Below are 54,892 nucleotides of genomic sequence, written 5' to 3'. Positions count from 1 at the left end.
TTCTTTTACGTTTTTCTTGAATTTGAGCTTCTAGATTTCATCCATAATTCCTAAATTATATTAAAAATTTAATCTAATTTTTTAGTTGGTACTAATTATATTAAAAACTATATTTTTTTTCCATTTTAGTCTATAGATTTAAAATTTAAAATTGCAATTCCATGTCATGACTTATAGTATTTTAATATTTTTTTATTAATTGTCTCTACCAAATTGAATTTATTATTTTAATCACTAAACTTTATTAAGTTATTAATCAGATTTATATATGGAGTAAATTTCTGTTTAAATTTAAATTAGATCTAATTTATTTTAAAAATTAATTTAAAAAAATAAATGTCTGAATTTTTATAAGTTGGGGTGAGCATTCGGTCGGTTCGGTTTAAAATCAAACCGAACCGAATAAATTGAAAACCGAAATTTTAGTGCTTATGAAAATCGAATCGAACCGATTTTGGTCAGAAACCGAATCGAATCGAACCGGTCTGATTCAGTTCGGTTTGATCGGTTTCGATTTTTAATAATTTTTTTATTTTTTACACTTTATTTTTAATATTTTAAAATTTAATTAAAATATTTTAATTTTAAAATGATTTAATTTCTCTATATTATTGAAAAAATATATTATTATCACTTATCGGTTCGGTTCGGTTTTTTTGGTTTTTTCTGATCAAAACTGAACCGAACCAAAATAACCAAAATTTTTGAAATTAAAGATCAAATCAAACCGAAATGTATAAAAAAACGAATCAAATTTTCAAATCAATTCGATTCGATAAGTTTTTTCGATTTGAACCGAATAATGCGTAACCCTACTTATAAGTCCATTACTTTTATTTTAAATTGATATGAAATTTAATAATAATTTTAAAAATAATATCAATAAAAACCCTAAAATTTAGAGGTTGAAAAGGTTAATTTTTTATAACGTTAGATTAACACAATTATTCACTGTTAAAATGATTAACGACTTTTAAAATAATTAGTATTATTAAATAATATAATAATTTTTATAAAAAATAAAAATAAAAAATCAATTTTTTAAACATATTTTGTATACCACTTGGAATTATTTATTGTGCAAATAAGCCTATTTCAAAGCGATTTATTATTAATTAGAAATTGTAATTAAGCAAGTTGAGCAAGTTGGTGCCTCAATTGCGATTACGTGCTTGTAACTCTCTGACCTTCTCCTTAAACCAAGGAACTTTTTTTTCTAAAAAGAAATTATTATGAAAATCTGATTTGTTCAAGAAAGAATGCTCGGAACTTAGCCTCCATTTATTTTTACAAAAAATATTTTTATCATCAAAATTAAAATATAATTTTTTTTCTAAATTTTGAAAATTTAATTAAAATTGTTTATAAATGTTCTTTATTTTTAAATTACAATAAAATAATAATAAATAATTTATTTTCAATAGAAATTATGGTCTATTGAGAACATTTTCCATAAATAAACAAATGTTTAATAAGTGAAACTTTCTCTCTACTTTGCTACATTTAGGAGAAAACGTTCGGTCAGTTGGATTTAAAGATAAAATTGAGCCACTTTAAATAAAAAGACTCTCTTTTCAAAAAGAGAAAATCGTGTTTTACATTTTGAAATTTTTATTAAGATTTTTATATATAAATTTATTAATATATTTTATTTTTTAAATTAAAATTAAATTTTTTTCAAATATAAATTATTTTCTCCAAATAAATGGAGTATTAATTCATAAGCTTTAGGTTTGTGCTTTCTCATATCAATCTATGGAACAAAGCTAGGGTTCTTCATGTAATGAGCAATAAGCCTTATTTATCATGCTTTGTTTAAGGCTCCCATAGCCTTTTTTTTTCCAAAAGTCTTTGTTCTTATGTGTAGTGGGCCTAAAGCCTTTTCCTTTGAGTAATGAATTTCTATTCCTCTCTATTAACCACAATTCTTTTTTTTTTTTTTTTTGAAAAATTACTATTAGAAAAGTTGTATAAAAGATAAATCTTTATTTAATTAAGATTGCTTGTGACTAAAATAAGTAATCTTAAACCAGAGTAAGACAGCATCGTCTGCCAAAAAAACTTAGTTCCCAAGCTAGGGACAATAACCAAAAATAAAAAAAATTTTAATTATTTAATTATTTATTTTTATTTTTTAAAAAGAAAAAAAAAAAGGAGACCCCACCTTTTTTTCCTTTTAGAAAGGCTCTTTATCTCACAAGAGGCAAAGAATACTCACCATCACCAACACAGCAGTAAAGCTTCCCCACTAAGCTCATAAACCATTCCTTAATAATTAATTAATTAATATTATTTCATTATCACCTTTTTATAAAGTTTTTATTATTTTATTTTATTTAATTAAATAAGAATTCTTTTACAAAGCAGCAGCAATGTATATGCGTGTTGCAAGGTTTTGGTTTCTCTTAGTTTGGGTTTATACCATTTTTTTTTTTTAAATCTTGTAGAATATATAGGATTAATTTCTACTTTAATTTTTCACTATCATACAAGATTTATGTACTCTTTTTGTGCAAAGTGTATTTCAAATGATTCGTTTTGTTTTGTTTTTCTTTCTAATGCAGCACGTGCTGATGATCCAAATCTATCTGATTTGCATATACTTTAAAATTACTCATATTTATCCAATTGTTTTTTTAAAAAATTTTATATATTAATTGATCCTTCCTCATAAATAAAATTCTAAAATAACAAAGGTTAATATCCATGATTGGATATAAAACCCAAAATTTTTATTATCAAGTCTCAAAAAGAATTTGACTCTTAAAGTGCCGAAATATTTCAAAATGATTCAGCCTAAAAATCAATCCTTTGAAAGATTCAGATTCACTTATTGAATCTCTCAAAAGACTCGGTAAGAATTGTCGAATCCCAAAGAATTCGGTCAAGACCACCGAATTCTTTGATAGTGATTCAACTAAAATTATCGAACCCCTAAAGATTCAATAATAACTTAGTAATAGTAACTTAGTAAGAATAATAAATTTCTTAAAATTCGTCAAATAAAGTCAAAATTTATGAATTCACAAATCTGTGAATTCGAAAATTATCAAGAACAATCAACGTTGGATTCTTGGGTCTTAATATTAATCTTAAATTAAATCTCCGAGAAACACTTCAAAACAAAAAATGATTCAAGAGTCCATAACTCCGATAGGTTCTGAGTCCCGCTTTGATTACAAAACAAAGATCATGAAAGCATGTAAAAAAGAAGCATCTTAGATACATCACTTTCTCAAATAATTTTTCTCATAAACTTGTGATTATAAATCGATTAGTTTACTTAAACATCGGAGGGATTGCCAAATCAACTCATTCAATATTCTCTTTACTCTTACATATTCATATTACATATTCATATCCAGTGTATCAATCTGAAAAAGAGATCCAAACAATTTGTGAATATATAGTTTTGGCGTGATCTCAATTAGTCCCTCAATCATAAATCAGTGGCTCTTATTAATAACTATGGTTTGGATAATTTTTTTTAACTGAATATAAAAATAACAAATTAAAAAAATTTAGAGCATAATTTTTTATATCTAAAACATGGAACAGCAAAATATTTCTTTTAATTTTCTTTAAAATTCCAATAAAAGATAAATACAAATGAATTATGTTTGAGGGTAATAAAAAGAATATATTATGTATATACTATTTGTTTGTCCATTATTTAATGCTTTTAAAAGTTGTTTCAACCAGTTAAACTCAAATTTATAATAATTTGTGAGTTTCTTTTTAAATGTCCCATGTATTTGTATGCTCAAACAGATTTAGAATTTATTTAGTTTGACAGTTTGATTACAGTTAATAATTGATAATTAATAGTTGTTATTGTTATTGATGTAATTATCAAATTATTCGTTTTTACTATTAAATATATTTAAAAATTATTATTATCATTATTATTATTATTTAATTTTTTTAATTTTTATCAATAATTTTATAATAATAATAATTTATTTTCATTTTATTTTAACTAAAATTATTATCAATCGATTTTTTTTAATCTGTTTAATATATTACTTTTAAAACTACTGTTAAAAAAATAACATTATTAAATATATTAATTATAAAATATTAAAAAATGATTTAAAATAATACTTAATATAATTCTGTTTGAAAATATTAAAAATAATAAATAATTTTTTAGAATATTTTTTAATTATTCTTTTAATTTTCAAGTATAATGCTAATTTATTTTTTTTTCTAAATTATATTAATATTTAAAATAAATTTTAAAAAATTAATAAAATAAATAATTTATCAAAAAATTAATTTTACCCTAAAATTTATTGATTTGACGTACTAAATATTAATGTGACAATTTTATTAATTTTTAACGGCACAAATTACTACAATACAATTAAAATAATTTTTAAAAATTAAATTTTACAATAAAGTTAAAAATAAAGACGTTTTTTTGCCATTAATTCTTTTTAAAATAATAACAAATTAATAAATTCCCTAATTAAAAATCTAGAAGTTAGATAATAATTCTCCCTTCTATATTAAAAAAAAAAAGGTGATGTAATAGGAGGGCAAATTGGACATGTTGAAGCAAAGAAATGGACAAATTTTGAACAAGAAGGAAAGAGGACACATACATTATCAAAGCTATAGAAAGCACTCACTCACCACTTTTAATTTTCAAGGAGACTCAATTTTTGGAGCAACTACAAGAAAATGCCATGCTCTAAAGAAACTCTCTTCTGGGTTTTCTACAATGTCTCAAGCTCCTCCCTTCTCCTCCTCCTCTTCCTCTACTTTTCCTCCACTTTGCTCCTCAAGCTCCTCAACTTCATTGGAAGCTACCCAATAATCCAAAGGTCTGATTCTAACTCCTTTTACTTTCTCCCTTGGATTTGTTTCTTTTCTCGGAGTTTGCTAACTCTTTATTCTTTTTCTTGGTTGCAGAAATCAAAATGAATATGAGTATAATTTTTTCTCTGATGAAGAGGAAGATGTAGATACTGAAACGTACTATTATACAGAGTCTAGAGAAAAAGATCACCTTGTGGCTGATGTAATTCATGGAGGTGAATCGCTTGTGTTTTTGTCTAACCGAAGTGTTACTCAGAGAACCCAAAATCATGTTCAAGAATTTGTGAACTCACGACAGTCCCTAGAAGACGAAGATGATGATAATGATGATGATGAAGACGATTCTGATAGTGATGAACAGTTCTCTATTCTTGCGTCAGCAGGTTCAGAAGCTAAACATAATGATTCTGATCCTATGGTTGAAGAAGCAGAAGACATGACAGCGAGAGATGCTGATTCAGTTCAAGATTCTGGTCCGGAACATGGCGGCCCCACCTCACCGTTCACCACATACCGACAGAAAAATAGTTTGGTGGACAGTGACGAAAACTATGGTGGTATTTGCATCACAATATGCTTGTCTCTAGTTTGCAGTACTATGTTTTTTTACTGATCGTTCCTGATATTGCTTATGCTGAAACTTGCAGAAGATTACATTAATCAAGGAATACAAAATAAGAAGAAGATGGATCAGAATTTGCATGGGGATGAAAAGGCTTTCATTTTTGCTGCAACCCAGATGGAATCCAAGAAACTTCAAGTTCGAGAAAAGGATGATGAGGAGATATTTGGTGATTCATGCACTGTGGGTTCAACATCTAAGAGCTCTTCTGAATGGAGAAGCTCAATTAAGGATTCAGGGACTGAAGATCCATTTTCTTCTTCTTCAAGAAGAAGTTGCCCCAAGTGGGAATCTTATACAGTGTTTCAAAAGTACGATGAAGAGATGATGTTCCTGGATAGAGTTAGTGCTCAAAAGCTTCATGAAACAGGTAACCATAGCAACTTTATATTATCTTTTTTCTCTTTTAATGACATTATTGATCTATATTACCCATTTGCAGAATCACTTAAGTCTATTCAAGTGAATCCAAGATCAATTTCAGATAGGATTGTTCATAAGATAGCAACTATGAACAAGAAAAAATCTTCAGATTTTCGTCAAAACCCTTATCATGAACTTGAAGCTGCATATGTAGCTCAGATTTGCTTGACATGGGAAGCTCTTAATTGGAACTACAAGAACTTCAATTCTAAGAGAGCTTCAAAGAAAGATTTTGATCCTGGCTGTCCAGGGCATATTGCCCAGCAGTTTCAGCAATTCCAAGTTCTCTTACAGCGTTACGTAGAAAATGAGCCTTATGAACAAGGCCGGAGACCTGAAGTGTATGCCAGGATGAGACTTTTGGCTCCAAAGCTACTTCTAGTCCCAGAGTACCGAGGTATGCAAATTGAGAAAAACTTACTTAGATTCGGTTCACTACTTAAGACACAAATCCTGTGGATCCATATAATTTTTATACAGAGGAAATCACATGTTTATATCTTGTATTCATGGTGGACCGAATTTACTCAAATTAATCCCATTTTTTAAATTTGAAAACTAAATTATTAATTTCTTAGTCCTTCTTCTAGGATCCTATCTACAGAATTAGAGGGTCCAGAAATTAATTTGGATCCACATGTCTATGCTTTTCAGATTATGAACAGAGCACTAGCATTATTTTACCATTTTTATTAGCTTTTCTTTATTCTTTCCAAATGTAGGGTCTTCATTTCTTTAATTGGTTTCTTTTCCAAGAGAGGGGAGGGGAAGGCTGGTCTCTAACTATATACATTACAAAGTAAACACTCAATTACTATACTTTTGACTTGTTTTAAAATCATGGGGTTGATGGGTACGGCCAATACAAGCTCGAGCTCATATGAAAATAAGCTCAATAATTGTTAGACTGAATATTTATATCTAGATTTTTCTATTCATCGTACACATTTTAATTAATGATACAAAAATATTAATATAAATATTTGATTTAATTGTCGTTAAGCTCATTTTTATATAAAATAAAGTTTATGATGCATCATTGTTTAGTTGGCTTTTTGATTGTTTGCTTACTTATATACATGAAAAAGATTCAGAAGATGATCCAAACGAGGATGGTTTTGGCTCAAGAATTTCATCAGCTGCATTTCTAATGATAATGGAAGACGGAATCCGAAGTTTCATGGATTTTCTCAAGCTTGATAAGCAGAAACCGGGACAGATTCTAACATCTTTCTTTAAAAGAAACAGAAGAGGAACAGTTGATCCTGCTCTTCTCCAACTAATGAAGAAAGTAAACAAAAAAGTAAGCTCTCTCTCTCTCCCTATATATATATATAAGAAATTCTAAAAATAACTGCAAAAATTGCTACAAAAATTATATTATAATTCTGAATTACTTTTCCCTATATATTGTGATGTGTAGAAGAAAATGAAGCTTAAAGATCTCCGGCGAGCTCGAAAATGCATAAGGAAAAAGAAGTTGAAGGTAGAGGAAGAGATGGAAATATTAATGGGATTAATAGATTTGAAAGTGGTGTCAAGAGTATTGAGAATGAGTGATATAAGTGAAGAACAATTGCATTGGTGTGAAGAGAAGATGAGCAAAGTGAGAGTTTTAGATGGGAAACTTCAAAGAGATTCCTTACCACTTTTCTTCCCAGCACATTGACTCAAAGACCCACCAAGCTGTTCATGTTATTGCTTGATGACTAGATCATGGATAACAAAATTGAATATCCTAGCTAGCTAGACATCCTCTTTTGTAAAATCTGTAAAAAAAAAATTATAAATATAGAGGGTAGTGGGACCTACAAATCAAAGTGAGTTCATGTGGGTGACATGGAATTTGGAGATATGGAATCCATTGATGAAGAGTAAAGAAAGAGATGTGTAGTGTTGATGAACAATGAAAGTGAAAGAGCAAAGACAAAGAAAGGAACATTGCATGTAGAATTTGAGATAGAGACAATTGGGTAGCTTTAATTTTTCACTTTAGCTTTTTTTAGTTAGGGTTTATCTATAAGGGATTTTTTTATTTTTTATTTAGCTGAATCAAAAGAAGAGAAAAAAGATGAATAGCACATGATACACATAAAGAGGATATCTAGGGTTTTATACTGTGGGGTTTGAAGAAGAAAAAAAATGAATAAATCAACATTGAATTGATAATTTATTAATTTATTTTTATAAAAAGCAAATCTTGTTTCTGTATCTTTGTTTGGATTACTTTTTTAAGAAAAGCATCAAATTAATAAAAATATTATTAACCACTGTGTTAATGTGATATCAATTATTCTTTTTATATTTGTTTTTTCCCTTCATATATATCAGACTACTATTTAGTCTCTTTATCGGTTTATTAAGAATTATTCCACGTTTAAAATATTTTTAATGAATATTAACCATTGTGTTAATGTTATATCAATTATTTCATCCACGGTACGCAGTATTTGATTTAAATCAAAAAAATTAATCGAATTAAATTAATTTAAAAATTCAGTTTGATTTTTTATTTATTTCAGTTCGATATAATTTTTAATTTTAAAAATTTTAATTATTTTAATTCAATTTAATTTTGATTATAAAAAATTAAAAAAATCGAACTGATTTAATTAGTGATAATAGTATATTATTTTCAATAATATAGATCATATGAAATTAAAATATTTTAATTAAATTTTAAAATATTAAAAATAAAGTGTAAAAAAAATTATTAAAAATTCAAATTGAATTGAATCGAATCGAATCGAATCAGATCAGTTCGATTTAATTTGATTTCTGATTAAAATCGATTCAATTCAATTTTTATAAATATTAAAATTTTAATTTCTAATTTATTCTATTCAGTTCAATTTTAAACTAAATCGATCGAATGTTCACTCCTAATTTTATATTTAAAATATTTTATTGATAATTCTAATATTTAAGCGAAAAAATGCATTGAAATGAAATTATCTTCTTATTGTGCATATATAAATTAAAAAGGAATTGTTAATTTACTATAAGCTAAAAACACAAAAATATAGGATCTCTACATATTTAATATACGAGTTTCACAATATATTTAAAAATATTAAAGAAAAAATAATAATAATATAAAATCAAGAGCAAAACTGAAAATTTCACTTTAGGCATAATAGAAATGTATTTTTTTTTTCTCATTGTTAATTGGCTATATATGATTCTAGAAAGTCGCACAATAAAATTAATCTTTGCAAGTGTAATTAATTTAGTTAATTAATTAATAAATTTATGACTTGAAATTAAATTTAAATATGTTAGAGCAATTAATTAATGGAGAAAATAATTTATGAGATAAAATAAAATAAAATTAATGAATTTGAGTGGAGAATCACTCCACTTGAGTTGGGCTACGCGGGACACGGGCTTGAATCCGAGTAAGTGGGTGGTCTCTATAAAGAGTAGTATTTAATTTTATTGATTTTTATTTTAAAATTTATGATTTAATTTATATTAAAATAATATTTATTAATAATACTAATTAAAGATTAATTAGTATTGGAGTCCATTACTCCAAGTGGCACTTGCTAATCACTCGATACAACCAATGCAATTTATTTATAGACTCATGGACTAATTTTATTTAAAAAAAAAAAAAAAAACTCCAACAACCTATGATTTTGAAAAGAAGATAACGAACTTTTGAAAAGGCGAAAAAAACAAACTATAAAATGTCAATTTTATCTTAAATTATACAGTAAAAGATGTTAAATTTTAATTTTTTATTTCAAATTTTCTCATAAATTATCAACCAAACTAAATAAATTACATGTAGAATGTAACTCGCTACGTTTTATGTAGTCTGTTTAATCTTATTTAATTTTTTAATATAATAAATTTAAATTAAAAAATAAAATTCTGATATTTAATGATAAGTAAATTTGGTTTTTTTTATTAAATATTAAAGGATATTTTAAAATAAAATTTATAATAAAATAAAATTGGATAAAATTTTAAAAAATAATAAAATTAATTAAATTGACATTTTTTATTTTTTTAATTTTCTAATGACATATAACCGTGGGTGCTACAATATTATTTATCACTATTATATAGAGTTATACCTATAGACGTATTTCCCTTTTTTTCATCGTTAAGTGGCTATTTAATTCTCTTTCGGTACTCATACTAATATGATCATGATGTAGATGGGTCCGTTTTCAAACGGACCCATCAAATTAAATAAATTAAATTTTTATTCATTGAACTTGATTTCAATTTATTCGGATGTGATTTGAGTTGTGTATTAATGGATCAATTTGTATAATGAATTCTAGTAGATTTTGAACCTGATTTTTTTATGAAAACTCGATGGTAATCCAGATGTCAGAGGTATGCAGATGTTATAATCAATTTATATATTATTAGTGGAAATAGAGAATAAATAATAATTTAAAAAATGTATGTGATAGAGAAAATAATAAATTAATAGAAAATTTTATATATTTATAATTTTTGAATATTGATAAGAAATTTTATACTTTGAGTGGTTGCATTACTAGTCAAATATTAAATTTAACAACTCCATGATATAAAATAAAATAAAGATCCTCACAAGGGAAGAACAATAGATCCTTACAAGTAAGCAGACAACAGATCCTCAAAAATTACTTGCTATGTTTTTCTGTTTTCTTTTTTTTTTTAAATATATTAATTAGTTTTTATTTTTTAAAAATCATTAATTATTTATTTTTTTTTAACTAATAGTCTCTCTATTCCTTTATGCTTTTAGTAATGACAAACATTTTTAGTTTTTATTAGATTTTGTAATTTTTAAATATAAATATTTAATTCACGTAATTTTAAAATTATGATTATTTAGTATATGTAATTGTAAAATTATAATTGTTTAATTTATATTTTTTAAATTATTAGCTGTAAAAAGTTATTTAATTAAATTATTTCAATTACACGTAATTTTGTAAAAAGTTATTTAAATTAAATTATTTCAAAAAAGTAATTAGCCCATAATTATTCAACCACACCGAGTCGGACCGAGGCGGCTAAACCTAAATGAGAGCCTAAAATGTAACAATCTACTAAATTATACAAAAAAAAGAGAGGAAGGCGACAAGCTTGGATCGTGTGGATCGGATATCATTTTCAATTTTGTCCCACCACCAATTAGAAAAAGTTAAAATATTGAAAAAAGAAAAAAGAAAAAAAAAGCAAAAGGCAAAGTGTTCCCCAGAATCTCTCACGCGATTCGTCTCGAGGCCTCAAAAAATATTATAAAAATAAAAATTATTATAATAATAGTAAAAATCAATGGTCAAACAAACGCAATCTCACAAAACTATAACAGTACTCGACCACACCTGAACCTGACCCACCTCATGCTCATCTTCTTCTCTATCGCCTTTCCATGAATGCTCAAACTCATCACCATAAATTATCTCTTTTCTCTTAAAAATCTACTCTCTCGATTTCTCCTCCCTGAGCCTCCCTATTCTTCCTCCTTGATTCTCTCCTCTCCTCCTCGTGGAGGAGCCTTTCTAGCTGCTCAGGTCTCTCCTCTCTCTCTTTCTCACTCTGTCAATCTCTGTGGACGGATCTGTCGTGTAATTTTTGCAGTTTTCTCTTTGGTTGCCGGAAAATATTTTTCTTTTTGGAAAAAGACAAGCTTTTCCTTACCGGATTTTCAGTTTTGTTCATTTTTAACATTTATTTTTTGGGTTTATTTGGGATTTCCTAGATCTTATTTATACTGATACGGGTTAGTTTGTCACAGGCGTTCGTGGGTGCGATTGATAATCGAAAATGAATTCTTGTGGATATCTGCGAAAGAGCGCCATGGGTGGCTGCGAGGAGAGGAGGATGATGGTGGGAGACTCTATGGTTTGTCCCAAGCCTCGTCGTTTGGGCCTGTCAAATCCTTCCTTTCATGATCAATTCAGACCCTTAAGATTACCCATCAAGTATATATATATATATTTTTTCTTCATTTATACTTTATTTTCCTCTTCATTTATTAGATTTCTGTTTCTTCTAATCCAAAGTGTATAAATTTATTGTTTTTATTTCGATTTCTTTATTTTTCTTTCAAATAGCAGTCACCCAACAGACGTGGGAGATTCTCTTGCTGGGGCTGAGCTTCTTGACATAATTCTTTCTAAGGTTCAGCTCTATTTCTCTCTATGCAGTTCTAATTACGTTGATAATGAAGATGATGATGTTGTAAGAACATGAACACTGTAGTTTAGTACATACTTTATCCTTCATGGATTTGTAAAACAGAACAACTCTTGTACAGTCCTATTTAAGAACCGCCCTGTTCTCTTTCTTTTTTCTATGAACAAATGTTTTCCCCCTTCTGTAGCATCTTCTTGTTGGGCTAATGAGTAGCTAACTTGAAGCATGTAACAATTATTTATTTATTTTTGTCCCATCTGATTTTGCATAAATTTCTTTGAAACTTGAGATTTCTTGCTGTTCATCTGAGCTTTTTTTTCCTCTGATTATTTTGCTTCTTTTGGAGGCCCTTTTATTTTCGTGGTTGTAATAAAAGCTTTCTCGAAAATATAATGAAAATTTATGTATGCCCTGTTACTCATCAATTTGTTTATTGAATTCAAAATCTCTTGTTTAAATAAGAAGAAAGTAAGGAAAAAGCAAGGGAACTATGTACTGAATTTATATTATCAGTGACAGAGGGAAATGATTTGATTTGGTTCTTGATTCTTTCAGGGAGGATGTGGTGGTGAAAGATCAGCTTACCAGGTTGCATCTTCGCCTCCATTTTACTGTGGATCACCCCCAAGTAGAGCATCAAATCCTGTAGTCCAAGATGCTCAATTTGGCAGTGAAATGATAACTCCTCTACCTCCTTCTCCACTGTCACCCTCCTCATCCTCAGCGCGGAAGGGAGGAGGTTTTGTCCGAATGAAGTTTGGGCACAAGCCTGCAACGGTAAGGATCGAAGGGTTTGATTGTCTTAGCCGAGATAGGCGAAATTGTAGCATCTCTGCAGTGGCTTAAGCATTGAACTGTTGATTCAAACAAGCCACAAGTAGCAAATTTTGATCTTAAGAGGAGGTGGGGGAGAGAAAAAATTGTGGGAGGAGAGGCTAATGGTAATGAACTAGTACTGTGTTTTTGTTTAATGTATATAGAGTCTTACTTGGTGTTTCATGGCGAGTTTTGCTTGCACTCTCAGAATATGTACATGTAATTTAAGGTTATTGAGAGTTGTTTAATTTTGAAGAAATAAAAAGGGAGAGTTTCTCTCTTTGTAGGTTTCATTGTTCTTGTTTATAGAAAGAGAAAGGGAGGGTTTAGATCTTTTGGATTGATTCCATTGTAATATTTCTATGTTTGTCAGTTTTTTTTTTCTAATCCTTGTTTGTAACTGTAATTCGAATGAAATAAGGATTAGCTGATTTGAAAATTTGTTCTGTTCTAATCTGTCTGTACATGAGAAATGGAGAACGGAGCTGAAAGAGTTTAAAAATTTCCTGGAAAGTTAAGGCTTTTTTTGTTAGTAAAAGAGAGTAATTTATTTATTTCAATTTAATTAAATTATTTTTTGAGAAGTAATTTTTTTAAAAGGTAATATATTTAAATTAAATAAGATCTTAATTGATTATTTTGTTAAGTGATTCATATGAAAAGAAAAAAATTTAGAGCCTAGTGTGCAATATGAATAAAGTAATGGCTAAAAAATAAGGAAATAAATATTTATTTGAAAAAGAGAGAGATGGGTAGGAGTGTTTAAGTGTTAAGGGGGTGTGTTGGATTGGTTAGGGCATACGCAAAGATGGGACCCTAAAGGAAAAAACTGGTGGAAAAGGGACAAGTCATGTACCCATCTCCAAGCACATGCCCATTTTGTGGTTGAAAGGTCTATATTTTTTATAACTGCTGACTCGGTGCTTACGAGGACATCATCTCTTTACTTCCATTCTCTCTCTCTCTCTTTACTCAACAAGAAACGGCCTCATAAAGAGGGAGAGATAATAATGGTAATTAGTTAGCTCAATTAAGTCCAAGTCCAATTGGAACTTGGCTTTGCTTCACGGCCATATAAAAGCTAATGAATGGCCATAGTTTGCGGTTGGTAGTTAGTGGAGAGCACATGCTGCACTGCAGGCTACCAAACTTATTATCGTTTGATGCATTAATTTTTTTTTTTTTAGAGAAAGAGGTCTAAGATCCATTACAGAAATTGATCTGGCATGTAAGCTGGGCCATTACAAGCAAGCCCACCAACTGAAAGGAACAAAAACCTAATTACAGCATGCTATCGTCCAACTCATGTCGTAGCGCTTCTACAAAGACGATTGCCACCGACGAATCATTTATTAAAGTTGTTGATGATAGCAGACTTGCATGCAAATAATAAAAAGGAGCAAAGAAGCAGAAAGGGTATATAACAAGGCAAGAAAAAACCATAGAGAAACGAACCATGAAGAGAATCTCCAAATCAATTAAGGGCTTTTGTGCTGTTTACGGGTCCCTGCGAGATACTGCTAGCATCTTATTTCCTGCACCCTTCATCAAGTAATAATCATAAAGAACAATAGATCTTGAAATCTCTAGTAAGCATAGAAAAAAAACAAACACAAGCAAATATGGTATAGAGACTCTAAACGGCAAGAAAAGATATCTCTCTAGTATTTCTGATCATGTCTAAATATAATAAGTTAGCTAGGATAAGTATAGTTATGAATAGATAAATACAAGCTATATTTGAAATGCATAACAAACTTTATCTTACACAAACACGCCCTCTCGAGTTTATAATTATTTGGAACGAATCATTAGCTTGTCTCGTAGATCAAGAAAATGTTGTCTTGAAAGTGGTTTAGTTAAATAATGAGCAACTTGATCTTTGCCAGAAATGAACTGAACATGTAGTTCTTTTCGAGCCATCTTTGTCTCTTACAAAGTGATCATCAATTTCAATATGCTTTATTTTGCTATGAAATAATGGATTAATTATATGATAAGTTGTTCCCAAATTGTCACTCCATACAATTGGAGGAACGAGTAGTCACACTTTAAGTTCACCAAGCAAGGATTGAATCCACGTTATTTCAGTAGCGACAGAGGTAATTGCTTGATATTCTGCCTCAGTAGAAAAACGAGATATTGTTTGTTGTTTTTTCGAATTCCAGAAAATCAAATTGTTGCCAAAATAAACCAAGTAGCTAGTAGTAGACTTACGGTCCTCAACAGAACTTGTCCAATCTGCATCACTATATGTGGAAATAGATAATATAGTATTAGTTTGAAGTAAGAGTCCATGATTAATAATTGTCTTTAGATACCATAGAACACTTTTGGGCTGCTGCCAATGAACTTCAAGCGGTGCATGCATGTGTTAAGACAGTTTTTTGACAATGAATGTTATATTTGGTCTTGTAAGTGCCAAATATTATACCAATTAAGTGCTGAAAAAGAGTTGATTGATTATACATTAAAAAACCGAAGTAGCAGTTGGTGTAGGCAAACCATTACAATCTTGAAAATTTGCCTTACTCAAAAAATCAAGAATGTATTTTGATTGAGTAAGAAGTAATGAATCATTTTTCTATGTAGCTTCAACACCAAGAAAGTAATGAAGTCTACCAAGATCCTTGATGAGAAAACATTTGTTGAGATCAAGAATTACTTGATGTACATGTGTTGGAGAATTGCTGGACAAAATGATATCGTTAACATATATTAGGCAATATGTCACTGTATCAAGATGAGTGAAGATAAAGAGGGAAGTATCCACTATAGACTTAACAAAACCAAGAGAAAGTAAAGCATTAACCAAACAAGTATACCACTGTCGTGGTGCTTGTTTTTGTCCATAGATAGATCTATGCAAGAGGCAAACTGTAACGACCCAAAAATCAAAGCGCTATTGACGCTAGGGTTCAGATCGACTTAAGGTTACCGGGGTCTGTTGCAAGCCTACTTTATATCCTGTAATATCTGATATAATTCCAAACATAATCTTAAAAATATACATGAACGTTACATCTCATGAATCAAAACTCAGCATGTGCATTCAAACATAACTGAAAACATAAACTCATACTAGAACCTTCATCAAATGCTCCAATATGGTCATCATTACATATTTTAGTTGGTTCAAACATAGCTTAAACTTAAAATTTTTACACAATAAGACCATAAACAAGAGATTATAAAAGAAAATTTGGGCAAAGCACAATTCTAATCCATAATACATTATATGTCCAAAACTATACTATTACATAAAAGTTATATCATAGGACATTACTGACCTCCCGAGTTAACTCTAATCCTGCAAACCTGGGATTAAGAAAAAGGGATAAACTATTAGAATCTAGTAAGCAAAAACATAATTATAAAATATTTTAATAAAATATATGATCGTATAAATACATCATAATACAGATAATTCACATCAAGTCTTTCTCTTACATAGTGCCAGGGGCATTGGGTCTTGACCTAGATTTCCATACTTGTCATATATAATATAACATGCTCGAGAGCTAGTAGATCATCCAACATCCATTTACAATAATAATTAATTATGCAATGTCTTATATTCGTGAATTCTAATGTGAAATAACCTAATTATATACACATAACATTCATGATGCATGAATATATTTAAAACGTTTGATTTATTTAAAATAATAGTTTTTCATTTTATGAAAAATTCATTTTTTACCCTTCTAAAATTTTCAGTTTTAAGATTCTGGATTCCAATAGAGATTCCATCGGAAAGTCAAAATTCCAACACTTGAGTTTAGCCGGGTGTTACATTCTTTTCTCTTTAAGAACATTTGTCCTCGAATGTTCAACCATACATGTAAAAACATAACATATATATCAAGAAAAAACATAAAATCATCTAACAACCTACTTCAAAAGAGATAAGGGTACTGCCTACGCATTGACTCTCTAGTATCTCAGATACAATCTTCCATATTATGGTGATCCCATAAAACTTTTACCATCATAATTTCTTTGTTTCTCAACATGTTTATGATCCGTACTGGCTGCTCAATATAGGTGATATCTCTTAGGATTTCTACATCAGACTCGTTAAGAACCTTATCCAGATCTGACATGAATTTCTGTAACATAGAAACATGAAAAACTGGATGGATTCTCTCCATAGAAACAGGTAAATCTAACTTGTAAGAAATATTCCTAATCTTTTGTAAGATTTCGAAGAATTTGATGTACTTTGCAACTAGTTTACCTTTCTTTCCAAAACGAATCACCTCTTTAATAGGAGACACCTTAAGCAATATCATATCTCCCTCTTGAAAGACAATTTGCTTTCTATGAATGTATGCATAGCTCTTCTATCTACTTACAGCTGTTTTGATTCTTTCTCTGATAATGGGCACCACCCTGTTAGTGATCTCTACTAATTTTGGTCCTACTAAAACTCTTTCTCATACTTCTTCCCAACAAACAGGTGACCTGCACTTTCTCCCATATAAAGCTTCATATGGAGCCATCCCAAGGCTAGCGTGGTAACTGTTATTGTAAGCAAACTTTATTAATGGTAAATGTTGCCTCTAAGAACCACCAAAGTCTAGCATACATATCCTTAATATGTCCTCAATGGTTTGGATGATTCTTTTTTATTATCCATCAGTCTATGGGTGGAAAGCAGTGCTAAAATCTAACCTTATACTCATAATATTCTACAGACTCCACCAAAACCTAGAAACCCCTATTCGGCGCTAGAGAAATTGAAGACCCATGCAACCTGAGGATTTCTTTCACATAGATTTGTGCCAATTTGTCTACAGAGTAACCACTGCTGACAGGGATAAAATGAGCATATTTGGTCAATTTGTCCACTATTACCCACATAAAAGTCATGTTTGTTAGACGTCACTGGTAACACCATTACAAAATCTATTGCCATGTGTTCCAATTTTCATTCTGGAATAGGTAGTAGGTTGAGCATTCTAACTGACTTCTGATATTCCAACCTTCACCCTCTGATATAGCTCACAAGCAGACACAAACTAAGTCACTTCTCTTTTTATAAAAGGCCACCAATATACTTTTTTCATATCTTTATACATCTTGGTGGCTCTAGGGTGGACACTATACTTGACATTGTGAGCCTCTCTCATAATGTCTCTTTTTAAACTTATGTCATTTAGTACACATATTCTGTTTTATAATGAAAAATCCCTTTATTGTCAAACCTGTAATCACCATTCTTACATTGGTGAACTGTTTCTGCTATTTTCACCAACTCTGGGTACTTGAGTTGTTTTTGTGCCACTTATTCCAAAAATACAGGTGTCACTTTCATTTGTGCCACCAAAGCATCTGTACCAGACAACTCCAGCTGTAAGCCTTCATTAACAAGCCTATAAAACTCTTTCACCACTAATTTCCTTTCTATTGAGATATGAGATAAATTGCCAAGTGATTTTTGGCTAAGAGCATCTGCCACTATATTTGCTTTACCCAGATGATACTGAATTTTGCAATCATGATCACTAAGCAGTTCTACCCATCTCCTCTGCCTCAAATTCAACTCTTTCTGACTCAAAATATATTGCAAACTTTAATGATCTGTAAAGATCTCAATTTTCACTCCATACAGGTAGTGTCTCCACATCTTGAGTGTAAAGACCGCAGCTGCCATCTCTAGATCGTGTGTAGGAGAATTTAACTCGTGCTTCTTCAATTGTCTAGAAGTATAAGCTATTACTCTATCATTCTGCATCAATACACAACCTAGTCTCAGTCGGGATGCATCACAGAACACTGTGAAATCCTCATTACTTGTAAGCAGAGCTAACATTGGTGCTGACGTCAATCTTCTCTTTAACTCTTAAAAACTCTCTTCACACTGATTTGACTAAACAAATTTTTTATTCTTCTGGGTCAACCTGGTCATAGGAGCAGCTATTTTGGAGAAAACCTAAACAAATCCTCTGTAATAACCTGCCAAATCCGAAAAACTTTTGATCTTTGTTACTGTAATGAGTCTGGACCAGTTAGCTACTGCTTTTACTTTCTTAGAGTCTATCATAATTCCATTTTCTGACACTAAATGCCCTAAGAAAGAGATACTCCTCAATTAGAACTCATATTTAGAGAACATGGCATACACTCGTGTTCTCTCAAGGTCTGCAATACTCTCCTCAGATGATAGGCATGCTCCTTTGCATTTCTGGTATATACTAAGATATCATCAATAAAGATAATAACAAAGTAATCTAGAACTGTCTAAAAACTCTATTCATGGGATCCATGAATGCTGCAGGGGCATTAGATAGTTTGAACGGCATTACTAGGAGCTCATAATACCCATATCTGGTCTTAAAAGCTATCTTAGGTATGTCTTCTCTGATTCTTAAATAATGATACCCGAATCTCAAATCTATCTTGGAGATACAATCGACTCCTGCTAGCTAGTTGAATAGATCATTGATCCTAGGTAAAAGATACTTATTCTTGGTAGTGATCTTGTTTAACTGTCTATAGTCAATACAAATTCTTAGGAATCCATCCTTATTTTTCATAAACAACACTGGAGCACTCCAGGGTGAGGTACTAAGTTGGATGAAGCCCTTATCTATCAACTCTTGCAACTGTTCTTTAGTTATGTGAACTCAGCAGGTGCCATCCTGTAGGGAGGAATAGAGATGGATCTGGTTTCTAGTAATACTTCAATTTCAAACTCTATTTCCCTATCAGGTAGTAAACTTGGTAGATCATCTGAAAAAACATCAAGAAACTCTCTAATCACGGGCACTAAAGCTAATTCCCTGACCTGACCGTTAAACTCTCTGACATGAGCAAGAAACTCGTGACTACCCCTCTTAAGCAACCTACGAGCCTGTAAGGCAGATATTAAACCTCTAGACATATTTGACTTGTCTCCTCGAAAGACAATCTCTGATCCATCTTGTTCTTTGAACCTAACTAGCTTGTCTCTTCAGTCCAAGGTAACACCATGAGTAGAGAGCCAATCCATTCCTAGAATGACATCACAATCAGTCAAATCTAGAATCACAAAGTCGGCTTGAAGGCACTTGTCCTTAACTATAACTGGACTGAGATAGACTGACTCTGTCATAGACGGATCATACTTGGGCCCACTGACCCAAAGATGACACTTTAGCCTAGAAGCTATTAAATCCAAACTACCTACGATCCTCGAAGAAACAAAAGAATGAAAGGCATAGGGTCCATAAGAGCATACACATTAGAATACTCAATAGTGAGTTTACCTGATACCACTGTGTTTGATGTATTGGCCTCCTGCTATGTCATGGTAAAGATTCGTGCTGGTGCTAAAAGACTTTCTCCTTGGGAACCTGCTAAAAAAAAAAGTCGTCCCTCTTCCTCTACCTTGCCCTCTGCCCTAAGATGTGGCTGAAGCTACTGGTTGGGCCACACTGCCAGAAGCTATCTATTGCATTGTGTCATCTTGGCTACATTGGGATACTCACTAGCCATGTGTCCCTTTTGTATATATTTATAACAAGCTGTAGTCCCAAACCGATAAGGCCTTTTGTGTGATTTTCCATATCTGACACATTCAGAGCTATTTGAACCAGAATTAGAACTACTGCCCATTCTTAAACCAGATTTGAACCTGTTCCAGAACTTATTCTTCTTGGTCTTCTTAGTAAACTTATTCAACTTTCTACTTCCTGTGGCAGTTGCACTTAGAAAAGGGAGATCAAATTTTTCTGTACTCAAGGCCTTGGAACCTGATGCTTGTGCCACTTGTTGCTTCACTCTTCCTTGAATGAGAGCACTAACCTTTATCTTTCTAGTTGCATCCACTATAGTGTGGAAACTTTCTAGCAGCATACACAGAAACTTATCTATGTATTCATCTATACTCATCTCTTCAATCTACCTTAACTACTCAAACTCTATCACCTTCAACTCTTTTGAACTATTTGGAAAAGTTTATCCTGCAAACTTATTTGCAAACTGTTTTCAGGACAAGCTATTCAATTTTGGTTCCATATAATTCTTGAACCACTATTTTGCCTTCTTGCACTTCAAAGTAAACCTGACCATTTGAATGGCTCTACTATCGCTGGCTCCTAACTCATAAATTATCATCTTCACTACTTTGATATACTCAAACGGGTCATCATTCTCCTTATACTTAGGAGCATCATACTTCAGGTAATCTGCCATTTTTACCTTGCTCCCTACTACTTATGGGTTAGGTTGAAAGATTCAAGTACAATAGAAACTAGCTAAGAGAAAGAGTCAAGCATCCAAGTATATTCACAAAAGACAAACTTTATAAAAGCTTAATCGATGAGGATATCGACTAATTAAATGGGGGAGTGATAAGGATCTAAAACCTTGAAGATCAAATTGTAATTTTTAAAAATCATATAAGAATTTGTAATATTGGTAGCAAGTTGAAGATCATAATAGTTATTTATAATTCTTTTTTATTTGTTAATTTTGGAGTTCTACCATTTTTTTATTTTTAAGAAGTGACTAATTAACCATCTATAAACGACTATTGCAGCTAGCTAACAGGTACTATAAGTTAATATTAAGCTACTTCTTGTAGATTTTCCTACTTATAAGTGACATTTATTTATTTTTACATATTATAAATCATGTGATTCTCATATTAATATACAAATTAAGTAATGAAACCTAATTCCCTGGGAAACCACGCATGATATACTTCATATCATAAGAATTAGAAATTTCAAGAGAAACATAATCCATTATTTATACAACACCATCACAACATAAAAACATTAAAATTAAGAACATATAAGTTTGATACGATTAATAACAAGAAAATATTGAATAGTTTATAAGATTCAGCATCGCATCTTCCATTCCATTTCCATCGGAAAAACTCCGATGAAGAAAGAGGAAAAGGAAAGATACAAAAACTAAAAAAAAAAATTCAGAAAAACAAACTCAGTGAAGAAAACCCAGAGAGGATAACGTCAACAAGCAAGGAAATTTTAATAATCGGTGCCGGGAGGCTTGTAGGCAATGAAACTGATGCACTGGACTTGGCGAACATTGTCGAAGCCAATGATCCTAGCGAAGCCATCTGGGTGAGCTTTGATAAGCTCATCAAGCTCCTTCAACACCTGCGATGAATCTGTGCACCCAAACATTGGCAGCTTCCACATTGTCCAGTAACGTCCATCGTAGTACCCTGGTAAGCTACCGTGCGCACGGTACACAAATCCATGCTTCATAATCACAAAAAAAAAAAAAAAAAAAAAAAAAAAAAAAAAAAAAAAAAAAAATTCCTGAAGTCAGTCTCTGCAATTTTCTTCTTTTTATTTTATTTAAAATAGGGGTAAATTTAGAAAAAGAAGAATATAATTAGGGAGTAAATAATAAAGTTAAATTTTTTTTTTGTGAGAGATATTACTATTCATTGATGTTAAATATATACAATTATAAAAGAATGAAAAATAAAAATTGGGGAAAAGTGAAAAAGAGAACCTCCAACTCGAATTCCAAGCAAGGAATCCATCCGGAACGAAGAAGGTAGTCAATTTCACTGGCCAATTGCTCCCTTGAGAGTGGTGGAAGGTATGAGAGAGTCTCAAACTTCTTCTTGCCACGTGTTGGCCATACCTGCAATCCCATTTTTACAGTAATTTATCAATAATTTTTTTAAAAAATATTTTATAAACAACAAAAAAATTCAAATAGTTTTTTTTTTTTTTTTTTTAAAGTTAAGCAGTAAATTTTGAAAATATTTATAACTACATTTTAAATAATTATTTTTTTATAGTTTAATGTTTATTTTATAGATTACTATACAATGATTAATTATCACTTAACTTGCTTTAGCTAAATTTTAAATGTGGAGATATTTATAAAATTAATTTATTATTTTTTAGTTAGGCTTGTTTGTTTAAAAATATATATATTTTTAAAAAATATTTTTCACATTATGATATTTAAGATATTTATAAAATTATTAATAAAAATATTTTTTAAATGAAAAAAAATGAAATTAGTTTTTAAAAAAATTACTTACCAGTTTCAAAAGAAGGGAAATGACTTCTACTTTAAAAAAATATTTTCTAAACTTTTTTTTTTGAACTGAAATATTTTCTAAACTTTAAATATTTTATTAACAGTCAGTTTAAGATGAATTTAATTTTTTTATATTTTAATATTATAATTAAAAATGTATTTTTGAAAAAATATTTTTCTTTAAAAGTGTCGTAGATTTATGTATAGTTTAATTTCACAAAATAAATGCAAACTCAAATAACGAAGACTAAGCTGAAAAGAATTGTATTTTAAAAGTAATTTTTATGAAAAATGTTTTTTAAGAAATTTTTTTATTTTTTAATTTTTAATTATAATTTAAAAAATATTAATAAATTTATATAATAATAATATTAATAACATTCTTAAAATTGATAAAGTAACTTATAAGAAAAATATTTATAAGAAAAATATTTTTCGTTAAAAAAAATTAAAAAAAAAAAGATAATTATGAATAAATTAATGACCTGCATGCATTGGACCCTGCCACCGTTGCTGGCGAGGGAGGTGATATCAGCGGAGGTTTTGGTGGTGGCTGGGAAGGCGGAGGTGGACTTGAGGCCGGTGAATGGTGCCACCATGCTGGCTTGAGCAGGGCTAGCTCTGTTAATGCTAGCCACAGTTGCAGTTGAAAGCATAGAGGTAGCCATTTCAAATTCCCCTTTCTTGCTTACAAGTAGACTTTTGTTGTTCAACCTCTTGCTTGAGTGGTCGAGCAACTCTTCACCTTCTTCCTTTTATAACGCCTTTTGGCTTCTCTTTGCCTTGTCGTTTTGAGAGTGCCATTTCTGATCCAACGGTTCAGGCTTCATTTTCAGGAGTTTAGCTGTTGGATCTTATGATGGCCACATACAGGAGACGTTAGCCTTATCGTTAGGCACTACTCACGGTGTGCCACGTGTACTTATGTCCATAATCTTATCTCATCTCATTTGAGTCCGCAACGCGTTTTATGGCCCTTCATTTTTTTGGGGATAGGACTCTCCTTCCTTTAACTTTGCAGTTATTTATCCTTTTTTCCCTTTATTTATTTTGCAAAATTTTGGAACTTTTTGAGGAATGGAGATTTTGTTAAGATTTCATTACATGATTTTTTTTAAAAAAAATCTTTAAATTTATAAAATTATAACAATTAAATAAATTAATAGTATTTTTTTTTTTATTTTAGGGGCAAGGGTATTGGAGATTATATATATATATATATATGAAGATTGACAATGAACTTTCCAGGCCTTTCCCTTTTTTTTTTTTCAAATAAATATAAAATAAAAACAGTTAAAGAAGAATATTGGGTTTTATATATAAATTTCAAATTTTCAAATTTTCTGTTATTTTCCTGCTTATTACATTTTTGGATTCCTCTCACTGATATGTCAAGAATAGCATGATAAGGAAGTAAAGGCTTATATCACATTTAACTCTGAGTTCCAAAATGCTCTGCATGTCAATTATCTGGTGGACCATCATATCCTCATTTAATTGTTATGTCACACACTAAACCTAACTTATTTTGTGGCCACTATCAATTTTATGCTACAAAAGGCTCTTAATATATCAATATTTTGCCTATTTTTCAAAATGGGAAAAAAAATAATAATGCGTTAAAAGTCTAAGAGATTTGTTCCCTTGCAAAATGGGAATAATCATAGTTGTTCGATACACAGCAAGCTGCAAGTCTTTCCGAAATGATGGAACTGAATCATCAGTGGAAACATGTAGGGTTTATCTGCAAAAATCACCATATCTGAATAGAACTCAATTTTTATACCATAACTAGATGCAAACTCAAAAATATCCGACCTGTGATGCCACATGTAGGGTTTATCTGCAAAAATCATCATATGTTGAATCCAACCTCAATTTTTCATACGATAACTCTGATGCAAACTTGAAAATATCCGATCTATTACCATTCTTGAATGTGATGCACTAGCAAAGAGTCTCTTCTCTTCATGGCTCTTATTCCAAATGCAGTTTATTCTTGTTCTTGTTGACTTACATATCAAAATTTATCAAGCTTGTCCAAATGATAAGTCTGCTTACAGGTCTAGAATACTTGCCCATGATTCTGTTAATCATATGATAGATTTTCTCTAAGATTAAGCAGCAAATTCTCTAACTTGGAGGAGGAGGAAAGAAAAGCAGACTTGAAATATTTGGAGCTTGAAGTTTCATTAAAAGAGATTTGTGCATAAAGGATCTGAAACAAAATTCTTAAACCAGATTATCTCCCAACTCATTAGAGATCCAAGAAACCTGAAAATTGGATTTATACTTCACTTTTGAAGACTTCTCCATCCCCCTCTTATAATTTGCTCTCATCTATCAGTAGACAAAGCACAAATCTAGTAGAGCATTAGCCTTTAGTTTTTCTCCCTCTAAATACAATATGCAAACAAATAGGACAGATATGCAAGCCTGTGACACCTGAAATGCAATTCAATCATTTCAATTACTGGTAAGATTTAATACATGCACTTTGATTTGGCTTGAAATTAAACCCACCTTTCAAGAATCAATGGAGGCAATGGGCAAATGTATCCCAACTCTTAAATAATCAGCACATTACAATTAGTTTAATCTCCACCAAGAATCACTTAAAGAATAAAGTAAAACCTACACTTAGCAAACAATATGCCCAAATTGAAAAATTCAAGGCTTATGATTTTGGGATTGATGCAAATTGATATATAGAGAAGACAATCCAACAGTATCAGGACTCTTGAGCTGATCAAGCTGTTTCTTACCCCGACGAAGCAAATACTCGATGTAGAGGAAATTCTTGCGATCTACATGCTGGGAGTTGTGGCGAAACTCTGCCGATACCATGGATTCAATCTGTCGGCGATCTTCAGGGGATTTCAAACGAGCAGCTCGCAGAAATGCTCGGTAGAGACTAAGCACTTGCTTCTGCATTCCTGAGAGTCTTGGGCCATTCGAGGCTCCCATGGCATCTTCGCAAATCGATACATATCAGGAAACTTCTCCTCCATAAACAAGTCAGAGAAGAGAAGATTGAAGAGAATAAATCTTACCTCGATTGATAGATCAATCGCGAAGGAGTATACGCCGGCGAAACTGATTTCTTTTATATATTCTTCTATAACGTTGAAAATCTCTTTTTCTTTTGGAATGATTGAACAGAAAATCCAAGTTCTGTTGCAGAAACTGGAGGTGGAAGACGAAGAAATGGGCTTGATCTTTTGAAAGTGGAGCTTGAATATTACAAACCCTAATTGGACCTAAATGTTGTGATCCATAATAAATAAATAATTTTAATTTATATATTTAAAACATACAAAAATAAATTAGTATATCAATTTATTGTTAATTTATATATAAATTTTATTTTAATTTAAAATTAAAATTAAAGAAGTGTATATAAATTATAAGACTAATTTATATAGTATAATGTAGTCTTATAAACATTTTAATTTTAATAATTTCATTTAAAATTAAAAAGTTTATATAAATTTTATTTAATTTTAAAAGGAAAAAATGTAATTTTATATGCGCAAAAAGAGATATGACTTTTTATTATTAATTGTGGAATTTATTTTACATATAAATAAATCCTACTAATATAAAAATATTAACTAAAATTATTTTAATTAATTAAAAAATATTTTAAATTTATTTCTTCATTTTTCATTTTTTTACATTTTTTTACTTCCACTTATAAATTTTTAAATATAAAAATTATCATTGCAGTGTAAAGATTTTCAGTTACTTTTTTTTTATTAATTATATCATTAGTCATGATGATAACAAGGAAAATATGAATTATATATTAGATTAAATAATAAGCTTAGATTTGGAGATTCATGAATAGATCAATCTTTCAAACTGCTACTGAATTTATGGACAAACAAGAGACAATCCGACGAATTGAAATATTTTAATAATTAGAGTTAAAGAAAGTAAAAGCGATCCCTATAATAGCGGCAAACAAAATGAAAGCAGAAGCAATACAGGCATCGTGCTGCTAAGCGGTGGAGTGTTGCACTTTAAATTGCGAAAGTCCATTGGCTGAAAGTATTACTAGCTTACACTCTGATTCAAATAGAATGGATATATGGAATCCCGTATGAACAGTAAGGATCATCTTGCAAAGTTAAATACTCTTGGTAATTGATAGCGAAGTAATACTGTGAGAAAAGGGTGAAAAGAATTTATTCAGGAGTGAAATAGAATATGAAATTGACTTAAATTTGGTTGATACAGTTTTTGTATATAAATTTTATATTTCAAAAAGAAAAAAGCCATATTATTGTTTCCATAGATAAAGTGCTATTGGTGAAAATTAAGGAATTATATATATGTATATAGTTAATTTACAACCTGAATTTGAGATGAAATATACAAGCCCTAATTGTTGCTTAATACAAATCTGCCCACCACATTGAGGAATGGAAATGGGGAGAAAATAGACCTAATTAAATGCAAATCTATGATTATAAAACTACATTATACTATAAAAATACATAACAAATTCATAACCCTGAAAATATTATTAAGAAAAAAATTATGAAATAAAAATTTCAATATGTGTTTTCTCTATATTTTACGTCCATCGTCTCGGAGGCTTGATTGAGGAGCTGGTAGTGGTAGTTTTCCTCACATCTGAAAAGAATAGTAATGGAATTGTTAAGTCCGATAGTAAATTTTTCATAATTTTTATTATTTTTTTAGTTATTCTAAAATTATTATTTATTTTTTTAAATTATAATAATATATAAATCGACTATTATAATTTCATTTAATTTTATTTTACTTATAAGAAATTTTCCAAAAATATATTTTAATATTTAATAAAATTTAATATATTTAAAATAATATAATTAAAAAATTAATAAAAAAATTATATTTCTTAATATATGTAAAAATATAAAGTGAATAAAAATTATAAAAAGTTTTTTTTATTAATTATTTAATAAATAAATAAAAATAACATTTTATTATCGAAATAAACACCTTAAAGTTATACTACTTTTTTATTATTCGTCGTAGCAAAATTATTAAATATATCTTTTATCAAATTGAAAAAGTATTCGATTTTTAAATACAAATGAATAGATCTTCAATATTATGACGGAATGAAAATATAAGAATTAAATGGTTGAGTTTTAAAAATAAAAGAAATGGGTTAATATTAACATAATTTAATGATGAAAAAATAATTTATCCTTGATTTTACTTACTTGTTGGTGCTTTTGATGTGTCTCTTCCCATTGATACTGTAAGTTGCCCTAACTTTTGTAGGCTCCGAGGCCTAGGTAGCATTCTCTTCCTGCAACAAAATAGATTTGGATGGATGAGTATATTGAATCCTTCATTCTCTTGCTACATACTCTCTCTCTCAGGTTTTGTCCGTACCATTCGTTAAATTTCAAAGAGAGTGAGGGATAATTTTTTGTATATATGAACATAGGATAACTTGCCTGTCCACTGTTTTTGTGGCTTTTTCTACTGGGATTTCAGGTTCTGCTCCGACAGAATGATAACTCTCAGAACAATCACTTAGTCTATCATCATGGTCCCCTTCTGCAGATCTTAAAGATTCAGCATCCTGGCTCACGTCTCCAGCAAAATATCTTGAATGCTTGAGAAATTTTCTTTGTTGTTTAAAATCGTCTAGTGACTGCTGAGAATCAACTTCAGAATGATAATCACTGTTTTCTAAATAATCATAGATCGCCTTTGAGGATTGCTTTTGGAGTGCATCATGTGAGGAATATCCGTGCTTCAGTGGACCTGTTCCTTGCTTTTCGCCATGGGCACTAGGATAAGAGCTTTTTAGATCTTTAAGCAATTGTAATTGCTCAATCTCCCCATCTTTTTTTGATATTGTGTCTTTAAGAGATGCCACCTGCAGATGAAAGTTCATAAGCAATGTTGCATATATACAAAAACAACCAAGTTTTAGTCGAAAACTAAATGAGGTCAGCTATACAGATCTTTTTTCAACATTAGCTCTGGTAGATACTGAGTTCGCACTGTGCTCTGAAGGTAAAATTCATTTCTAAGGTTGAATCATATATAAAAAAAAATGTTAAAATGAGATTAATGGAAAAATATAATGAAGAAAAAGAAACCTGATCCATTAATTCTCTAACGTTGCCGTCTTTACTGCTTCGTGCTGCTCCTAGCTCAACTCCTGAGACTCTTTCTGCGAACTTTAAGGTACTCATAGTTTCAGCATATGAACTTACATCGGGGTTGAGCTGCACAAACATAAGTGTCTTTGCTTGACCTCCTGCAACAAGAAGAAACCCGGAAAAAAAAAATCCATCAAGTCTAGTCGAAGTATGCTGCTGCATGCGCTGCTGTGTCATATAGAATTAGAACTTCAAAGATAGTTTTTGACAGATTGAAGATATTGAAAACAATACCTAAAGAGGTTTGAAGGAGCTGAGTTAGCTTGCTATTCCTATAGGGTACATGAGAACTCTTTTGTGCTAGAGCGAAAATGACATCTCCAAGGGCAGATAGAGATTTGTTTATGTGTTGTGCTTCTCTAAGCCTATCTCCTGTTACTTCCGAGCGATCTACCCTTTCACTTCCAGCTAAATCCACCAAATGAAGATTACCCTGTGAAGTATCGCCAGTATGCAAGTCCTTCCCACGAACATTAATACTGACAACGCTGTATGCATAGATCTAAATGATCTTCTCAACATGTTTTAAAGAATTTCATAATACGAAAGAATAGATATGGTACTAGGATGTGTAAGAACCTGTGTGAGCGGCTGCTTCTTTCGTTCAAGGCAGTGGCACTAACAGCTCTGTTGTTGAATCCAATTTGCATTAGTTCTATAACATCTGAAGGTGATCTTACAGGGTGCAAGCTAGCATCAGGAACAGCTAACCCATGTTGTTGGGTACTAGACTTGATCCCAAGTGTGTGCAAATCAAGGGAAACAAAAACTTCAAGAATATTGCACTCTTCATTAAAATAGAACAATTATTTGATTGCATAGATACATCAATCATCAATCAATTTAGTGAAAAAGGTGGCTTGTGGGTAAGATGTGAAAGTAAAAAAACTAAAGGCTGCATAATTTAGAGTTAAACGAATCTGAATCTGATTAAAAAGGATATTTTTTCTGAGAACCATCAGTTACTAGCAGATCACGTAATTGTTCGTTATATATTTCAAACATTTGTACTCCAACTTCATACATAAAAGAAGTGCTTCTGTTTTGAGAGATATTGAAAAGATCGTTGAGTGCTCGATAATTAACCCCCCATTCTTCTTTTGTTGCTCCATTAGGACCAGTCTGGAGCAAACAGTCAAGTTGAATTAGCATCAATTAATATATTGTAGCATTTTTCATGAAACTTAAAAAGATTTTATCAAATTCATACCATTGTGTAAGTTTTCCCTGAACCAGTCTGTCCATAAGCAAATATGCACACATTATATCCATCAAGAACACAGCGAATCAACGGTTGTGTATCCGAAAATACATCCGCTGACAACATTCAGAATGATTGGCACGTCAGATATTGCAATATTGCAATTGTTGCTCACACAAACAGATTCAAGTAAATTTTCATTTCTGAGAATTATATTTACCAGTAATTTAAAAAATATACCTTGAGTGGAATTTGGACCATAGACCTTATTGAACCGAAACAATCGGTTGCCATCCTTCCCTGGTTTGGAAGGATTTGCAACAACCAACTCTCCATTTTGACCAACATACTCTATCGTTGTCTGTTTTTCAGCCTGACCAGGATTCAATGGCCTTATCCGACAATAAACTCTAATATTTCCTGTATCAAAGAACTAAAATTGAAAAATTATCTTGAAATATGCACCAATTACAATCCTGTTCAGAAAAGACCAAAGGGTGGCACCTTTTAAATCTTGCAGCTCATTGAACAGCTTCCGATTTTCAGCAAGAACTAAATGGTAGTTCTCACTTTCAACTGCTAAACTTTTAAACTTTAATTCTGAAATAAATTATAAATTAAATCTTTAAGGGATGGCCATCACTACTTGCATATAAGGAAAAAAAAGTGATTAACCAACCAACCTAGGCAATTAAAATCCTCTGAATGTCTCTTTTGCGCTTTCGAAATTTCGCGCTTGATGCACTGTGACGACGACCTTAATTCCTAGAGGTTTTCATGTGTTTAGTAATATGAATACTCTGAAATATAAATGTAGAAGAAAGCAGGCACGAGAGGAGAATACCTGCAGTGCACCAAACTGAAACTCTGCCAAACTCTGGAAAATCAGGTCTTTCTTATTCCAGCTTTGTTTTTGCGACTTAGAATATGACTCAAGCACTTTCACCTTGTTCCTTGATTCTTCCAAAAGTTGCACAAGCTCTTGTAACCTCTTCTCAAGATCTGCTTTAGCGTCGTTAGCTTCTGTTTCCATTTGCAAACAACGAAGTTCGCAAGTCTTTTTAGTTATTTCCAGTTCTTGTTTCAATGCTGAAAGTTCATTATTTATTTGCTCCTTCTCTTTAGCCAATTTAACCATATTTTCCTCCTCAACTTTTCTCTTTTCATCCATTTTAGACTTCTCCAGTTCAAGTGTCCTTTTCGCTATTTCCAACTCATTCTTCAACGTCGAAAGTTCAATGTTTGTTTGCTCCTTCTCTTTCATTAATCTAACCACATATTCCCCTTGTGTACCTTTTTCATCCATTTTTGACTTCCTGGGTTCAGGTGTCGTTTTGGCCATTTCCAGTTCTTGCTTTAGTTTTGAAAGTTCATTATCTGTTCGCTCCTTCTCTTTCATCAATTTCATCACATCTTTCCCCATGTGTTTTCTTTTTTCATCCATTGTGGGCTTCTCATGTCCCAGTGTCTTTTTGACCATTTCTAATTCCTGCTTCAATGTAGAAAGTTCAAGATTTGTCTGCTCCTTCTCTTGCCTCAATTTTGCTACATCTTCCTCCTCAGTTTTCCTTCTTTCATCCATTTCAGACATCTCAAGGTCAAGCATCCTCCTGGCTCTTTCCAATGCTTGCTTCAATGTGGAAAGTTCAAGATTTGTTTCCTCCTTCTCTCTGATCAATTTTATTATATCTTCCTCCTCACCTTTCTTCTTCTCGTCCATTCTGGACTTCTCAAGCTATAAAGACAAAAGAAGATCACAATTATAATGATAAACCATACCTAAAAAAGAGAGAGAGAAGAGAAGAGAAAAAAAAAACTTTTCAAGTAAAATGTATGCATCTGATCCACAATAAAATGAGGAAAGTGGAGACTAAGATGTGTTAAGTGACAATATAAAATTTAGTATTATAGTGACACAACTTTTAGAAGCAGCATGTAAGAAATAAAAAACCCCATGCTGCAAAAAAAATCAGATACAAGCAATTCATCCTTTGACGTTGTATGAACTAACTGAATTTTCTCCGAGTCATACCTTTATTTGTTGAAGCTGGCCCTTGACAATCTGTGACAAATTGAATTATTTTACTAATTAGATAAATAGATGTATCCATATATAGTGGACATGCATCCATTTCTTCTACCAACAAGGAAAAAAGAAAATTGGCATACCAAAGTCTCTTCACCAGTTCCAGAAGCAAGGGTTTCAAGAACTCTGATTCGTGATTGGTACTTTTCTTCACGAGCCTTGAACAAGTTGTTTTGCTGAAAGTGGAGTGATAAAGAAATCATCATAGAAAAACAAAAGTAAAAACCATTATATGTGAAATGAGAAAACGTTCATTACAGTTCTTAAGTGTTCTGCTTGAGTTGAAATACGCCGTTCAATCTCCTGCACGACTTTTCTCAAAAGGCATGCCACACGCTGCACCAAAAAGTAACATTAGAACCTGCTCCTAAAATTATTCTTATAGAGAACTATATATGTGCATGCATACATGCATAAGACAGGTTGCACACATATGTAGATACACATATATTATTAGTATAGATTGAAATGTGTGTTTGCGTTACACCAATGTGCCTTCACATTGCATACATGAGGTATTTCGCCATTCTTTCTTTCAATGCTTTCATCCAGAATTCCATTCACAACGCTCAAAAGTGACTGAGTTGGTGCATTCTGCACAGAGGTTTTTAAACAGAATTAAAACAGGATATAGAATTCTGAATAGAATGACAATTACATAAACAAAAAGTGGAAAATAATGAATGTCCATATACAAAGACTGAGGTCATACATCCAAACTATTTGATCTCATCATCTCCGAAATCTTTGCAGCAGGAAGATCTGCATAGCGCCCTTGTTTCAATTGAAACACCTCATGGAACTTATGTCCAATATGATGCATCAATGCAGTTGATGCCTCTGTAGAAGGAGAGAGATTAAGAATTTAAGAAACCACATGTAAATCTCTAAAAAGAGGTTTCTCAAGTTGATAATCTTTGAGAATAATATATCCTCATTTCACAAAGCAGACGATCAGCTTGAAATTATTCTACATACAAAGACAGGACGATACCTGTCATGCCAGGACTACTCAGAGCTCGTTGGAATTTTAAATATTGCAAAGCCCTCATCCTTCCTTCTCCAGACTGTGGAGACTCAAGCCCACGAGAAGATACACTCTCACAAGGACTTCCACCTCTGGTAGTTGTACTAGTGACAGAAAAATTGTCTCCCTCGTTGGCAACTTGTGCTTTAAGTGCTAAAAGGCAATCCACAACAGGCTTCATAGATCCCTGCAAATATGAATAATAAAGCATAGAGAGATAGAAATGAGTTAGAGTTGACAGATTATAATTCAAAAAGTGCTGCACTGAAACTTATAAAGAAATGATAATTTCAAATATTTTTTTCTTTTCAAAACTTTTAATGAAACATGGTTGAAAACTTGCTTACACTGTGACTTAGCAGTAAAATATTCATGTGGATAAAAAAAGTAATCGAGAATCAAAATCTTTATTTTCTGAATTGGGAATCGATAATCGAATCAAATGGTAAGAATTCATTTTGATTTAAGATAAAAATATTACATTGAGAAGAATTAGTCATTTATATTTGGGATACCTTCTCTAGGTCTGATACTTCAAATTGGTTGATCCCCAATTCACCCATAGCCGCTAGAAACTTTTTGATGTTTTCTGAGCATGATGGTGTAGAATGATCAGAGGCATCCTAAAATAGAAAAATAAACTGTGAAATCGATAGAACTCAAAGAATAACTTTACAAAACACAGTCTCAACAAATCTACAACCTCACTGACAGAACCAGGTCTAAGCTTCTTCAGTATTTCAAGTAGAACAGTGCCATCAAACAAGCAGATTCTTAACTCCTCAGATGAAGATTTTAATGGCAAGTTCAAATTAGGGACAATACTATTCATCCACTCTATCAATATTATTTGCTGCTTTGCTGGAGATGGGCAAAAGTAGAAGCAAATAAGAATGCTAATGGGAAACTTAGTTCAAGAAACAAGGGCACTGAAAGATATAAAGGAACTCAACTTTGCTTACCCTCAGTATCATCTTTAATGATTATAGTCGATTCGAAAACACCTGAAGTACCAGAAAATTTGGGGCTGTTGGCTCTTCCATATTGTTTTATGAGGTTATCCGACGTCGAATTCATAGTGGAAACTAGGAAGGGGCATTTAGCTTCAAATCCAATTATCAAAACACTCTAAATGTACAATTGTCCGACTTTGTCGCTAGCAGTCCTGCAAAGTAATTAATATGAACATTACAAGCAAAATCTATTTGTTCAAAATGATCAAAGAAAATTGCACTAATTAATCAATTATTGCCATTAGTTTATATTCCAAAATTATTAACCTTCACAACTACTTTCTGGCAAAGCCAGCACCCTTTTTCCTCTCTTATGTTATTTAGTACTTTCAGGTGAGAGTTATGGGTTCAATATCTAGCCCTTTCTTCTAAAGAACATTAACAAGATAAAAAAAAAATCCTAAAGTTTGGATCCATTAAGGGCAGGCATGTAAATCTATTTCAGGATTTTATGAACATAAGTGTATGTACATATACATGCAATGTGTGAAATTTTGCAATGAAAATTTGCATACCTGATCTGCAGAATGCAGAAATAGTTGAATAGACCTTGCAGGAACATTTCCCTTTCAGCATGAGAAGAAACTCATATCAAACCAAAGTTTTCTTAATGAATTTTGAAGCCCTGAAAAGGGAAAAATGACAATTTAAAAACAAAGATAAGAAGAACCCAAAAAAGAAAAAAGTTATTTATGCAATATAAATATGAACTTCCTTTCCATGAGCACAAATTTACTAGTGAAGAAAATAGTAATCACATCAATAGATAAATTCAGCTCTAAAGAGAAGGAATGCAAGTTTCAAAATGACGAATCAGGCATTGGAGTTAGCTGAAACATTCAAGCAGATTATCAGACAATCATAATTCAATTCCTTTTCCTATTTTTTTTCAGAAAAAAAGAAAAAAATCTGAAATTCTCATAATGTTCATCTCCAAAACAAGAATTTGATGTGAAAAACAGAATACCCAGAATATGATTACCAGAACTAAAACAAAAAATGCACAGACAAGGAAATATTACATTAATGTAGACAAAAAGAAGAAAAGCATTAATAATGAAATAATCAAGATTCATATTACCAACCTGAGAAAGGCAGAAAGATGGGAGAGACGTGAAGCTGTGCACGTTGTTTAACGTAAGAACAATGAAGGTGTTTGTCATGTCAGAAAGAGAGAGAAAATGTTTCTAATGGAGACTTTTAGATTTTTTTTGAAAATTTTAGTTAAGATTTGTTTGGTATTCCGTGTACCATTGGTGGTGTTTGTTCTTGAAGAGTAAGAGAATTGAAGAGACCATGCGCAAAAGTAGGAGTGTGAGTCTGTGTAGGTCTCTAATAATTTCATGTGAGCTTTTGCCACGTCTTCTCTTCTATTCTTTGGTAGTCAGTGAAATGTGGAAACTGGTCTTTCCCCCCTTGGCCTTCTTTTGTTTTTCTAACCATAAATCATCTTTCCACCACCACTCTTCACAATAACTTTTCTTTTAATGATTTCTTTTAGAAAACAAACAAATCATTATTATTGGATGGTATATTTTTAATGTAATCTTTAAATTCTTTTAATTATAATTAGTATAAAAAAATTATGCAGAATTAATTTTATATATACTTTCTCAATATATATATATATAAATTATTTTATAAATTTAGAATTTAAATAATAAATACTTTTTCAAATTTTGAATAATTAATTAAATTAAATATTTACACATTTTAATGATTTTATTTAAATGTTTTAATTTAATAGAAAATTGAAGAATTTGTGTAAATTTTACCAAAATTAAAAATCAGAATTGGGAGAACGTGCAAGGCGTATCGACAAGTTAAAATGCCCGAAGATGAAGCCCAATCCAAAACCATGACCCAAATCCAACCTCGTCGTCTCCTCCCAAAATCAAAGCTTCGAGTGACTATTGAGCGGTGAGGCACAGAAGACGAGTATAGTATCCAGAGAAAAAAAAATACAGCGAAATGGGAAGGAAGACCGGCGTAGCAGAGTTCGAAGAATCGCCGCCCGATGACTTTGATCCGTCGAATCCATATAAGGATCCGGTGGCGATGTTCGAGATGAGGGAGCATATTGTCAGGGAGAAGTGGATTGATATAGAGAAGGCCAAGATCTTGAGGGAGAAGCTCAAATGGTGTTATCGCATCGAAGGCGTTAACCACCTCCAGAAGTGCCGCCACCTCGTTCAACAATATCTCGACTCCACTCGCGGCATTGGCTGGGGCAAGGACCAGCGTCCTCCCTCTCTCCACGGTGCCTTTTCTTTTTCTTTCCTTCCTTCCGTTTCTTTTCAGCCCTTGGAATTTGAACTCTGCTTACAAGGGAAATACTAATTTTTTTTGCTTTGATTTATCCATTTTGCGTTTCAGGTCCTAAGGTGGAGGCAGCTGCTTCTGAGTGAATGGTCTGCATTAAGGTAATATTAGATTGTACTTTTACTAAATTGTGATCGTTGTGAAGTATGTTTTAGCTGTGATTGTTGATTCTCTATCTGTGAACCTATTATGATGAGAAATTGTTGCATTTGTCCAATTGCTGTTGCGGGATTTTGTTTACGTGGTTTTCTATCGATATCTAGGGCTCAACTTAGAAGGAATGGGGAATGACTGTACCCTGTTTCATGATTGATTCGTAGGGATAAAGTCTTCCTTCCTTAAAGCAATGATACTGGTTTCAAGTGCTTTTCAAAACTTCTAGAATGCTGGGGAAGTTTTACTTTTGACAAGTAGAAGATGGGGAAAAGAAGCTGAGCATAAGAGTGACTAGGATCCATACATCGGATAAATTTTCTGGGATCCATACATAGGATAAATTTTATGTGCACAAGTGCTTGTTTTCGATTGAGGTTAGGAGATGATATGTTAGGTTTTATCTTCTTGCAAATGTTAGGCTAAGAGTTTAATGTTGTATATTTCCAGCATTTGAGTATTTTTCTGTGGGGATGGAGTATGGAGGATGGTAATGTTATAGACTTGGGCTTTACAGCAGATGGTTGGTTTTGTTTGGAACGTAAGAAGGATACAAAATAACATAAGATAATTTAGCACCCAATGCTAATTTAGAGTCAATATGTTTATAATCTTCTTGGTATTAATAGGTTGTTAAATGAAAGTTGTTGAGTTTGTTATGTTAGTTATGGTACTTAATGGGTTGATACATACACTGTCTACTATCCATTGTTTATGTCTAGGACTGCTGTAATACCTAAACCTGACCAATGCATAAGTCAGTCATGCTCTATTAGGGGGTGAGCAATTGGTCAGTTTGGTTCCAAACCGAACCGAAATCGAAAATCAAATTATATGTTTTAGAGAACCAAACCAAACCAAACCAAAAATAAGAACTAACCAAACTGAATCAAACCGAAATAAATCAGTTTGGTTCGATCACCTAAAACCGATATGGTAAATGTGAATAAACAGATTTCATCCAGAACTACTAATGCAAATTGCCAAAATTTCAATGCTTCAATCAAATCTTCAAGAAAAACCTTAAAATGCATAATTCAATCTTCAACTAAACAATAAATTTCAATCAGAACAACCAAGAACAAGAAGAAGAAATAACAAAGAACAAACCCAGAAATAACACAAACCCATAAAATAATACAAATTCAGAAAGAAAAAAACTAGAAAAATCACAAACAAGCATCTAAGCACGCAGATTTGATGATGTAATTGTGAAATTGGAGAGTTCAAATATGCGAAATTCTCGGTGAGACTGGATGATCTATGACATTCCTCTCCAGTCGGCGACAGATCATTTGCCAAGCGCTCGATAGTCGCCTTGTTGTGCGTGAGAGAGAGAGAAGTTGCTTCCTTGTCGTGAGTGAGAGAGAGAGGTCGCCTTCCTTGCCGTGAGTGAGAGAGAGGGCTAGACGGGTGGAGAGCCGCAACAAATCATGAACAATGTCCTCCCTAAATCCTCACCGTGATTGAGAGAGGGTCAAAGGAGGTGGGGGCTAAGTGAGAGAGAGAGAGGGGGCAGCAAGCAGCAACGACGAGGAAGCTGCTTCTTTGTGAGCGGCAATGACTTGAGGGAGGCAGGAGAGAGGATAGGAAGAATAAAAGGGGTGGCTATACAAATGGGTTAGGGTTCCATTATATTGTTTATATATGAGGCAATTTAGTTCGGTTCGGTTTTCAGTTAAAAACCAAAAACTGCTCAGCCACGTGCTCTATATGATGTAAGAGGCTTAGAAACATAGAAACATCTCTCCTTCTAGCAAGCACTAGGTTTCATTGTTTTTGGGCCTTGGGCTTCATGTTAGTCATTGAGTTAGCTGAATTTCAATAGCTCCTTTAGAGAAAATTACTATTTAGTTCATGTGATATGAAAAAACTCGTTAGTTGATCTTTCGGTATTGAAAAATATATTAAAACGTGTCTAAAATTTTAAAAAGTCTACTAGATAGTCCCAGTGGTGGAGCCACACTTCTATGGGTCCCCCTGGAATTTTCAAAAAGGTTAGTGTCTATTTTGAACTTTTACAAAGATTAGGATCCTTATGAAATTTTGAAAAATCTAGGGTCTCTCTAATAAAATTTACAATTAATTCTTCTTATTTTTTGTTGGTAATAATAAAGCCCTTGACTTATTGCAATTAAGCCTTATTACATTAAGCCCCCTAACTTCACAATTCATTCTAAATTACAGCTTAAATTTTTTATTTTATAACACTTATATTCTATTAAATATATTTATCATTAGAAGGGCTACAAATTTCATTTAATGCTTATTTTTTTTAAAATTAATAAGAAAATATCAATTTTGATGCATACTCTATCTTATTTAATTATTATGATATTTTACTAAATTTAATGAGTTGATAAAAAAATATTTGGATATATAGTTTTACATTTTTTTTATAGTTTCTTTCTAATATCAAAATTGATACAAGTAAAAGAAAATTTAATGCTCACAATACGAAGAGAGTAATTAATAGATATTTTTACAAAATGAGAGGACAACTAATGATTTTTTTTCATGCTACAAGGATTAAATAGTAAAATATTTAACGGTTAAAATTAATGAAATGACTAATTAATAGATTTTTTAAAATTTTAGGGCGTTTTAATTTATTTTTCAAAACCGATGGACCAACTAATGAGTTTTCTCATACCACAGGGATTAAATAGTAAATTTCTCTTTTTTAAATTATGATGTACTGAGCCTAAAGCCCTTTTCTCAAATCAATGAATGTTTTGACCTTTGATTTTTTTTTTAAAAAATATCTATTTCATATAGAAGCCCCTATCTGTGGGGTCCCAATCTCATCATTCAGAATTTTAAATGATAAGATGTTAATGGGACAACAATTTGATATGATGACTCAACTTTGATGGCATGTTTTTGATATTTATTTTGGTTGAGGGGACATTGCAAGGCTTTTTAAAATTAAAAACAAACATGGTGTGTGGGAGAAATAATAGGAGATGAAATTTTTTTAATGATTCATGAGGAGACAATAGAGAGAGAAGTTGCTACAACAGTATTTAGTTTGGTGGAGAAGCTGTTGCAAAGTTTATTAGAAAAAAATGAAAATTTTATGCAATTCTATGGTGTGTGGTGCAACATACAAGGGTGTTTTGGTAGGGCTACCATGCCTTAAAGAAAAAAAGGAGTGTACTTGGACCAGCCTCTTAATTGAATTGGATCCTATTATTGAGGACTTCGGCAAAGCAAAATTCTAATTCCTTGGGACTTGGTAGTTATAATAGGAATTACATAATAATAAGTTGTTAGAATCAAGAATAATAAGATTCTAATATTCCAACAGGGATAATGAATAAATATATTAAATTTCTCTATCTGTAGGATATAGATTCCACCTGATTTGTTATTGTGTGATAAATCATATATTTTGTACATGATAATTGTCACATCACTTTCTTCTCATTGTCTTTGTTGTCATTGTAATATATGCAATTGATGCAGTCATTTGGATGTGAAAATGGCTTAATAATTTAGCTTTTAATCATAGCAAGGAAATAATTTAGCTTTTAATCATAGCAAGGAAATAATTTAAGTTTAAAACATATATGATGTATGTGGTTCTGATTGTGAAATGGATTACTTGGCACCAAGTTGGATATATTTTCTTTCATTATGGTATATATTAGTGCACAAGAGCGAGCATTTCTACTGCTCCCGATCTTTGCAAAGCCGGGGAGGTTCATAAATATGCTCTTTTAATTGTTTGCAAGTCCAAGTGAACATAAAAATAATAATTTGCATAATTGAAGATAAAATGAGGTTTTTTGGTTTTTTTAATGCTTGCAGGTGACTAGAATTAGAAGACGAACTCAAGAAGAGGGGAGAAGCTGTTATATTAGGTTAATGCATTGCTGTTATTTGTGTTTTGCTTAATTTTGGATTATTATCGTCCACAGTGCTAAATTATCTCTTAAGTCCATGTACAGGGACCAGAAATTACTACCTCTGGATCTCATAATCCAGTTCTTTAATGAACATCCAAATAACATCAGTGATGTGGACATAGATGGCCAAGGAATGAAAGCAGCTTAGATAATGAAATAAAAGATTTCCTTTCATTGCTTGCTTTTGTTTAATTGTGATTGCTGATTTGGGGAAGGAGAAAGATACATTGGAATTTTTATATAATTTTTGGGTTGGAGGGATCTTGTAAGATCCGAAAGCTTTCACGTCTTGTGTTTGGAAAAATTTAGTTAATTTGGCTATAATAGCATTTCTGGATGTGAAATCATAAGTTTAAGTAGTGGTGGCGGCCTTGACAATTGGCGGGGTTGTCATTTTCATTGTTTCTTTCTCTTATTCTAGCTTTTAGTTTCGACCTTTTCTTGCACTTAGTCAAATGGTTTTGGGTGTGAGAATTTGAAAATGTTAAGCCGCCTATTGCCTCCCTTGAGTTGAGGATTTGGAGTTCTCTTCCACTTTTTTTTTTTTGGGGCTGGGAAAATAGAATTATTCTATAGAAATTATAACCTAGTCCCTGTTTACAACTCTCCCTGTTTACTCGTTGAAAACAATTTTCCTATTTTTCATTTTCATGCAAAGTTGACAAAAAAAGTTTAATTATTTATTTTGGCCTGAATAGGCTATTCAACCGAGGAAATTTATTTTTTAAAAATAATAATTTTTTATTAAAAATATTTTTCAATAAAATAATTTATTTATTTTAAAGACAGAAAATAATTTTTTTTCTTTTAAGTAGAAAAAGCTATTTCTTTTAAAATGACCTCCTCTTGTTTCTATAGGAGATTTTTTTTTTAAAGTAATTTAATTTTTATTTTAATTAAAAAAAAAATTTTCACTTAAAAAGTTAAAAAAATATATAAAAAATACTTTTTAAAAAATACTTTTTCATAAAACAAAAATCGGGTTAAAAATAGATTGTGCAGCCAAGTCTTTATGCAAAATTATAATTTAAATTCGCATAGATTGTACAAAATTATATTTTAAATTCGCATAGATTGTGCATATACTTAGATGTCGCATGCCAAGTTTTTCTGAATTTATCAATAATATTTTTTTGAGGTTGATGTAAAAGCTATATGGTAGATATTGGCTCTATGAATTTCTTATTATAGTCGTCTCTAACATGAACTTTTTGCTAGCATCAATCTTTTGCTTAAAAACAAAACACAACATAATTAATAGACCCAAAAAAAAAAACAAAGAAAGAAAGAGGGGATACTTTTTGCTTAGATCGTTTGGGTTAGGCTTCCTACATATCCCATAACCTCTTAGTTTTACCTGATTTAGTAAAAACCAAAGCTAAAAACTACATATTTAAGTAAAATACATATGCTTATTAGAGGATCATGGAAGTGCAATGATGGGTTTAGGGACAAAAGTTCATTTGATCTATCTCCAAACTGCTTTGTTTAGATCTTCTCAGCTTTCTGCAAATAATTGTCTATCTCATTCTCGGCAATTAATGAAGAAATCTAAGGACTTTGGCTTTGTGCATATGCCAACTTGTGAAGAACAGAAGAGGAAGAAATTGCCATACTTGCAAGCACATGAACGTTGTAGCTTGTAAAACGTAGTGTCGACTCTGATCTCCTTCACATGATAAAGAAAAATGAAAGTAAACATATTGAACATAAGCTAAGCAAATGTTTTGACTTACCTGGCTTTACGGTTTGAATCTTTGCAGAGATTTAATTAATGGAACAAGATGATTGATGAAGGAGCTCCCTTCAGTCCAATGGGTGAGCGAAGCACAGAAGGAGTTGCTCCCACACCATGCACTTGGCCAAACTTAACATTTTAACATTTCTTTAATGTCAAGTATTGCCATGGTGCATGAGATGGCAGCTCTTGCTGCGATCAGCCCTCCGTATTGGACTGAAAGGAGCTCCCATGCTCTCTCTCTCTGCACTTTTTTCTTGAATATCATCGCAGAATGGAGGTGGTCTTTATATATATATATATTTTAATCCAGTGGAGCCTGGAGGAGAGGATGCTATAGACCAAGGGATCTTCTAATTTGTTTTTGGGTTTGAATCTTGGCATGTGATATTCAGGTGGTTTTGTTCTTATGCAACAATTTTCTTTAAAATAAAAAATAAAATATTTAAGACTCAATAAATTTAAGATTTCTGAAAACAATCTTTTTTTTAATCACAGTTATTATTGATTCATTACACTAAAACTAAATAATATTCTCCACATACTAAGAAAATATGTATTTTCGGTAATTATTTACTCTACATATCAAAATTAAATTTTTGACTAAAAAAATATCAAACCATTCTTATTAAATTTTTTAATTTTTTAAAAATTCATTAATTTGTCTTTATTTTAAATTTGTTATTAAAATATAGTTGTTAAATAACGATTAATTATTTTAAATATTTATATTGTTTAATCATTATAATTTTAATTATATATATTATTTAGTTCACATAATTTTAAATATTTATACTATTTAATTTCTTTAATTAATTATAAAATAAACTGATATAATTTTTTTTATTTTTTAAAAATACAACAATATTTAATAGAGTAATTTTAAAATAAATATCAAATTTTTTAAAAAATTGGAGATTTAATAATGAATTTAAATATTTAATTTAATAATTAATAAACTATTCTTATATGGGAAAGAACTTGTAAAAGGGTACACTCTATTTTCAATGTAGTCAAGTCAAATCCGAGTAATCAATCTTTGGTGATTTTCAAAGTTACTGAATGCATGCAACAAAGCAGGACAACACATTCCCTGAGAATTTGTAAGCAAACTCAGAACAGAAAATAAAAGATAAAGAAACGAGAATTTCCATTTTTTTTCTGGTAACTTAAAGCTTACAAATGAAATGGTACACATAATAAGAGACAAAAGAAATCATCAATTCAAGAGTTTGAGAAGAAAGAATCTGATTCCAAAATCACTAAAAAAAGCTACAAACACTAAATCCCACCACTGCATGGCTATTGCCTAGGGCTATTCCTAAACCTAAACCTAAAGACTGTCCTCGTAACTCAAACATATTTGATCATCTTTTGTACTCTCCCCTTTTTTGCCCTAATTAATAATAAGACAAACTCACTTGCTATCCGATGCTAATTCTATATATGGGATTGTAGCATGCTATCATAAGAGGTCCGACATTATCCAGTATTCTAATAAAATAAGTTGGATCGGTATATAATATAATATATTATGGATTGGATAGTAGCAAATCTAAATTTCGTTAGCCGGGGTGTGGAGGACGGGAGCTCCTTACTTGAAGGCGGGGTTTTAGGGCTCTACTCCCGAGGTGAATTTTTTCTAGAATTATTTTATTTTTTTATATTTTTTCTGAACATATAAATATATAATATTTTTCTAGTGTATTTTGTTTAAAAACTTATAAAAAAAAAATAAAAAATTGCCTTATGGCCTGACCTTATTTAGTGGGATCAATACTCGAATGGCTTGATAAAAATTGTCTTATGATCTTGCTTAGTGGGACTAACGCCTGAATGGTCTAGCCTGATGAGACTGTCTTATGGCCTTGTTTAGTGTCTTTTTGAGGGAGGCCATCCCATTATTCCTTGTTACCTAAGAACACTACATGTGAAAATACCTTGTTAATTTGTTATTGATAAAACTTTCTCATATTACAGATGTTCCAAGAATGGGGGAATGACTTGACTATCTAACTTGGCTAGCTTATATGATCCTGGGTGAATAATCTTCGAGACCCTGAACAGTCCTTTCCAATTCTCACCCAACTTATTAGACCCCACACTATAACCCGTTACATCTATTATTTTAAGGACTAGATCCCCTATATTGAAGATGTGTGGCTTCACCTTACTGTTGAATATTCTAAACATCTTGTTTCTGTAAATCGCTATTCTGATTGCAACATTTTCTCGCAGGAATTCTGCTTAGTCCAAATTGAATTGCTTTTCTTAAGGATTTCCTGACATCTCAAGATATTGTGTCCTAAAGCTGCCTACTTGGATTTCTATGGGAATGACTGCCTCAGCCCCGTATACAAAAAAAAGGGCGTTTTTCCTGTAGCTGTCCTGGGGGTGGTTCTGTATGCCCATAGCATATGGGGTAACTCTTTGAGCCAATTGCCCTTGACTTGGTTGAGTTTTTTCTTCAGACCTAGTAGGATGATCATGTTTATCACCTCAGTCATACCATTGGTTTGGGGGTGATAGGTTGAACTGAACCTAAAGTCAATTTCTTATTTCTTGCAGAAGTCTTTGAACCTGGTGCTTACAAACTGAGTTTCATTATCGGTGATTACTCTCTTTGGTATTTCGAATCGAGTGCATATACTTTTACTGATGAAGAAAATCACTTGTTGGGTAGTGATGGACTGTACTGTCTCAACCTCTGCCCACTTGTTAAAATGATCTACCACCACGATAACAAACTTTCTTGACTCGGTTGACTTAGGGAACGGGCCAAGGATATCTATCCCTACTGAAAGAAAGGTGAGGGACTTCCAATGGCCGCTTGCATTTCTCTCGAGATCCTTAAGATGTTTGCATGTACTTGATATCTTTAACACCTCTAAACAAGTTGTTTCGTGTCTTCTATTATCATCGGCCAGTAGTATCCTTGTCTAAATGCTTTCTGAGCAATCATTCAAGCTCCTTCGTGGCTCCCGCAATCACCTTCATGGATATCCTTTAAGATTTTCTGGCCTTCTTAATAACACACCACAATCATAGATGTGTAGAGGACCTCCTGTATAATCAACCATCAATTAGTGCGTATTTAGAGGACTTCCTTATTACCTGTTTGGCTGATAATTTATCGGCTAGACGGTTATCTTGTGTCAAGAATTGGTATATTGGCGTCATCCATGGTTCTCCTTCTTCTATAGGAAAGGATTCTTCCACTTTCGTTGTTGGATTGTGCAATTTCTCAAACTGAAATGGTTGGGTTAAGTGTTGTTCACTCGTCACTGCCATCTTGGCTAGAAGATCCGCCTCTTCATTGTTGTTTCTGGTCACCTGGCAAAGTTCACAACTACTCTGCCCATCTTTAATCTTGTCCATCAGGGACTAAATCTTCTCCTCGTATTTGATAAGATTCGGTTCTCGGATTCTAAATTATCCCTGACATTGATTAACAACCAATTGTGTGTCACTAAAAAATAGATTTTTGTATATCTAATTTCTTGATGATTCTTAGGGTTATTATTACAACCTCGTATTCGGCTACATTGTTGGTGGCATTGAAGGTGAGTTTGGCCGTATATCGAAACTTTATCCCTGTCTAAGATTGCAACAGGATCCCGATTCCTGAACCCCCAGCTTCGCAAGCTCCATATGCTTAGACCTTTCGTTCCTTTATGTTCTCCTCTAAGGACCCTGAAGGCTCTAACGGTGGAGTCATCTCTGCAACAAAGTCGGCTAGTACCTAAGTTTTCATGGCCTTCCTTAGAACATACTTGATATCATAGGCTGACAATATTATTACCCAGGTGGATAACCGTCCTGACAACTCCGGCTTATGTAGAACATTTCGTAAAGGGTAATCTGTTCTGACTTCTATAGTATATAACTCGAAGTATGGCCATAGCTTTGTGGCTGATATTAGCACTGTGAATGTTAACTTTTCGAGGGGAGAGTAGTTCAAATTTGCCCTCTTTAACACCTAGCTAGCATAGTATACTGGACTTTGCTCCTCATTATTTTCATGAACAAGTATTGAGTAAACTGTTTTCTTTGTTACAGATAGGTATAGAAATAAAATTTTGCCTTCAACTGGCGGACTTAGCAATGAAGGGGATGTTAAGAAGGTTTTTAGACTTTCAAATGTTTCTGCACACTCTTCTTCATATTCAAACTTGTCTTTGCCTTTCAAAGCTTTGAAGAATGGGAAAGGCACTTTCTGGCCGAGCATGGTATGAAACGACCCAGGGCAATGACCCGCCCATTCAACCTTTGTACCTCATTAATAGTTTTGGGTGCTTCTATGTTTTGGATGGCGTTGATCTTTTCAGGGTTTGCCTCTATATCACTTTCTGAGATTATATATCCTAGAAACTTTCCAGCTTTTACTCTGAAAGTACACTTTTCAGGATTCAACTTCATACCCGCCTTGTCTAGGACATCAAAAACTTTTCGAATATCCTCTGGATGGTCTTCCAAAGATTGAGTTTTCACTACCATGTCATCCACGTATACCTCAACTGTTGATCCCACCATTTCCTTGAAGATTCCTAACACCAGCTTTTGGTACGTTGCCCTTGTGTTCAATCTGAAAGGTATTACTTTGTAGCAGTAAACTCCTTTATCTGTTATGAATACAATCTTTTCTGCATTTTCGGTATCCATCATGATTTGGTGGTATCCTAAAATAGCATCAAGGAAGGAGACCACTATATGCCCTAAGGTCGAGTCCACTAATCTGTCAATGGACGGTAACGGGTAGTGAACTTTCGGACATGCTTTATTTAGGTCAGTAAAGTCCACGCACATCCTCTAATTTTCGTTAGCTTTCTTTACTAGGATCGTGTTGGCTAGTCATGTGAGATACTGGACTTTCTTTATTAACTCTACACTTAGAAGTTTATCAACCTCTTCTTTGATCTCCTACTGCCCCTCTGGTGCGAACTTCCTTTTCTTTTGTTGGACTGGTTTGACGGTCTTATCAATGAATAGTTTATGGGTGATGAGAGCTGGGTATACACCTATTACATCTTTTGGAGACAAAGCGAAAGTGGTTACTCTATTCTTCAACAACTTTATTAAATGAACCTTTATTTCTCCGGTTAATGCAGTGCCAAACTGCATCTTTTGCTCCTTTCCTACTTGGACCTCCTCTACTGGATCTGTGGGTTTTGGCTTTATGTGAGATTCTGGCAGGATTTCCGTAATCTTTTTTGTCTGATCTCGGACTGCTGCTATTCCCTCCGGAGTTGAAGTTTAAGACAATAGCACCCATATTAATAACAATACCGTGGTAGTTTAAGATCAGACGACCGAGTATCACGTTGTATGCAAATGGGATATCTACCACCGCGAACTCTGCATATAACTCTCGCATACACTTTTCATCTCCGAGTACCAAGGGAAGGTTGATGGTACTTAGTATTGCCATGGTTTTATCTCCCAACCCTAATAAGGGATAGGAGGCTCTGATAAAATTATTTTTTGTAACAGCCCGAAAACTGAACTGCTACCGGCACTAGGATCCAGATCGACTTAAGGTCGCCGGGACCCGTAGTAAGCCTGCTATCTTGTCTGTGTACCTGTGAAATCCCATACATAATCATACTTTTTCTGTCAAACTATAAAACTGTTCTGTCCTCTAGGGCTTAACCTGTGCATGCACTGTATCTCTGCTATTATATCCCCACTCTAGGCGGATATTCCTCATATTGTTAAGCCTGGTTTTCTCATAAACATACAACTCATAAACATACACTGCAAATAAAATACTGATCATGTGTACACACAAAGGGATTACAACTCTTATAAGTCAAGCACAAGTCTATACACTGTACACTATCTCTTTACAATTACATGTCCACAGTAGCTATTACAAAACTCTTCTTCTTCTACACTCTGCTGGACTCCCTTCTGGACTCTGAACCTGCACAACTGGGGTTAGGGGAGAGGGATGAGCTATACAAGCCCAATGAGTAGAACTATAAAACATGATCTCATGGAATGCATCACATCACAGACATTTCATCTCAAGGATAGACATGACCACCAAAATTCCCACTGGGAGGATGCCTGGCCTAGCCAGGTCTTACAACCAAAATTTGCCTGGCCCGGCCAGGTCTTACAAACTCTGCTCGCCTGGCCCAGCCAGGTCTTACGATAATCTGCTGCCTGGCCTAGCCAGGTCTTACCTACAGAAGGCTGCCTGGCCCGGCCAGGTCTTACACAGAGTTAGGGCTATTGGGGTCGCCTTGGTCCATCCATCTCATCATAGACATCGTATTATGCAATGCAATGCGTCATATTCGTGAAACTAGTGTAATCAACCTACTATAGTCATCATGATGCATGCAATATGCTAAAAGCATTGTAGTTCTGCTGAAAAGAGAAGTGCCACTCACCGCTGGTAGCCTCGGAACTACCTCTGCAGGTTCTGATGCAGTACTCACTGCTGACTTCCCTGATTCCTCTGGTCCGTTCCTACACAGGTGGACTCAAATGAGGGACTCCCCAAAAGACCTCTAAAAGATCCTAAAACAATCACATAAAACATGCAAAAGAAAGCTGGACAGGGCACTTTCGGCGGCATATTCGGCGGCCGAAACCCCTCTCCAGAGATGAAACTCATGCATGTTCGGCGGCACTTTCGGCAGCCGAAAGTCTTGTCCAGAGACGAACCTCAACCTTCGGCGGCACTTTCAGCGGCCGAACCTTGCCTCCAGAGACGAAAGTCCAAATGTTCGGGGGCAAGCTTTGGCAGCCGAAACTGCCTCCACAAGGGGTTCGGCGGCCGAACCTTCCTTCGACGGCCGAACCTGGCTTTGTCCAGAGGACAGAACCCTGCTCTGTTTCCTGTAAATCTCCCCCAAAAGTTACCCAACATGCATAGCAACTACTCCCAACTAACACATACCATAAAACATGCATAAAGAGGTCCAAAACTATCCTAAACCCTCCAACAAACAACATTTAACATGCTTACACAACAAATCTCCCAAAAACCTCATCTAAACCTAATCATGCATACTACCCATCAAACTTCCATAAAACCTTCAAAACTCATCAAAGAAGTTCAGGATCAACCCTTACCTCCTAAAGAACTTGAGGAGGAGTGATCCTAACGTGGAGATAGGGAGAAAACCTCTTCCAAAGCTCCAAGCTTCAAAACTTACTATGTTTGCTCAAAACCTTCAAAACACACCAAAACTCTTAAGAACTTGGAAAGATTTGGTGAAAAACATGAAAAACATGAAAGTCAACGTGGGAGAGGCTTGAATGCACCTCTGGCTGCAAGTGGAGGAGAAATATCCTCCTTCCACCGACCCTTGGCCCTTTTATAGGTGGCTGGCCAGACCACCTTCGGCAGCCGAACGTGAATCCGAAACCATGCAATGTTCGGCGGCCGAAAGTGACCTTCGGCGGCCGAACCTTTGCATTTCTCCCTTGTTGCTTTTCTTTCAAAACTCATTTCCTTTAACACTTTCAAACATTCCAAACTCTTAAACCACACATGAAAACATATGTCTTACCCTTCTCGAGGGTTCCGACACTCGAGATTCCACCGATCTACAGGAATTCTGATGTCGGACTCAAGCCGGGTATTACATTCTCCCCCCCTTAAGAACATTCGTCCCCGAATGTTCCTCAAACATAAAGCACATAAACACATAGGAAAGGGAAAAACGACCTTAAAACAGATATGGGTATTGCTGGAGCATAGACTCTCGTGTCTCCCAAGTGCACTCTTCTAAGTTGTGGTGGTTCCATAGGACTTTCACCATTGGTATCTCCTTGTTTCTCAGCTTTCTGATCTGTGTCCAAGATCTGTACTGGCTGCTCTTCATACGTGAGATCCCCAAGGATCTCTACATCAGGCTCACTGAGAACCTTCTCTGGATCTGACACAAACTTCCTCAACATAGAAACATGGAATACCGGGTGAATTCGTTCCATCGATGCAGGTAAATCCAGTTTATACGACACATTTTCGATCCTCTGCAAAATCTCAAAAGGACCAATGTATCGTGGGGCTAGTTTACCCTTTCTTCCAAAGCGAACCACTCCCTTCATTGGAGACACCTTTAGCAATACCATATCCCCCTCCTGGAACTCTATCTGCTTCCTACGAATGTCTGCATAGCTTTTCTGTCTGCTCACAGCTGTTCTGATCCTCTCTCTGATCATAGGCACCAACTTGCTGGTAATCTCCACTAACTCTGGCCCTGCAAGAGCCTTCTCTCCAACCTCTTCCCAGTAAACAGGTGTTCTACACTTCCTTCCATACAGAGCTTCATAAGGGGCCATCCCTATGCTAGCATGATGGCTGTTGTTGTAGGCAAACTCCACTAGTGGTAGATGCTGCCTCCAAGAACCGCCAAAGTCTAACACACACATGCGCAACATATCTTCTATGGTCTGGATGGTCCTTTCTGACTGACCGTCTGTCTGTGGATGGAAAGCAGTACTGAAATCCAATCTTGTGCCCATAGCAGCTTGCAGACTCCGCCAAAATCTGGAGGTGAACTAAGGTCCTCTATCTGATACAATCGACACTGGAACTCCATGCAGCTTTACTATTTCGTCCACATATACCTGCGCTAGCTTGTCTACAGAATAGTTACTCCTAACTGGAATGAAGTGGGCAGATTTAGTGAGTCTATCCACAATCACCCATATGGAGTCTACTCTGTTAGACGTCGCCGGTAACCCCACTACAAAATCCATAGCTATGTTCTCCCATTTCCACTCTGGAATCGGTAGTGGGTTCAGCATTCCAGCCGGCTTCTGGTGCTCTAGCTTCACCCTTTGACATGTTTCGCAGGCTGACACGAACTGTGCCACTTCTTTCTTCATTGCTGGCCACCAACTCATTTCCTTTAACACTTTCAAACATTCCAAACTCTTAAACCACACATGAAAACATATGTCTTACCCTTCTCGAGGGTTCCGACACTCGAGATTCCACCGATCTACAGGAATTCCGATGCCGAACTCAAGCCGGGTATTACATTTTTATCCACGTCTAATTTATTAAAAACGTTTAAGATGAGAAGGTTAATAGAGCTACATATATCCACCAGTACCCTCCTTACCTCATATCAGTTTAGGAGGATCTTAATGACCCGCGAGTCATTTTAGAAGAATCTAATCGCCTTGTTTGCAAGCCAAATCTTACCTCTTGCCTAGTCCATGGTTCTTGATGGATGGATAGGATGTCTTCTGCTACCTGCTTTTTTTTTTTTTTTACCTATGATGACATATACAATTCTGGCAATTTTCAAGAATAGAGAAGAAAAAAAATTCCTTCTTTAAGGAGAAAAAGGAATAAGAGTCTAGCATAAACCCAAAAGATTAGAGAGAATTCAATGGGTTTTTCGGTAACGGAACCAAATGATGTTGCTGAGATTAAATTGATGACGTGGTTGGAATGAAGCTGTACTGTGATTGGCTAGAACCTGCAAGAGAGAAAGTGTGAGGCGGTGGGCATCCACTCCGATGCTTAAGTCAGAACAGAGAGAATGCAATAGATAATTTAGAGTTTGAATAGTATTAGAGATAGCATATTTTTGTATTTGTGATCATTCTTTTTTCACACTGTAAGAAAATGGAGATAAATATAGTGTTTCTTGAAAATTCGACGATGATGTGGTTGACTGCTCGATAGTGGGCATCGACAGCTAATAGGCAGGTGATCCTGCGATCACAAGCGATATGCTGGACTGTGTCTAATAACAATAATTTTGTGTCAAAACTCGGTCTATCAGGGGCGAGTCTTGACGACAACTGGAGCGTTAAAGTGTCCAGATCTCTTATTCTGTGGCGGGACCACTTTTTCCGCTTATATTTTTTTGTCACGTAACTTTTGTTTTATGATGACAACTCATAATTTATTTTGGATAAATATTATGTAATATCCATAATTATGGTAGAAATAGATTTACGGATAAATTAATAGATGGATTTAAATAATATTATATCTATTATTTAAACTTTTTATATAAATAAATAATTAATTAAATATGAAATATATATTTTATATAATATTTATAATATTTTTAGATATTCTCTTTTACAAAAATAAATTTAACGTATTTTATAGAAATATTAAGATTTTTTAAAATAAATTATTAATGAAAGATATATATTTCTATATATTATTATTTATTTATTAAATGAGTTTAAATATTATTAGAATAATAATTAGATCTGGGACAAATTTAAATAGTTTATAGTATTTTAATTAAGGATATAAATGTTAATTTTAATATGAAAATTAAAAACATTATATATTTTTATCATTTAAAAAATAATTAAGTAAAAATTGCATAAAAAGATATTTAATTTTTTATATTCAAAATATAAGGATTAAAATATTTAAATTTCAAAATAATAAGGCATAAATGTTAATTTCTGAAAGTATTTTATCCTTAACATTAATTAGTGCTCAATTAATATCATAAAAAATAAGAAAATTTTTTAAATAAATATGTTCTATTATGAACCAAGTTAATTCGAAAACATAAAATATAAATAAGTAAGTTTTCTTTTTTTTTTTTATATAGAAAGTCTGTTGAGTATTAAATAAATTGAATTAATTATTTTAAATTAAATAAATAATAATAATTTTAATCAGATTATTACTGTCTATATAAATCTGTCATTGATTTTTTGGCAACCATATGAATTGCCAATTAATTCTATAATATATATATATATTTTTTCTTTCATTCCTTCTACAATTTTTATTTACTTATTTTTAATTATTTAAAAATTATTATTCATTTTTTAAATTATAGTAATATATAAATTAACTGTTGTAATTTTATTTTATTTTATTTTATTTTTAAGAAATTTTTTAAAATTTTTATTAATGTATTTAAGAGGATTATAATTGAAAAATTAATAAAAAATTTATATTTTTTAGTAAGTATGAAAAAGTATAGTGAATTAAAATTATAAGATTTTCTATAATAAAAGAATTAAACAATAAATTTTACTATATATAATTTAAGTTAAAAAATATTAAATAATTTAAATTAATTATTTTGATTTAAATTAAAAAAAGAGTTTAAAAATTATTAAAATAAATTGGAGTTAAGAGTGGTTACGATATTTTCACGTTTTATAATTTTTGTCTATCTCTTTTTAGTTATTTTAATGTTATTGTCAATTTTTTTAAATTATAATAATATATAAATTAAAGATTATAATTTTATTTAATTTTTTCTGATTTTTAATAAATTTTTTAAAATATATATTAATATTTAATAAAATTTAAAATAAATATAATTAAAAAATTAATAAAAAAAATTATGAGACAGACTGAAATTTTATCCATCATCATCAACAACATTTTAAATTTAATTTATTATGAATGAAATGTCTAAAAATGAATTAATTATTAGAATTATTTTACTAATTGGTCTGATCAATTCAACTAATTTGATTGAAAAACTTTTTTAAAAAATAATTCTAAGAATAAGAAGACAAAATTTGTTACCAGAATAATAAGATTTTTTTTTGTTTTTAACATATTATGATGGAATTTATATTTTTTGAAGATGACAATCCAATAATTTAAATTTGAAAATGTCAAATTGAAAATTAAATTATAAATTGAAATTCTTTTTGTATGAATTGTACACTCAGATTTGCTAAATGAAGGGAAGATTCCTGCCATCTAGCCGGCCTCTAGAACCTAGCTAGATGAAAGGAAAAGAAAAAGTAAAAAAAAAAATAAAAATAAATCCATATTATTAATTATGCAAATAATTTCTTTAACCAACAAAATATTTATGAATTAAGATTATAAGTGTTTTTAAAAATTCTATATATATTTTTGTTAAATTTTTTAATTATTTCAATTATATACACAAATGTTTTTGAGTGAGATATTATTAAATAGAGGTGTAATATAAATTTAAGAGAAAAATATAAAAAAAATTATGTGATTTTATTTATTTTCATTTTAAGGTTTATAATTTAATTTATATTAAAATAGTACAGATAGTATTATGTCGATAATAAATAGTAGTAATTTTATGATACCGTAAAAAAATATGGACGTGGCAAGTAAAATATATTTATTAATTAAAAAATATATATAAAAAAATATAATGCACTTATTTTTATTTTAAAGCCTATAATTAATATTTCGTGATATAATTTTTATATCAATATTTTTAATTAGTTTAAAAATTACTACTATTTGCTAATAACGCGATATTATATATACTACTTTTAATATAAATTAAATTATAGATTCTGAAAGTAAAAAATCATACATTTTTACACTTTACCTAAATTTAAAATACATAACTTCACATTATTGCAATTTTATATAATGAAATTAAAGCTAATTACTATTCTCACTATTTCATAATTTTTATTTATTTTACTTTTTTATA

The 54,892-nt window shown here is 32.1% G+C and overlaps 6 protein-coding genes and 1 long non-coding RNA gene across 15 annotated transcripts; 3 read left to right on the top strand and 4 right to left on the bottom strand.

Moving 5' to 3' along the window:
* The first annotated feature begins 4,602 nt into the window (after positions 1-4,602).
* LOC110619602 lies at positions 4,603-7,916 on the top strand. Of its 3 annotated transcripts, none has more exons than XM_043953834.1 (6): positions 4,603-4,829; positions 4,918-5,381; positions 5,472-5,816; positions 5,889-6,266; positions 6,964-7,172; positions 7,293-7,916. In XM_043953834.1, the coding sequence occupies exons 1-6, from the start codon at positions 4,687-4,689 to the stop codon at positions 7,536-7,538; spliced, it is 1,785 nt and encodes a 594-aa protein (XP_043809769.1). In that variant the 5' UTR covers positions 4,603-4,686; the 3' UTR covers positions 7,539-7,916. The 3 variants fall into 3 exon arrangements, with proteins under 3 accessions (XP_043809769.1, XP_021618815.1, XP_021618807.1); XM_021763123.2 differs by having other exon boundaries at positions 4,606-4,829; positions 4,918-5,378; positions 6,958-7,172; XM_021763115.2 differs by having other exon boundaries at positions 4,606-4,829; positions 6,958-7,172.
* Positions 7,917-11,235: 3,319 nt separating this feature from the next.
* LOC110626509 lies at positions 11,236-13,277 on the top strand. Of its 2 annotated transcripts, none has more exons than XM_021772447.2 (4): positions 11,236-11,397; positions 11,622-11,808; positions 11,944-12,007; positions 12,578-13,277. In XM_021772447.2, exons 2-4 carry the CDS (start codon positions 11,651-11,653, stop codon positions 12,866-12,868), a joined length of 513 nt encoding a protein of 170 aa, XP_021628139.1. In that variant the 5' UTR covers positions 11,236-11,397; positions 11,622-11,650; the 3' UTR covers positions 12,869-13,277. The 2 variants fall into 2 exon arrangements, with proteins under 2 accessions (XP_021628139.1, XP_021628129.1); XM_021772437.2 differs by having other exon boundaries at positions 11,941-12,007.
* Positions 13,278-21,552: 8,275 nt separating this feature from the next.
* Positions 21,553-23,696, bottom strand: LOC110627565 (ribulose bisphosphate carboxylase small subunit, chloroplastic-like). The gene is made up of 3 exons (XM_043953813.1): positions 23,347-23,696; positions 22,319-22,453; positions 21,553-22,059 (listed from the first exon to the last, which is right to left on the bottom strand). Exons 1-3 carry the CDS (start codon positions 23,527-23,529, stop codon positions 21,823-21,825), a joined length of 555 nt encoding a protein of 184 aa, XP_043809748.1. The 5' UTR covers positions 23,530-23,696; the 3' UTR covers positions 21,553-21,822.
* Positions 23,697-24,110: 414 nt separating this feature from the next.
* Positions 24,111-26,125, bottom strand: LOC110621011 (succinate dehydrogenase assembly factor 1, mitochondrial). 4 transcript variants are annotated; one of them, XM_043953826.1, is made up of 4 exons: positions 25,915-26,125; positions 25,627-25,833; positions 24,680-24,704; positions 24,111-24,605 (listed from the first exon to the last, which is right to left on the bottom strand). In XM_043953826.1, the coding sequence occupies exons 2-4, from the start codon at positions 25,826-25,828 to the stop codon at positions 24,602-24,604; spliced, it is 231 nt and encodes a 76-aa protein (XP_043809761.1). In that variant the 5' UTR covers positions 25,829-25,833; positions 25,915-26,125; the 3' UTR covers positions 24,111-24,601. The 4 variants fall into 4 exon arrangements, with proteins under 4 accessions (XP_043809761.1, XP_043809755.1, XP_043809757.1 ...); XM_043953820.1 differs by having other exon boundaries at positions 24,111-24,704; XM_043953822.1 differs by having other exon boundaries at positions 24,111-24,704; positions 25,627-26,125.
* A 1,102-nt stretch (positions 26,126-27,227) lies between these two features.
* Positions 27,228-35,307, bottom strand: LOC110623578 (kinesin-like protein KIN-14P). The gene is made up of 22 exons (XM_043955385.1): positions 34,880-35,307; positions 34,314-34,516; positions 34,055-34,212; positions 33,867-33,974; positions 33,319-33,538; positions 33,037-33,164; positions 32,835-32,918; positions 32,583-32,660; positions 32,408-32,500; positions 32,271-32,300; positions 31,083-31,973; positions 30,922-31,003; positions 30,743-30,838; positions 30,479-30,658; positions 30,248-30,354; positions 29,981-30,159; positions 29,617-29,781; positions 29,272-29,525; positions 28,975-29,135; positions 28,321-28,748; positions 28,081-28,169; positions 27,228-27,502 (listed from the first exon to the last, which is right to left on the bottom strand). The coding sequence occupies exons 2-22, from the start codon at positions 34,426-34,428 to the stop codon at positions 27,444-27,446; spliced, it is 3,705 nt and encodes a 1,234-aa protein (XP_043811320.1). The 5' UTR covers positions 34,429-34,516; positions 34,880-35,307; the 3' UTR covers positions 27,228-27,443.
* Positions 35,308-36,210: 903 nt separating this feature from the next.
* Positions 36,211-40,924, top strand: LOC110617428 (NADH dehydrogenase [ubiquinone] 1 beta subcomplex subunit 10-B). Of its 3 annotated transcripts, XR_006349916.1 has the most exons (4): positions 36,213-36,624; positions 36,741-36,787; positions 40,653-40,705; positions 40,793-40,924. XR_006349916.1 is itself a non-coding variant. In XM_043953811.1 (3 exons), exons 1-2 carry the CDS (start codon positions 36,336-36,338, stop codon positions 36,770-36,772), a joined length of 321 nt encoding a protein of 106 aa, XP_043809746.1. In that variant the 5' UTR covers positions 36,211-36,335; the 3' UTR covers positions 36,773-36,787; positions 37,007-37,439. The 3 variants fall into 3 exon arrangements, 2 of the variants coding, with proteins under 2 accessions (XP_043809746.1, XP_021615882.1); XM_043953811.1 differs by lacking the exons at positions 40,653-40,705; positions 40,793-40,924 and adding an exon at positions 37,007-37,439 and having other exon boundaries at positions 36,211-36,624; XM_021760190.2 differs by having other exon boundaries at positions 40,653-40,924.
* Positions 40,925-41,919: 995 nt separating this feature from the next.
* Positions 41,920-42,824, bottom strand: LOC122721797. The gene is made up of 2 exons (XR_006348582.1): positions 42,487-42,824; positions 41,920-42,419 (listed from the first exon to the last, which is right to left on the bottom strand). It is a non-coding gene; the product is annotated as an uncharacterized LOC122721797 (long non-coding RNA).
* Positions 42,825-54,892: the final 12,068 nt, after the last annotated feature.

Source organism: Manihot esculenta, chromosome 1 (genome assembly GCF_001659605.2).
Source record: "Manihot esculenta cultivar AM560-2 chromosome 1, M.esculenta_v8, whole genome shotgun sequence".
Taxonomy (NCBI): domain Eukaryota; kingdom Viridiplantae; phylum Streptophyta; class Magnoliopsida; order Malpighiales; family Euphorbiaceae; genus Manihot; species Manihot esculenta.
This window is presented reverse-complemented; position numbering and strand designations above follow the sequence as displayed.

Coding starts and splice junctions, on each gene's coding strand:
- LOC110619602 (XM_021763115.2), top strand. CDS start 4,687: ATGCCATGCTCTAAAGAAACTCTCTTCTGGGTTTTCTACAATGTCTCA. Junction 4,830..4,917: donor AGCTACCCAATAATCCAAAG/GTCTGATTCTAA, acceptor TCTTGGTTGCAG/AAATCAAAATGAATATGAGT. Junction 5,382..5,471: donor CAGTGACGAAAACTATGGTG/GTATTTGCATCA, acceptor TGAAACTTGCAG/AAGATTACATTAATCAAGGA.
- LOC110626509 (XM_021772437.2), top strand. CDS start 11,651: ATGAATTCTTGTGGATATCTGCGAAAGAGCGCCATGGGTGGCTGCGAG. Junction 11,809..11,940: donor CCCTTAAGATTACCCATCAA/GTATATATATAT, acceptor TCTTTCAAATAG/CAGTCACCCAACAGACGTGG. Junction 12,008..12,577: donor TTGACATAATTCTTTCTAAG/GTTCAGCTCTAT, acceptor TGATTCTTTCAG/GGAGGATGTGGTGGTGAAAG.
- LOC110627565 (XM_043953813.1), bottom strand. CDS start 23,529: ATGGCTACCTCTATGCTTTCAACTGCAACTGTGGCTAGCATTAACAGA. Junction 22,454..23,346: donor GCAGGGTCCAATGCATGCAG/GTCATTAATTTA, acceptor ATGGGATTGCAG/GTATGGCCAACACGTGGCAA. Junction 22,060..22,318: donor GCTTGGAATTCGAGTTGGAG/GTTCTCTTTTTC, acceptor GTGATTATGAAG/CATGGATTTGTGTACCGTGC.
- LOC110621011 (XM_043953822.1), bottom strand. CDS start 25,828: ATGGGAGCCTCGAATGGCCCAAGACTCTCAGGAATGCAGAAGCAAGTG. Junction 24,705..25,626: donor CGAGTATTTGCTTCGTCGGG/GTAAGAAACAGC, acceptor TGATTTTTGCAG/ATAAACCCTACATGTGGCAT.
- LOC110623578 (XM_043955385.1), bottom strand. CDS start 34,428: ATGAATTCGACGTCGGATAACCTCATAAAACAATATGGAAGAGCCAAC. Junction 31,004..31,082: donor TTCAGTTTGGTGCACTGCAG/GTATTCTCCTCT, acceptor GAAAACCTCTAG/GAATTAAGGTCGTCGTCACA. Junction 29,782..29,980: donor ACTGATGGTTCTCAGAAAAA/ATATCCTTTTTA, acceptor TGATTTGCACAC/ACTTGGGATCAAGTCTAGTA.
- LOC110617428 (XM_021760190.2), top strand. CDS start 36,336: ATGGGAAGGAAGACCGGCGTAGCAGAGTTCGAAGAATCGCCGCCCGAT. Junction 36,625..36,740: donor GCGTCCTCCCTCTCTCCACG/GTGCCTTTTCTT, acceptor TTTGCGTTTCAG/GTCCTAAGGTGGAGGCAGCT.